Below are 72,089 nucleotides of genomic sequence, written 5' to 3'. Positions count from 1 at the left end.
GCACCCATTAACCATGTTAACGACTGTATGACCAAGTACACTAATACCAATATGGTATTGTATTGAAATAGAAATGCAACAAATACCACCATCATAATTATGTTTATTGATGTGCTATTCTAGTAACCTCGTCTATGCAATTTTTTTATCGTACTTTGTCAAGCATGCTCAAAAAACATCTTGCTCCGTAATATGATGAAAGAGAGGAAAGAACATTATTGAACAAATTTGTCTATGAGTGTGCCCCGAACTGGTCTACTGGAATATGTATGTATTTTTTCCATTTCTTGACAGGCAAAGTGCCATGAATGAAATATCTTCTTTTTTTTGTCCGTCTCTCTGGCGGGGGCGGGTATTTATTCCATTTTAGTTTATTTTAATTCTATGCATTGATATCTATGTAGCCTTAATATTAATGTTAAGCACAAGTGTAAATACCACAGTTATGCATGTATGGCATCTTGTGCCAGTAGTTGAAATATTCATAGAGCCATAAAGTCATCTGCAATAATTTGAGCAACGTTGTCATAGCTCTATGATTAATCCTTGGACCTATACAGTGACAAGGTTCCGGGCTCAAATTCCAGTAAGAGCAGAATCTTTACTTCCTTTTTTGTCCTTTTTGAATGGTTTAGAAACATGGACAATCAAGAAGTCCTTTAAAGATAGACTAGATGGCACGTAATCGACTTTTAATGAGGGTACAACATTTTAGTTGGAGAGATCACTATATAAACAAAAAATGAAATTTATGGAAATCTTCTACCTATCTCCACCACGGTAATTAAACGCAGTACTATGATATTGGCTGATCACTGTTTCCGTAGTGAAAGGGGAGTTTTTTTTTTTTAAGGTAATTTTGTTTCGCCTCACTTATAAAAGGAGAGGACGGATACCTTTAAATGTGTTGATTACACACTGTAAAAACTGTGGTGTTAAAACTGACACCAGTTGGTGTTAATAGAGGACCACACCCGAGGTGTTAAAATTACACCCTAGAGATTAAAAATAACACCAAAGCGTGTAAATGTAACAACCAAAGGTGTTGTAATGACACCTACAGGCGTAAAACTAACACCACCAATTCAACACCGGTGTAAAACAACTGGTGTGGTCCTCTATGTACACTGGTTAACACCACAGTTTTTGCTGTGTGGCGTATTGTTGATTCATTCACGGATGCGTCAGATTTGCTGTAGTGTAGTTAAAAATGGAGACAAGCCTCTGAAACTAAAATACAAATATGAGACTTCCAATCTGACTTTTAATCTTCAAAATGGGTTGTCTCTGCTATTACAATGTAGGAGTGGGCTATAAATGGGTGATTTTTTGTTTTACTGTGAATTTATGATTGCTTTAACGTTTGATGATTGTCATTTTAATGCATGTAGATACATGTACATAATGATGTGATTGGGGGAGGTGTTGTGGGGGTTGGCTTGAAGTGACCAAGTCACATGTATGACCACTGTATTTTAATTGCCGATTCTAAATATCTTAAATTTAGTTTTACCATTAATTTTCTGACCTGGATGGAGTTGGGGAGGAAGACCTGTGGGTTATGGCTATTAAAGAGAAATTCCAGTAGTTGCAGTAAACACTGATTTCATGAGAAAGTCTGTAAAACCAGGCTTAATTTTCAATATATCATCGAGGATCTAGATCTGGTACAGTTACATAAACTGAACTTTGTGAAATCTTGAAATCTACGCTGAATAATGTTCAGACTGAACTTCCCCAACACAGATAAGCGCACGTGGGACAGTGTATAATTATTGCTTTGAGCGTCGGGCCCGACGCTCTTCCCGAATCCCCGGGGGGGCCACTTACATTGACGAGTGGATACCATGCGCGACCAAAAAAACACGTAAAAAGGATGTCTTTTTCACGATAGGGCACGTTACGTACGTAACGTGATAAGGGTGTTAAAAACACAAAAATAATGAAAAAAGGGTATCTATTTCGCTAGGAAAATTACGTGTTTAGGGTCGAATTCGCGGGGATGATAAAACAAAATTAAAATGTTTTATAAAGGATGTCCTTTTTGCCCCAACACTTCGTGTTTAGAGTCCGATTTGCGCGAGGTGTAGAAGGTGGGGTCGTACTAAACAAAATAAGGTAAAGTCGACGACCGAAGGACCTGTAACAATAAAACATTCCTGTACTTGTTTAGGGGTTCATTTCAGGGAACATTTGCCAAGAGTATCATTTTGTTACCAATACTTGTTAAGGGTAGAGTTTCACACGCCAATACTTGTTAAGGGGCGCATTTTCAGAATATGGAAATTACGTGTTTAGGGTGCTTTTCGAGACCCCATGGTCGCGCATGGTATCCACTCGTGAATGGAAGTGGCCCCCCCGGGCCCGAATCCTGTGCTTATTTGCTGATTTCTCAGCAATTACACAATTTCTTCCAGAATCCTTTGGCACATGCGTTTTATTTATACAAACAGACACTTTGGTGGTCATTTCATTGGATTCTGTACGAACTCATTTTGATATCGTTACCAAAACTAGCATTTACCTTTAAGCTAGCCTTTTCCATACCCAGGCAGCCTCTCCAACTCTCATCCAGGTCTTATTTTCTTTATCATGTAAAATTTTGATCATCGGATCTTGTCTCTGATTTGTTTGTATTAAAATGCCAAATAAAATAATGATTTTTTGTTTTCCTTTTATCTTATCTCAACATGAAATTACAATATTTTTTTCAATTCGGGTCCCAGAAAAAAGTTTGCCGGGCCAAAATCCCAAATGGCCGCCCCAACCTCCAAAATCACGTTTTTGGCCACAACTTTTTTATTTGGTGGTCTTTTTCTCTGGTTTTGGTGTCTATCCAAATGTGTTTTTTTTTTTGGGGGGGGGGCAGGCAATTTGTTTTTTCCCAAAAAAATAAGTTGTTTTAAACCATTATTTTTAGATTAAGAGGTGATTTTTACCTGAAATTTACAAATTTTTAGACCCCCTTTTCAGCCAAAAAGTAGGTTTCATCATCTTGTGGTTCTTAAATATATTAGACGATACGAGTTGAACACGAGCAAGCAGTTTCATATAGCTATTAATTTTGCTTTTATTCCTCTAAATTGGGCTTTGCAGATATCTTATTATTGAATTAAAAAATGCTTTTTATCCATAGGGGCTACATTGACAGTACTGTACATATTACACTACATAATTTATGTCCATGCATTGACCACCATGGCATATAACAAGGCCTGTTTATAAACTATAGTGTCATAGAAGTGAGCTCCTGAGGTTTAGAATTATATATGACATCTGTCATGTGAATTTGATTGCTTGTCAGCTGATATACATGATGTAACCCGATGTAACATAAATTATAAACATCACATGCCTGTATTATACATGTAATTATGCACGTCGCAATTTTAGCCATATCTCCTTCATTTTATTGTTTGTTTTTTATTAGTTTTTTTTACCTGGTTGTGGTGTCTAACCATATGGTTGTGGGGTCAGGCTATCTGTTTATGCATACCAGAATAGTTACGACATCATGTGGGGTTGACTATAATCCATTGTTTAATGGTATTTACCTCTCTCCGCCCCCTGAATTAGCATATTTTGACAAAACACTTGCTGTCATCCTGGATGTCGGAGGTTCCAATAGATGGTACTGAGCATTGACTTTTACCTTGATCATAACAGAGATAAAGGGCTCTATAACAGCTCGATCCCTGTATGGACCCTAATTTCTGGCGTTCAGGGGGAGGGGGGGGGGGGTCTTGGTTCCACATCCGAGGGGAAATATAAGTAAATATAGGAGGTAACGTAATGAAAATCATGAATGGAAAGCAATGAAATATGTTATTTACTTTGTATAATGGAAAAAAAAATTCGGGCTCGCTTCGCTCTCTGGCGATTTGTTTATTTGTTCCCCCCCCCCCCACATTGCTATGTAAATTGTGCCCCCTAAATAAACACCACTGCCCGTTCATACCATGATATGACCAGGACATTTTTGGCTATCCCCCCCCCCCCTGGCCCCCGACCCCTATTACGCCCCTGCTATATAGTAACTTTTTTTATTTTTACATCCGATTTTCAAGAAATTTTCAGCGTACGTTGTGCTTGTAGGATTTTTCTCGATCGATTCAAATCAGCAATTTTCTGGGGGAGACTTTACCTTTCAGAATGACGTTTAGAGTATCATGCAGGGGCCGCGGAAGCGGGGGGGGGGGGGGGCTGGCCGGGGCTTCAGCCCCCCTGTTACACCCACAAATGTAATAATCGCCCACAAATGTAATAACGCCCACAAATGTAATAACACTTTACCCACAAATGTAATAACGCCCACAAATGTAATAACACTTTACCCACAAATGTAATAATTTCACCCACAAATGTAATAATGCACTTTACCCACAAATGTAATAATTTTTGATCGCCCACAAATGTAATAATGACTTTACCCACAAATGTAATAAATTTGAAGGGATTTTTGGCGAATCTGTTCTAAACTAAAATCCTATAGTAATGCGTTCATATAGCACAAAAGTGCAAAGTCTTTTTTCCAGACCTGGTTAATAAAACATTATAGTACAATTCCAAAGTCTTTTTCCAGACCCGGTTGTTTCAAAATTATAATATACGTCCAAAGTCTTTTTTCCAGACCCGGCTAATTCAAAAATTATAATGCAAGTCCAAAGTCTTTTTTCCAGACCCGGTTGTTTCAAAAATTATAATATATGTCCAAAGTCTTTTTTTTCAGACCCGGTCGTTTCAAACATTATAATAGAAGTCCAAAGTCTTTATTCCAGACCCGGTTGTTTCAAAAATTATAATATACGTCCAAAGTCTTTTTTCCAGACCCGGTTAATTAAAAAATTATAATATACGTCCAAAGTCTTTTTTCCAGACCCGGTTAATTCAAAAATTATAATATACGTCCAAAGTCTTTTTTCCAGACCCAGTTGTGTCAAAAATTATAATGCGAGTCCAAAGTCTTTTTTTTCAGACCCGGTCGTTTCAAACAATATAATATAAGTCCAAAGTCTTTTTTCCAGACCCGGTTGTTTAAAAAATTATAATATACGTCCAAAGTCTTTTTTCAGACCCGGTTAATTAAAAAATTATAATGCGAGTCCAAAGTCTTTTTTTTCAGATCCGGTCGTTTCAAACAATATAATATCAGTCCAAAGTCTTTTTTCCAGACCCGGTTGTTTCAAAAATTATAATATACGTCCAAAGTCTTTTTTCAGACCCGGTTAATTAAAAAATTATAATGCAAGTCCAAAGTCTTTTTTCCAGACCCGGTTGTTTAAAAAATTATAATATACGTCCAAAGTCTTTTTTCCAGACCCGGTTGTTTCAAAAATTATAAAATACGTCCAAAGTCTTTTTTCCAGACCCGGTAGTTTCAAAAATTATAATATACGTCCAAAGTCTTTTTTCAGACCCGGTTAATTAAAAAATTATAATGCAAGTCCAAAGTCTTTTTTCCAGACCCGGTTGTTTAAAAAATTATAATATACGTCCAAAGTCTTTTTTCCAGACCCGGTTGTTTCAAAAATTATAAAATACGTCCAAAGTCTTTTTTCCAGACCCGGTTGTTTCAAAAATTATAATATATGTCCAAAGTCTTTTTTTTCAGACCCGGTCGTTTCAAACATTATAATAGAAGTCCAAAGTCTTTATTCCAGACCCGGTTGTTTCAAAAATTATAATATACGTCCAAAGTCTTTTTTCCAGACCCGGTTAATTAAAAAATTATAATATACGTCCAAAGTCTTTTTTCCAGACCCGGTTAATTCAAAAATTATAATATACGTCCAAAGTCTTTTTTCCAGACCCAGTTGTGTCAAAAATTATAATGCGAGTCCAAAGTCTTTTTTTTCAGACCCGGTCGTTTCAAACAATATAATATAAGTCCAAAGTCTTTTTTCCAGACCCGGTTGTTTAAAAAATTATAATATACGTCCAAAGTCTTTTTTCAGACCCGGTTAATTAAAAAATTATAATGCGAGTCCAAAGTCTTTTTTTTCAGACCCGGTCGTTTCAAACAATATAATATCAGTCCAAAGTCTTTTTTCCAGACCCGGTTGTTTCAAAAATTATAATATACGTCCAAAGTCTTTTTTCAGACCCGGTTAATTAAAAAATTATAATGCAAGTCCAAAGTCTTTTTTCCAGACCCGGTTGTTTAAAAAATTATAATATACGTCCAAAGTCTTTTTTCCAGACCCGGTTGTTTCAAAAATTATAAAATACGTCCAAAGTCTTTTTTCCAGACCCGGTAGTTTCAAAAATTATAATATACGTCCAAAGTCTTTTTTCAGACCCGGTTAATTAAAAAATTATAATGCAAGTCCAAAGTCTTTTTTCCAGACCCGGTTGTTTAACCACTTGACTGCGTAGCACGTAATATTACGTGCTGGGCGAGTGTACAATCTGTGCGGGGCACGTAATATTACGTGCTTGACCTATCTTCTGTTTGAGGCCTCAGCACCGCGCTGTTAATACCCCTACGATGAAAACAGCGGATGTATATCAAATTTCAGACTATGGTCACCAGATGGCGCTATTCCACAAAAGTTATCGAAACTTTTGCAGTGATTTATAAATGTTTGTATTCACTTTTCCATAGCTAGTGATAGTGTACGGCGCTCAGTTCAAAATGGCGACTCGCAGTGGAGAAGTGAATCAGAAGGATTTTTAAGGAAAGTTTAGACGATAGGAGTAATAAATTTAGTGAAAGATCTGTGTCAGAAGGGGAAGGTGATTTTTTTGTATGGATATTGGAAATAGTGATGAGGAAAGTGATGTAATTATTTATAATTTTCCTCCCAAGTTGCTGTCGGTTGTAGTCCCAAATAGATCTAACTTGTTAGTCCCATTCAGTAGCACCAGGGTGGCCAGTGCGCATTACAGCCTATAGCAGTCAAGTGGTAAAAAAATTATAATATACGTCCAAAGTCTTTTTTCCAGACCCGGTTGTTTCAAAAATTATAAAATACGTCCAAAGTCTTTTTTCCAGACCCGGTAGTTTCAAAATAATTATAAGTCCAAACTAAGATACGATAATGATATTCTAGTGGAATAAAATGAGAATCGAGCTTAGTCTTTTCTCCAGACCCAGTTAATTAAAACTGGTAGATAAGTAACAAAGTCCCCAACTCTCTTGTAAATATTAAATAACATGGAAATATAGCGTAGTCTTTCATCCAGACCCAAATCTTTCAAATAACAAAATGAATAATAATAATAATAAATTAGTAATAATAAAAAAAGCAAACAAGGACCCACGATCCTATTTATGTTGAAATTACATGGAAATATAGCGTAGTCTTTCCTCCAGACCAAGATCTTTCAAATAAGAAATGATGAATGATAATAATAAATTAGTATTAATAAAGAAAAGCAAACAAAGACCCACGATCCTCTTTATGATGAAAAACATGGAAATATAGCGTAGTCTTTCCTCCAGACCCAGTTATAAAAGTCATTTAAAACACAACAACAAAACAAAGACCCTGCAATCTTATCAACATTGAATAACATGGAAATATGATGTAGTCTTTCCTCCAGACCCAATTATTTCAAAATAACCAAAATCATTAAAAAAGAATAACAGAATCTAAGGCCCAACTATCCTTCAAACTAAGAACCTTCAATAAATAAAAGTTTAGAGAGTTTTCTTTATTCCAGACCTTGTCATTTTAAAAATAAGATAAATGAAATCCTCATAACTAAGACTCAATCATATTCTTGTGCCTGTTCAACATGAATAAGATGATTGGGGGAGTATTTCATCAACATTTATGTCCGACAAGTTGTCAGATCTGACAACTGTTCTTGATGTTGATTGGCTAAGAAGCAGTGCTACCAGTGTCGGATAAAACGTCAGACAACTCCTTTCATGAAATGCTCCCCGGGCTCTAAGTTTTGATGTTGTTTTTTTAATAATAAATTTCTTTGCCTGGAAGACAAAATGAATGTTTAATTACATCATTTATTACAGGATGTTAGGCTGGAAGAGGGTTAAATTTTTTTGTTCTGTTTTTTTTTTAATAAACTGGTCTGGTCAAATTAAGTATGCGTTATCACAAGGGTTTTATAGTTTGGAAGATGCTGGGGTCTAAGTTTTAAGATTAATGTTTCGCTTAATTTGTATTTTAAAGAGAACTGGGTGAGGGGTAAAGACAACACTCTAAGCCCAAGCATTTTAAGTGGGTTTTAATTTTGAAGATTGGTCTTAGCTGTGATTTTTTTTCAATATTTGTTTATCTTTTAAATAACCGGGTCTAGACGAATGACTAAGCATAATACTCGTGTTATTCCACAAGAATAAGAATATGACAAAGTCTTTTGTTTTTAAGATTGTTTAAATCATTTTTAAACTACTGGGTCTGGAATAAAGACAACGCTCTAAACATGTGCTTTTCTACATGCATGGTCTTAATTTGGAGGATTTTTGGTTCTAAGATTCGTTTTGGGGGTTGGGTTTTATTGATTTTTTATTCTTGAAATAATTGCGTCTGGAGGAAAGTCGATCTTCGACAATCGGTCTTCATGTAATTCCACAGTAATTAGATTATTGGGTATTCGTTTTAGAATATTTGTAAAAACTATTTTATTTTTTTCAAATAATAACCAAGTCTGGAGAAAGGATGTTTGCTTTACCCATGCATTATTACAATGTTTTGTAGGGGTCTTAGTATCATTGAAAAAAAAAACTGGGTGTGGGGAAAAGACATACTTTTTTACTGGGTGAAACTTTGGAAAATTGGTCTTAGATTTGAAGTTTATAAATTCATTTTTTAATACCCGGGTCTGGAGGAAAGACTTTGGACTTATATTGTAATTGTTTAATTATCCGGGTCTGGAAAAAAGACTTTGCACTTTTGTGCTATATGAACGCATTTCTATAGGGTTTAGTTTTTAGTTTTAAGTAACCGGGTCTGGAGAAAAGACTACGCTTGATTCTCTTAGCGCATATATTCAAAATATATGCCGTATAAGTTGAAAAAACAACAAAGACATTAAGTCCACTAGTTTTAATCAACTGGGTCTGGAGAAAAGACTAAGCTCGATTCTCATTTTTATTCCACTGGAATATCATTATTGTATCTTAGTATGGACTTATATTATAATTTTTGAAATAAACGGGTCTGGAAAAAGACTTTGGACTTATATTAAAATTTTTGAAACAACCGGGTCTGAAAAAAAGACTTTGGACTTGCAGTATAATTTTTTAATTAACCGGGTCTGAAAAAAGACTTTGGACTTATATTATAATTTTTGAAACAACTGGGTCTGGAAAAAAGACTTTGGAAGTATATTATAATTTTTGAAACAACCGGGTCTGGAAAAAAGACTTTGGACTTATATTATAATTTTTTTAACAACCGGGTCTGAAAAAAAGACTTTGGACTTATATGATAATTTTTTAAACAACCGGGTCTGGAAAAAAGACTTTGGATTTATATTACAATTTTTGAAACAACCGGGTTTGGAAATAAGACTTTGGACGTATATTATCATTTTTGAATCAACCGGGTCTGGAAAAAAGACTTTGGACTTATATTCTAATTTTTGAAACAACCGGGTCTGAAAAAAGACTTTGGACGTATATTATAATTTTTGAATTAACCGGGTCTGAAAAAAGACTTTGGACGTATATTATAATTTTGAAACAACCGGGTCTGGAAAAAGACTTTGGACTTGTACTATAATGTTCAATTAACCGGGTTTGGAAAAAAAGACTTTGCACTTTTGTGCTATATGAACGCATTACTATAGGATTTTAGTTTAGAACGGACTCGCCAAAAATCCCTTCAAATTTATTACATTTGTGGGTAAAGTCATTATTACATTTGTGGGCGATCAAAAATTATTACATTTGTGGGTAAAGTGCATTATTACATTTGTGGGTGAAATTATTACATTTGTGGGTAAAGTGTTATTACATTTGTGGGCGTTATTACATTTGTGGGTAAAGTGTTATTACATTTGTGGGCGTTATTACATTTGTGGGCGTTATTACATTTGTGGGTGCAACACCCCCCCCCCCCCACTTTTTTCCAAAACCGTGTACAAAAACGTAAAAATGACCATATGATTGTGATTTTTTGCATGGTAAGCCCCCCCCCCCCCCCCACTTTGAAAACTGTTCCGCGGCCCCTGTCATGTATAGCCTATCCTTTCTCGTTTCGGCATGATCGTGATATAGTCCCCAAATCCAAAAGTGGGGATTATTAGAATCACACCTACATGAAAATCACTTCCTTTCTCCAGAACACAGTCCCCAACTCTCGCACAACTCTGTGGCAAAATGATAACACACACAAATGAAACACACACTGTATATATAAACACTAGGGTCCTCTCCCTATTATATACTCGTGATCCAGTCCCCACTCAATGGGAAATCCAGTTTGATTTTCACGGCGGTGGGGACAGTTCCAACAGTATAGTATACTCGTGATCCAGTCCCCACTCAATGGGAAATCCAGTTTGATTTTCACGGCGGTGGGGATAGCTCCAACAGTATTCATACTCGTGATACCGTCCCCTCACAACATAAAATCGTGCTCGTTCAACAAGGGGATGGGGACAGTTTCCTGATGTATTGTGACAAGGATAAAACATCTTAGGGTATGGCTGCGGAAGCTGAGGGAGGGGGGGGGGGGACTTCAGCCCCTACCTTTTTCCAAAACATTGTGAATCCTTCTGAACTAAAATCCTATAGAAATGCCTTCATATATAGCATAAAAGTGCAGTCTTTTTTCCAGACCCGGTTAATTAAAAATTGTAATATAAATTCAAAGTCTTTTTTTCCAGACCCGGTTAATTAAAAATTATAATATAAGTCCAAAGTCTTTTTTTCCAGACCCGGTTGTTTCAAAAATTATCATATAAGTCCAAACTAAGATACCATAATGATATTCCAGTGGAATAAAAATTAAAAATCGAGTTTAGTCTTTTCTCCAAACCCTGTTATTCCAAAATTATAAATAATAATACAACAACAACAACAACAACGTTATTCTACATCAATAATATTAGGGGGGCCTTGGTTAATTAATGTTGTTTTTTGTTTTTATTGTTTCTCGTGATTTCCTATTTTGAAATAACTGGAGCAAAGACTACACCATATTTCCGTGCTATTCAATGTTGATAAGATTGCAGGGTTTTTGTTTTGTTGTGTTTTTAACAATTTTTATAACTGGGTCTGGAGGAAAGACTACGCTATATTTCCATGTTATTTAACAATAATAAGAGATTGGGGATCTTTATTACTTTTTTACTCTTTGAGAAATGATTTGTAAAAGTGGGTCTGGAAAAAGACTTTGAACTTATATTATAATTTTAACAACCGGGTCTGGAAAAAAAGACTTTGAACTTATATTACAATTTTTAATTAACCGGGTCTGGAAAAAAGACTGCACTTTTATGCTATATATGAAGGCATTTCTATAGGATTTTAGTTCAGAAGGATTCACAATGTTTTGGAAAAAGGTAGGGGCTGAAGTCCCCCCCCCCCCCCCCCCCCTCCCTCAGCTTCCGCAGCCATACCCTAAGATGTTTTATCCTTGTCACAATGCATCAGGAAACTGTCCCCATCCCCTTGTTGAACGAGCACGATTTTATGTTGTGAGGGGACGGTATCACGAGTATGAATACTGTTGGAGCTATCCCCACCGCCGTGAAAATCAAACTGGATTTCCCATTGAGTGGGGACTGGATCACGAGTATACTATACTGTTGGAACTGTCCCCACCGCCGTGAAAATCAAACTGGATTTCCCATTGAGTGGGGACTGGATCACGAGTATATAATAGGGAGAGAACCCTAGTGTTTGGTTTATATACAGTGTGTGTTTCATTTGTGTGTGTTATCATTTTGCCACAGAGTTGTGCGAGAGTTGGGGACTGTGTTCTGGAGAAAGGAAGTGATTTTCATGCGTTCTGGTAGGTGTGATTCTAATAATCCCCACTTTTGGATTTGGGGACTTTCTCCAAGACAAGACATACTGTACTCTACGACTGGATCAATAATACACACTCCCCCCCCCCCCCCCCTCCTAGCATGCAGAGCTAGAGACCGGCTACCAGCGCTGATGAATATTCAGTAGATAATGGTTGACGTCATTAGGCACGTGGTCTACCATCTGCAACCTGGACAGTGGAAGCTGCAAACTTTAGACAGTCGTGTTTGTGAACGAAAATCCTGATTCTTATATTCGACGTTAGTGTTCGTAAAAGGGATGCAAGTTTCTTCTGCAAATAATGTCAAGGTTTACAACCTAAGCACTGGTAAAAGCTTACCAGAGGTAAGATCTTACAAAATATTCTTTTGCGTGGTTGTTCAGTTCAGTCCCACTTATATCATTTTTTGTAGGGTTACATGATAATCGTTTTTTACTTAAATTTAAAAGCCTAACTTACATCAGTACATGTAAGTATTTAACTTAAATACTTAGTTAGGCCTAACAGCTTCTCGTTAGAAATTTGCATTAATTACTGGGCACTAGGCCTAATGCAGTTTCGCATAACTCGGCTTCAGACTTTACGGCGCACGCGAATCCAAGGCCAAGGCCAAGCGATCCGCGAAGTGATGTCTGAGGATTCGAACGACATCGAGACCAAACAGTAGAGGCGCACGGCCAATATGGGAGACTCTCTCTCTCCAATAGGGGAGACAATCTCCCACATTGGAGACTTGCTTTGCAAAAGGACAAAAGAAACAACACCAACAAAAGCATGATTTTTTCCACCCAAAATTTTGTCTCACTGAGGCTGAGCCTGAGGTCAGAAGCCCATTTGTTTTGTGTGTGATTGACAACATTCAACAAAATTCCTTATCAAAACAAAAGAAGACGGTGAAAAGGGGTAATTTTTCATGAAGAATCTGCTTATCACATTTTTATTTGCCGCCAAGGTAATCCTTTTGCAGCAAATGTAAACAAAGGAAATTGGACTCCAAAACTGGAGACTGTCTCTGAAATTGGATACCCAAAATGGGCCAAATTCTTTACAAAAGTCTCTGATATTGGAGATAATCTCCCACATTGGAGACAGTCTCCAATATTGGCCGTGCGCCTCTACTGCCAAAGCTGAAATACAGCTGTTCCTGATCGCAATATTTGGAAAAGAGCACCCAAGGGCACTCACATAAAAAACATGCGAGGTTAGTTGTACTAACCTCGCACAACGCATGTCATTTCATAATGAATTTTGACGTTTTCATTCATCACACGAATGTGAGAGAATGACACACGCCAAAATCTTCACAATATACTAAATTTATTCATCTAAATCTGTTCATTGAATTAATTTTTAAAATATGCTCCAAAATATTCATAAAAAGGGATTTTTAGGGACAGTGATTTTCCGCGATCGCGGAAAACGGACGGAATTCACGGAAAGGGCCTTTTGAAACGGAAAATGGCATTTCAAACGGAAAATCACGGAAAACGTATTTTCCCTCAAAATACACAGAATAGCAACAGAAATTACTCCAAAATCACAACAAAATGAGAATATTAAATGGCCAAAAAAACCCAGAAAACACGATCTCACTTCGCTACTATCATGACAATTCACACATCGTGACTGCACTCGACATCAGCACACTCGATTGTACCCCGCACCGTACCCGTACCCGGCCGGCCGGGTTGGGCTTCACATGCACACATGTATCGTTCAGCTACATGTACACAGTTGTGTGTTGCTGCCCTCTACGTTTGAAGATGTAACAGCACGATATCGTGGACTTAAAATCCAAGATGGCGGATTGGGAAAAGACGTTGACTGATGATAACGATGTCCAAAAACCCCCAAAATTATCGATGAAATATCATTTCACCGTGAAATAATGCTAATAATATGAAAGGTGGGGATGTATGCATGCAAAATGGGTGTGTTAAAATATTTTATTCACCCGCATAGATCCGATTAGAACGGATTTTATTGTGTTGTTGGTACAGTAGCAGATACAAATTTTGACCAGTGCGAGTGTGCATGTAAATGTGTAAACGGAATTGTCACTTTTCCGTGTGTACAAAGTCTATGGGAGAACGGAATTTCCGTTTTCTGACATGCTGAAACGGAAAAGGCAATTTTTTGAAACGGAAAATCACTGTCCCTAGATTTTAAACGCTTACCTTCAAATCTCAGCCAAGATACTCCGTCCGATCCTTAATACTGCGGTGGAAATTACGCAAACAACAATCGAAATGCGAATTTTTCTTATCGAACAGTCTAGATTTAAGTCGCCAGCGCATAATAGGAAATTGTACCAAAAAAATCAACAGGCATCTCACGTATAATCGCTGATAGCGCTACATCATAAAATAACGCTGAACAGCGAAAAAAATGCGGAGCGCCTAGAACGCAACCAGCAGTACAGCTGATCTGACGTAAACGACGCAAACAAGCAAGTTTATTAAATAATATCGCGCGCCCTCTCTGTGCGTATAGAGAAAACCAGCGAATTGGCCGCATGCCTGCTTCGACATCAAGTAAAATCATCGATATAAAGTACCAGAAAGACAGAGAGGAATTGAAATTGGCTTCATATCGTTTGGTAAGTTTCATATCCAAAGCTTACTTCATGTAAAATGTAGATAAATTTCTAATTTTTACAAAAGAATAAAAAAATTATTGCAAGTGCCGTGCCAGCGGTTATCCTGTGCACGGCGGCGGTAATGTACCCATGGGTGCATCTGCATCAACTCAGACGACACGTGGACATCCATGCAAATTGTATGTGAAGAGAAGCAGACTGGATGTTAGAAAAAATACTTTCAGTGCCAGAGTTGTAAATGAATGGAACTCCTTGCCGGCAGAGATAGTTACTGCATCAACTTTGAACAGATTCAAGTCACAGTTAGACAAGTTTTGGTCTGCAGTGCAATATACTCACCCTTGGGAATAGTAACTCTGGCACAGCACACAGGCACACATTATTTTAATAGTTAGATGGAGATAGCAACAGTGATAGACCTGGAAACACGACTGCATAAGTAATTGCATTTTTCCAGTAGATCCGGTAATAAAGTAATAAAGAAAATGTCACAAAGATACTGATGACTTTTGTATGTCCCTCATAATTTAAACACAAATCTTCAATATTTCAAATAATTGGTCGATTTAAGTACCATCATTTTTCACAAGCTCTCCGATGGTACAATATTTTTTGGGGGTAATAAGATTTCAAGTATCTGATCTCTCTAGTAAGTGATTGTTTTTTTTTGGGGGGGGGCGGGGGAAGGTTCTCAGTGTGCACTACCCCCTTCTTGACATAGATCTATATCTTTCTCATTCTCTCTGTCTCTTAAAGGGGAATCCAACCCAAATAAAAACTTGTTTTTATAAGAAAAAGAAAAATCAGACAAGTTGATAGGTGAAAGTTTGAACAATATTGGACAAACAACAAGAAAGTTATGAATTTTTAAAAGTTGTAAATATTGGTAATCACTATACCCATGGAGACTTCAAATTGGCTGCATATGGGATGTCAAAGTGATGTAAGGCAAGGACCAGTCAGACCGCAGGTCCCTATGCTAATGAGCAAAAAGGCCAGATTCATCCAAATCATCTCGTGGCTGAATCCTCCTCCTTGCAAAATCTCGTGATTCATGAGATTTTCTTTCTCTAAGAATTTACCTGTTTTAACCTCAAGTTAAATGAAATATTATTGCACCATCAGATAGAGTAAAAGTTACTCTTTCATATTGGTCATTTATTTTGTATACGACATTTTGTTAAATAAGTAAATTTCTGGCCTGAAATTGTGCCTCAAAACTGAATTTTCTTCCTCTGTTTTCTTTTGCAAATTGTGCAAAACTTTTTATTTTGAGCCTCAATGATATCTATATCACCATAAAGCTGAACTTCTGTACTTTCTCACAATGCCACTCTTGATATGCGGCACCTTTTAATCGGGTCAAGATCACACTTTTCCCACCAAGGTACAAGACGAGATTTCTGAAATTTTGTACTTGCATGAAATCCAGAGTACTGATTGGCTGGATAAGGTTCACAGAACAACAGGCGCGGGGTATTTGAGGAGATTACCACATGGGAAGTGTGACCTTCCCACGAACCCAGGCACTGGAACCGTTGGAATTTGCCATTGTGTGGTCTTTTTGACCAATCAGAGTGCAGTATACTTGTTTTCAAGCTGCTTTATGTACTTGGCAAATGAAAAGTGTGATCTTGACCCGATTAAACCAATTCTTATTTTGAAACCTATATCATTTCAAAGCATACATATTCAGCTTTATCATGATATAAAAATCATTTGGGCTCAAACAAAAATAAAGTGTGAAAATAGCAGCTTTTGTCAGGTGAAAATATTTATTTTGTAGCATATTTTAGATCAAAATTTTAACCTATATTACAAAATCTTTGAATAAATCCAAACACATGACCTGAAAGAATGATTCTTCTTCTTTACAATGGTACCAAATTCATGAAATTCGATGCATAATTAGAGCAGCAATGACCGAATGAAAAGAGGTGTTTTGGTCCGCATCAAGCTCATTAAATATGCAAAACATCTCAAGTCATGAATATCACTTGGATGAAAGAAGCCACTTTCTTGGGACCTGCAGTCTGACTGAGGACTACTCTTCAATGTACTCCAATACATATTATGGCTAAAATGTAATTTTTCCCAAAAGTTTTATTTCAAATTATATTTTTCTTTCATGAGGACATAAAACAATATACTACCTGGATTATATTTAGATTACTGCCCCAGGGGAATGGGTACTTAGGAGAAAACCACAAATCCCTGATAATAAAGTACATGGCCTATGGGAAAGTTGTCCTTGCCCCTTGTCATAATTTACTTACCCAGTTGCCAATTTGAAATCTACATAGTATTAGTGATCTCAATTTTAAAGCAGCTATAACTTTCTTATTGCTTGTCCGATATCTTTCAAACTTTTGCCATTCTGTTTAATTTATTTTTCTCCTTCCCAACACAACATTTTATGGCCAAGGCTGGATTCCCCTTTAACATTTACACAAATACACTGGAAGAATGCATGTTCTATCAGCAGTTGAGCTTCCAGGTCTATCTTGATTCAAATTTCAATGACTCAAATTCAGAAAGGTTTTAAAAACCATCGCTTGAACCCATGTCACAGTGCACCCCCCCCCCCAAATAGTGAACCCATTAATTAAAAACAATGGACTTATGAATTTCATTTCCTTTCAATTCATTTATTCAATCATTTAAAAAATTATAAATATACAAACCAAAATATATACAAAATCATACATGAATGTACAGTATAGTTTAAATGATTAGGGTGCCCCTAAAAGCAAAAGCTTGATGAGTGGGACACCCAATACATACATGTATATATATAAACGTACATAAAAGTGAAAAGGTAACAATAACAAACAGTACATAAGAAATAAGACGGTAAACCTACAGGGGAGAGGGGGTCAGGAAAAGGGTGTGGAAATGAATTATGTGATTAATTAGCATACATAATTACAAGTGAACTTTTGAGTTTTGTTTTAAATGCAGTAACATTTGTGCTAGAAATTACATTGGAAGGGAGGGAATTCCATATTCGAGGACCAGTGGATTTAAATGAATAAAGGGTTGACTGATTGAACGCTACAGGATAATGGAATTTAGAGTGGGAACGAGTATTGTATTGATGGTAGTCTTTATTATATTTATATGAAATAGTGAAGATGACCACAGCAGCTCGCATCAATTTGGCACACTGTGACAAACGTGCATCAGCATTGGACATTTAAAAGCGTAATTTTATACAGGAAATGACTTTGAGTTCAACCTTCGTGAATTTGGGCCAAGAAGTTTCAGTTTAACTAAGTCTCTCTCACGCTCTGTTCTTTTTCCACAGTGGCTGTCTGATAGGAAGAAAAGAGCACTACAAAAGTCTGACCATGGTAAGCACCTGTTTCATATTATTTATAGACATGTTTGTAGTACAATGTTCGCTGCCCTATATGTTGAATATTTAAAGGGAAAAGAAAGTAGTTAGGGCAAACAATTATTTCATGACAAAGTCTTTTAGATCAAGGTTAATGGTTGCAACATAATCATTTATCTACATCTGGTACATTAACGTAAACTTATCTTTGTGAAATCATGAAAGCTTAGCTGAAAACTGATAATTCTGATGATTACTAACACAGAAAAGCAAACGTGGACAGTGTATTACATGTTGTATTCCCTAAAAAAATACCAGAAATTCTCAGCAATTACACGTTTTCTACCAGAGTCATTTGGCACTCTGATGGTAATTTCATTGGATTCTGTTTGAACTCATTTTGAGATCATTACCACGACTGGCATTTACCTTTATCAGGAATGAAGTAAAGTAAGTAGTTTAGATGAACATGGGAATATTTGCAATTTGCTTTTTTTTTATTACCGGTACTCAACATGCATGAAGTTGGATCACTGGTGTAAATGCACTTGGTGTCAACTGCTGTCTACAGATTCTATGGCCAATCAGATTTTTTATGTTTCTATATTTTTATCCATGAAACAGATTAAATGTTTTACAAAATGTAAATTATTGTATTCTGTAAGACCTGGGATGAGTATTTGCCCAGTTTTCTCAATGCATTATTTCTGCAGATTCTATCTACAGCCAAGCAAGATTTTTCTTTGCTTTGCAAGTCCCTTTGTAAAAAATAAATCATTTTCCTTTACGCATGATTTTATTTTGTAAGGGAAAACCATCACCTACCTGTAGCTCACTATGGTACACTCTAGTCTGCAGGCACAGACTGCTGGTTTTCGCAATCCGCATAGTACATATCGCAAAGTCTGAAGAAGTGAGACTAGATTTGCTATGTACCATGGCTGCCTTGGCACAGGCTTTTGGTTTTCACATACTGCATAATGCATAGTCTGAAGTAGTGAAACTAGATTCACTACATGTATGTACTCTGGCTGCCTTTATTTGACAAAGACAAAGGATTTGGCATCTAGTCTTCTCTCTAGACATGAATAATTGGTTTAGTAATAATAATATTAATACATGAGATTTATATAGTGCACTTTCCATCTTGATTACCCGGTAGATGCTCAAGGCGCTTCAGAGCAGAACAATTCAACAGAAATTATTTATATATAATACATGTCTGAACAATAAGTCAATGTCTGTCAAAAAGCACTCTTAAACAGACTGTATGTTTTCAGGTTGCCCTTGAAGGGGGTCACTGAAGTATGGGTTTTCCTACTCTGACATGGAAGAGAATTCCACAGAGTTTGAAAGGATACCTACCAGTGGCATTTTCCATGTTTCAACGCAAATACATCATTGAATTAATACTGAAGCAATACAGGGTGTGAAATTAGTGAAATACATGTCTATCTAATTCTTTTTTGTCACAGATGTTCAAAAGCGGATCCAACTCATCCAAGACTTTGAGATGCCCACAGTCAGTGGGTGTGTTCAAGTTTCTCCCGATGGACAGTATATTTTGGCCACAGGTCAGTAACTTCAGTATTCTAACAATCTTATGTCCAGTGTGCTTGTATTATATTTGTATTTATATTTTCTAAAAATCCTATTCCTGTCGTACATACCGGTACACTGTATACTTGGAAAAAAAACAAATGCAAATGCAAATGATGTGTTGCCTTGATCTCAAAATTTCCTTACAAATATATGTGATAATGTGAAGATTGAAAGATGCATTGATATTGAAAATTGAAACTAAATTGTGATTTCAGATTTGAATAGTGGAATGGCCCCTTTCGATTGACTTTTCACTAGTGTATTTTGATTACATCTCCCCCTTCTCAATGACAGGCACGTACAAGCCAAGATTCCGGTGCTATGATGTGAACCACCTTTCCATGAAGTTTGAAAGATGCATGGATTCAGAAGGTACGGGTATCTCTGTATTAATTCATGTAAAGTACATATAGAGGACCATACTGAAAAGTACCTGACAAAAAATTGTTGTTGCTGGTCCTATTGGAATTGGACCAGTGTCACATACATGTAACAGAGCTGAGCAGTAAATTGTAGGGCTAATTTAGGTGATTGCATTGACCATTACTTGCAAACAATTGTACTTCATCAAGTTTATAAATCAACTGTACAAGGAATCGCAAATTTTTTTTTTTATGCTACCGTGGGCTTTTATTTTATGAGCAACTAAAGAAGTGCCTTAAATTTTCTGCTTGCCCTTGTCTTTGTCTGATATCAGGCATGCCAAAATTTAGACCGTCTTCTTGGTCTCATGAGTTCATATATTAAGGCTACCGCACCCCTGACGACTGGTCCACGATCCGATTTTGGAACAAATCAGACTTTGCTCATTTTCTGAGAATGTGAATGAAAAGCATCTTTATTAATATTTGAGGTTCAAATTAACTGAAAGAATACTAATGTAACAATTTTGGATGATTGCAAGCCTTTATTTTGGAGTAAGGGCCAAATTGGTTTTAAATCTTAGCCAATCTTATGATCGCTATGACGTCTTTATGACTAGAAATTTAATTTGCTTTTATTGTAATAAGGATGATAGCATTGTCACATATTTTAACATGGGAATTCGTACAATGATTTAGAACATTACACAGTAATGTATTCCATGTCTCAATATCAGCAGCAAGTTCTAATGCGTTTTATTTCAAAAGTGGGTCGCAGACCAATCGTAAGGTGTGCGACAGCCTTTAAAGGCAAAAGAAAGGAGTTGCAGCAAACAATTATTTCATGAGAAAGTCTTTTAAATCAAGGTTAATTGTCACTATACTATCATATATCTAGATCTGGTACATGTATGTAAACTTATCGTTGTGTAATCATAAATCTTAGCTCAAAAACCAATATTTTTGACACAGAAAAGCATATGTGGGACAGTGTAGTAATATTGCTTGGAGAAATACCTGACATTTGATGGAATTCCACGCTTATTTTGCCCATTTCTCAGCAATTACGTATTTTCTTCCAGAGCCATTTGAGCACATATCATGTATGCCTGCAAACACTTGGGTGGTAATTTTATCGGATTCTGTTCGAACTAGTTTTGAGATCTTTACCACAACTAGTATTTATCTTAAGGACGTTCCACAGTTAAAATGAAATCCATGTCATTTTCACCAAACTTTGCACATAGATACTTTAGAACCTGAATATTCGAAATATGCAAAAATTAACATAGGTCCATGTGCTTGATTTTTTGCTATGGAGCTTCAAAGTTCACCCGAATGAATGTTCTTACGGATTGCGCATTCAAAAGAATTTGGCATTTTTAGACCTCGCAAGATCACTATAATGAGTTTAAACCTCTATTACTCAGTCAAAATACATGAAAAAGTCATCAAATTTCGCGAGAGAGTTAATAAGTGTATCGTTAGAATGGAGAATCTATTTATAGTGCTATTTGTTTGCAATTTTAAGTCTAACAGCACTGTCGGTTCTTAAAAATGGCGTAAAACATAACAAAAACCCAATCTCAAAAAAGTAAGATATCAATAACAAACTACAAAAGTACAATAAATGCTGCACTTTATTCAAAATCCATGTCATTTTCACAAAAATTTGCAAAGTTGTAGAGGAAGGTATACCTAAGAGGTGCAAACATTAAAAAATAGGGCTTCATGTGCTTGTTTTCAAACTATCAGCATTTCATTAGAGCAAATGTGCTTTTTAAAACACCAAAAATGCGCCAAATGCTTTGTATCTATGAGAAGAAAAAATCAAAACCACTCTACCATTTATTCAAACTCGGGGTCATATTCGTGATTTTTGGCAGCACTGCAGAGTAAAGTATTTTAAAATTGTAGAGATGTTTTTTTTAATGGTCCATGGAATAATTAAAGTTTTTTACCTCCATAAACTAACGCATCGGATCTGCAGTTAGAGTGCAGATGATGAGAAAAATCAGTTCATACCCACAGCTAATTAATCACCTGTTCATCCATTGTGACGTCAGCGCGCAGAGTGTAAAATATGCGCAGATCATAATGCGCACAAACATAACTGTGGAACGTCCTTAAAGTAAGGAAGAAAAATCAAATTGTTTGATATTATCAGTTATTTAGTGATAACATTTCATAGTTTAACATTTCAGATAGGAGCATTAATTTGATTTCAATATCAGATAGCATTTCTTTTTAAAGATTTTTTTTGAAAATTGATTATTGATGAATTGTAATCTGCGGCCAAAGTAACTTTCTGTTTTGTTTTGTTTTTGTCCATACACAATATGTACATGTATATGCCTGGCTGTGGACAGATTATGTTTAACACATAACTTATATTAAATCATATTCTCTTTCCCTCTCACTCCCTCTCTGTCTCTCTGTTTGTATCTGTGCCTATCTCTGTCACTCTCTTTTAATTTCTTGGTAAAAATAGTTGTCAAGTTTCATGTGCTCTCCGAGGACTATTCAAAGGTATGTTTTCATTCAAGTCTTTTGAGAAAAAAAAACGAGATATACATGTACAAAAAAATTTTACTGAAATACGATATAATTTTTTTTTTTTTGTATGTGTAAGATGATTTTTTATTTACCTCTAAAGAAACCTTTTGTTGTTTTAATTAAAAATAGGCATTTATATAGCGCCATCTATCTAGAAATATTCTATTCCGAGGCGCATTATTATTATTATTACCCCAGCTTTAGCCATAGCTGCCTTTCAGCGCTCATGCATTCAAGGAATTAATCCTGCTGGGTACCCATTCACCTCACCTGGGTTGAGTTCATCACAATGTGGATAAATTTACGGAAAAAAATTACTCCATGGCTGGGATTTTATTCTCGCGTGGTTGTAGGGCTGTTTTCTGAAAGATGGTTGACTCATGATTTTCTTAAATTTTGACATTTTTTTTTACGACCCAATGACTCTTTATTCCTGTTCTCCTAGCTTGTATTCCTGCAATGTGATCGCTACGTGGAGTTCCATGCCAAATATGGCCGCTACCATCGGCTCAGGATCCCCAAATTCGGACGGGACCTTGCCTACCACAAAGCATCCTGCGACCTCTTCCTTGTTGGTGTAAGGTAAGCTGGTATTCTCCATCGTACAATTCACATAGACTCAGATGGTGCTTTATACAAATAATGAATGTTTATGAGTGCACTGGACTTCATGAGGTGAAAGATGAAACGATCCATTCAAAGAAGGCGTAGCCGAGTTGAAATAATGGATCATTCATTTCATCTTTCACCGAATGAAGTTTTCTGTTAATTGCAGGAATGAAAAGAACATTCATTATTTGATTTATATGACACCTTCATCATGACAAAAAACCTCCATTTGAGAACACTATACCCCAGTTTTTCTCAATGAATTCTCTTCTCCAAGTACGACAAACCCTACTGCCCCAGGCATGCAATGTAAGTATCAAAACACCTGTTTCTTGACCTCGGTCCGAAGATAACACAACAGCCCGAGCGCGGTCAGGGAAAACATGCCGCCATTTTTTATTCACATACTTTCCTTATTTCGAGGTTGATTTTCTTCGTTCGAAATTGAAAATGGACTAGCATTGGATTTCTGAATACAATATGCCTTTGAAAACGTGATTAAATATCGAATACAATAATTTCATTCCGAAGGTCCTTCTACAGGCAGAGAAGTCTTACGTAATAGCACAGCTGTTGTTTATCATTTCGTCCTTGGCTCAACGCTCATAATCTGGCCTGTGGGGATTACCTGGCCAAGCGGGGTTGATCAGGCGGGTGTTTCATAAAGCTGTTCGTAAGTTAAGAGCGACTGGTGATCCTGTCTAAATGGTACAAACCATTGGCGATGATCACCAGTCGTTGTTTAAGTCGCTCTTAACTTACGAACAGCTTTATGAAACGAACCCCAGGGCTTGGAAATGATTTTTTAGATTTCAAATACAAATTGGGGTCTAATACCGCAGTTTGCAATCTGAACTGCGGTATTTCTGCAAATGGGGGTTTGACGTAATGATTACAAATAGATTATTTTTAATTGAAATTAATGAAATTTGATTAAAAAGTATGCTCATGCAGTGCGAGCTCGGCCTGTTGGTTGTCGTGTACCTACAACACGCGCATTGCAAACAAGTGTTTTTTATGGTGCCTGCACTGTCGGTGTGCACATGCAATGGAAAAAATTGAATGGACCCTGAATTACCTGAGGAATGGATCCAAAATTGCACGGTTGATGACGTCATTGTAAAATGGGCTGAAGGATCGATATCAAACAACCAATAAAATGACAAAGATCTATCTACGGGTCGTGTAATTAATATTTGTTACATGGACTATCCATCATGTATCTCATCACAGTATCAGAAGCTTATTGTAAGATGAAGAAGGTGCTCCAATACTAGCATACATTTAATCAGTTATATTTTTACCTTGGATTAATAATAATGGTCAGTTTTTGTATAGCGCATAACTCAACAAATAGTCTCTATGCGCTTGACAAAACAAAGGAGAGGAGAAGTGTTGATGAGTTCATTTTGTTGAAGCTACAGTAGGTGCAATTTAAATAAGTATGTTTTAAGATCTGTTTTGAATTTGTTGACTGAATCGATCTTTTTCAGGGAATTTGGGAGTTTGTTCCATAAAATTTACCTTGGAAGTAGGCATAAAGTTATACACAACTTATTCGCCCCTCTGTATCCAGACGTTGGTACCTAAAACTTGTTTGTCGTTGAGTGGCATGGGTAGAACATGGACAAAGAAAATTTTCATCTGGATTGTACACCTTTTCCAAACGTGATTTGAACATGTTGACAGTTTGACTGATCACAACTTCATCTGGTATATTATTCCATTGTGTGACAACTCTGCGAGAATACGCCTTGTCTCAGCTTTGAACGAACTTGATTCTTCTGAATTTTCAAATTGTGCCCACGTGTTCTCTCTGATCTAGACAGTGTAAAGAGTTGGTCTGGACAAAAGTCGTCAATACCAGTCACTAATTTGAAGATCTGCATCATGTCTGATCGGTGTCTACTATAGGCAAGTGTAGGCAGTTTCAGGCTTTGGAGGCATGCATGGTAGCTGACTCAAGACAGACTGCCTCAAGATCATCACTTAATGCTTTCCCACTTATCATCACTTAACTTTTAAGAAAACAAAAATTCCCCATCTTGTGGTCTTGATAAATCTGTATTCATTGTGTTTTGGGCTTATTTGTTTGTTTTTTGCAGTCCTGAAATTTATCGAATTAACCTGGAACAAGGTCGTTTCCTGAGTCCGTTTGTTGCTGATTCAGTGTAAGTATGACTATTATGGACATATAAATACATACTCTCATCCAGTATGGTTTCTGTTCTTTGTAATTGCTGAGAAATGAGCAAAATAAGCACAGAATTCCATCAAATTTTTCGAGGGCAAAATTGATACACTGTCCCACATATGCTTTTCTGTGTTAGTGATCATCAGAATTATCGATATTGAGCTACGATTTCATGATTTTACAAAGATAAGTTTACATTAATGTATCAGACTTGATGTGTGATAATATTTTGACAATTAGCCTTGATTTAAAAGACTTTCTCAGGAAATAATTGTTTGCTGCAACTACTGTCTTTTACCTTCAAGTGTAATCAAGGAATGAAATCTTCATGTACACCTGGTAGAAATCAAATCCTTGAAATGCTTGTGTGCTTTAAAAGGCTGCTAGGCTTAATGATATCCAAATACTTTGGGAGTGCATAGAGACTCAATATCATAATGTTATTTGCGCTATAAAAGAACTGTTTATTAGTTGTACATGTACTAGTGTTGTATTATTATCATTATTGCCATCGTCATCATCACCATTTTCATCATCATTATTGGCATTCTCATTGCTATCATATCATTAGTATTATTATTATTACTTTTATATTAATGTTTATTATAATTTATTTTTTTATTATTCTATTATTATTATTATTATACTTATTATTCAAAATATTCTTTGAGGGCCAAGTATTCTTCATTTCTTTGTCTTTATACAGGGCCATCAATACCTGTTCAGTCAACCCTGTTCATCAGCTGCTGGCTGCGGGGACCATCGAGGGACGGGTGGAGTGCTGGGATCCGAGGACGAGACGGAAAGCAGGGGTTCTTGACTGCGCTTTGAGCAGCATTACATCCCAGACACAGTTAGTACATTAGCTTGAATGTTTTTTTGGAATAATTTTGCATAAGTATTACGTATCTCAGAACCGATGGGAGCTCAAACAAATGTCAGCTGTGTTGGAAATTCAGGATCTAGCATCAATATAAACTACTTTACATGATGTATGGGGAAGCTGATGGAAATATGACGTCATTATTAACTTTAAAAAATCATAACTCTTATTCTATGATGGATTTTTATCAGACCCTCATCAAACTCTCATCAATTTTTTGTTCTCTAATTTTTCTGCTTTTATTAAAAACTACTTGTCTTAGGGGTAAACTTCGCTCCTTATATGTAGTCATTGAAACCAAACCTCTTTCAGTTTGAAACTTTGGTTTACATTCCTAAAGTTTTAACATAGTTCCTGTAGATATGATAGTATGAACCTATTGGACTAGTATTTTTACACGATAAGTCTTACGTTAAGCGCCTTTCCAAGAACCAAAATGAGAACTTTTTAAAAAATCTGAACAAAGTGAAATGGTCACTTAACCCATTGTGAAACAACTTCAATCTTGCTTTCTTTTTTCTTTTTTGTTATTCAGGGTAAAAGGAGTACCCGCTGTCACATCATTAGCTTTCAACGGTGCAATGAGAATGGCTGTGGGAACATCAACAGGACAGGTACATGTAACTAATTTATTCAGAAATTTCATTTATGTGCATGAACATTATTCCATGATTTTATTATTCAATCATGTAAATCCTTTGTAAATATTGTGATTTTTTATGATTTATTTCAAATTCAACATGAGAATCATAACAATATTAATACATTTATGTGGTCAAATTAATTACCATTATCTATCTATTGTAACTATGGTATTTGTGATTTTTCTAAACAACCAAAGTCTTATTCTCTTTTCTTAAAAAATATGATTAATTTCTTAAAGTAAAATAAATGTTTTGACTTCTTCAATCCAAAAGATGCGTCTGGGCTTACTCTTAGGCTTAGCGCTCTGTTAGGCTAACAACGTTTTTGTGCGGTCAGTACAATTTGCTAGTAAATTATTTGCCACTCATCTGTGTGCACATATGTGTATGTGTTCCTTCGGTTGGTCAATAAAGTTTGTTTTTTACAATGAATAATGTACTTGAGTCAACAGTTCTTACCTCAAAATATTATATTTAAGAAATATTTAGTATTTTGAAACTTAAGTACAGAACAACGGAACTTTGTCATAGACATAGGATTTCAGTCAGTCAAGATTGAAAATATATCTATTGATTTTTTTCTCCCAATCCCAGATACTGTTGTATGATATCCGTTCCAACAAACCCACATTGGTCAAAGATCACAGGAATGGTCTTGCTATCCGTAGCCTGGAGTTCAGCCCAGCAACAGAGATGGTTGTATCCTCGGACAGCAGAGCTGTTAAGATATGGAACCAGTCAGATGTAAGATAATAAATGAAGGGGGGGCCTCATGTCTGGGCATCTAAAAATTTAAGTTAATAAAGATTAAATATGAATTTATTTTACTCCACAAAATTTCACTTGATAATGTTCTTTATATTCTTATGACTACGTGTGCCAAAATTCTCATAAAAGTTTTAAAGAAATATATGATTTTCTTGTAAAAAAATGTCAGCCGGTCATTTCTAGCTTGAACAAAAAAATGGTGCCCCATGTCTGGGCATCCATTCACTTTACACACAATTCAGAGATTTTGATGAGAAAAGGCCGCATTTTTAGGCTTTCACAAGAAAAATGCCTTAAATTCAATACACTCCACCATTTTGAGTCATTTTAATCGCGCAGATATGCCTATGCGCAGACATGGGGTATTGCGCAGCCTTGAGAGACCTTACTAGAATAATGATAACTACATTTATATAGTGCTTAATACATACTGTTGCTAAGCGCTTGCCGTTACTATTACCCCGATCATCGGATTCTAGCATGCTCGCACACAATGTATGCACCCTCTCCACTCCCTGGGGAGCATTCCAACAAGAGTTCCAAGACTCAATTGCTAGGCATACTGCATAGGCTCTCGCATCCTACCGGGTAAGGATTGACGCCTTGCCAGCGGACGCTAGGCCGCAGTGGGATTTGAACACACGACCCTCAAGGCGAGAGTCCGAACCGCTACACCACAATGCTTCTACATGATATCAGCTAGTTGTCAGGGATGTAGTCGATGCTGGTACCTCCCATATAGCTTGTATCTCTGACTTGGCTCGAGGTGAAGGCAGAGCGTGGCTAAATGTGGCCTTGAGGCCAGCCTTGACTACATTTCTGCTAAGTGTTGAATAGGGGTTATCTCACTGGGTAGCGAATGCCTAGTATGTAGCAAAGTTTGTGTTCACCAACGTTTCGGATGAGGTTTGCAAACTCTTTAGAACGTTTGTTTGCATTTGTGATATCAAAATCTTTTTTAGTTGATTTAAAAAAGATTTGCCTTGTTTTCAAAGCCCTTCATTACCAGATGCCAATCAAAGATAGCTGCATTTCTTATAGACCGTCTCCCCTATCTCTACTCATCCAGTGACCTATATTTGCTGGCCATCCAAAGAGTCATACAAGAGCTGGTGATTGCACATTTATTGTAACTGCATATAAAGAATGTAAAAAGAATCTAAAAGAACAACGGCCCCTCTTTCGTTAAATCAGCAAACTCACAGAAACTCCGAAAAGCATATTACTTTACAATTTTTTTTTTTTACTTTTATGTACATGTATTTTGTTTTGAATTTTAATTGTGCAATTGAATGCTATGATGTGGGGAAATTTGGAGGGTGAACTAAATTATTTTTTATTGTTGTTGATATATTTAGGGTAAACCATATGTGACGGTAGAGGCTGAACATGATTTCAACGATGTGTGCCTGGTTCCGAACTCAGGGCTTATGCTGATGGCTTGTGAAGCTCCAAAGCTACTTTCCTACTTTATACCGGTAAGAATCTATCTAGTCTGTGGGGAGGGGATGGACGAGGGAAGGATCTGGAGTAAGATGGTGTGAACGAAAGGGGAAGAGGAAGTTACTCTCATACTTATACCAGTAAGCCGTTCTCGCTACCACGCGTCACGGTTGGCGGGCGCCGACAACCCCGAAAATTTTCAGGGCAAATCCGCCAACCGTGAACTTCCCCGACAACCGTGGCCGACAACTGTAAAACAGGCCTAGATCCACACAAAAAAACTGAATAATATATTTAAAATAAAAACAATCTGCTTTTCAGATCCTAAAATAAACTTGTCGATTATTTCTTCCACGATTTCTTCCCAGGATTTCTTTGCTTCGCTACTATGCTGTATACGATACGACCTCGACTCGAGGCCCAATTTAACTCTCTCTCTCTTATGTGGGAAGTGCGAAGATGTTTACCTCGCATTTGCGTATCGCATTGCTCTCATTATTTACGTCTTTAAAATGGTAGTAAAATACGCTCAAAAATAAAGTGAGAAGAGAGGGGTACCGTGGGTTACTGGGTTGGGCAATGTAATTTAGATGTTACGAATTTCAGTTGATATTGTCATTTATTTTGTCAAAAGTAAAGTGTGTCAAAAAATAATATAAAAATTCGATCGAAATTTAGTTTCATCTCGTCCCAGGCCCCAGCCTTATTATAGCTACATCAAATTCATTGAATGCATTTCTGATGACACTGCCGTAGAACGAATTGAGAAAATTATTAAAAGATCACGTTAATAATGACAAAGCCACAGCCACAGGAATGGATTGATATAATGTCCAACTCATTTACTTACAGCAAAATGATTATTCACATTCATATTCCAATTTTACTCCATAATTTCCAAAGTCTTGATCTCTACATCGATCTTTTGAAAGTGTTGATTAATTTCGCGACGGTGTGTCTAACAAGTTCTGTGTCACTGCACTAGCGCTCGCCATGGCCACATACATAATACAAATCGCACATGGCATCAAAATCTATCCGAGTCTTCCAAAATTAGATGGGATCCAAAACCGATTTGAATGGGTTTTTTTTCTTCAGATATTCATTGAATCTGTTATAATTTTCATAAGTAATAATCTTTATTAATTTTATTCACGCTTTTTATCATATTACGACTAATTTTTTAATGTGAGTTATACGTACAGTGTATTTTCATTTGTATTGTTCTTTATTACTCTTTGCCTGCCAATTAAATAATGAACGCACCTGTCATCGTCCTGAGAAATGTTTTTAGTCATTACAGTGAATGCTTCATGAATTTGTTGTACAATTGCTTAACAACTCCCGGTAACAACTACGATTTAAAATAAAATATTATTTGAAATTAATTTGTGTAAAGGAGAAAGAGAATAATGGGAGGTGGTCGTGGGCAATGTAAATGAAAATGATGGGATGTTTGTGACTTTGTGGGGGGAGGGGATTGGCGAAAAGAAGTCAATGTTCGGAGCGAATTAAATTAATATTCTTTTATGGATGTGACTACTGTGATTGTGGCTGCATGATCTTTATGGCGAGTGGAAAATCAACCCTTGGACTTGGTCGGGAGGGGTACGTGATTCAATAGATTTCAATAAAAGTACACATTCAACAAAGTGGAATTGAAAATTCATTCACAGATATTCATTTCAGGGCCGCGGAAACAGGGGGGGGGGGGCTGGGTGGGCTTCAGCTCCCCCACTTTTTTTTCCAAAACCGTGTACAAAAACAGGACCACCTGATTGCGTTTTTTGCATGATGGTCAGCCCCCCCCCCCCACTTTCAAGACCTTTCCGCGGCCCCTGCATTTCAAGTACGAATTATTGAAGTTGATATGTGTGAACGTTTTAGAGGATATGTATTTCTCGTTTGCCCACGCCCACATGAGTCGCTAGTATAATTTGAATATCGCTGGATGAATTTTTCAATTTCACTTATGTCGTTATATATGTTTTATATCGGAATTGTGTTTTATATATAGAGTTATCTTTACAACGTCGTTAGCCTAATTACTGCGAGTGGATTATATTTATGAAATGAGTTGGAATGTGAACGAGACGCCCCAAAGCCGATGGCACGTGATCTAATTAGTATTCACTTTTTGGGTTGAGCCAATCATTGTGCTTGAAAACGGGTTTCCCCGAATTCCCGCCCTCGGAATGACTGTGTACCATGTGCGTGACCTGTTAACCTGTTGTATGAATGCGAATCAGCTGGTTTCGTGACCTCAAATATTCTTCATGTTGTTTACGCTGGATGGGGGCTATAAAAAGATCTTTCTGACTCTTTTTTTTTTCAATTTTAATAATCTGTTCGTGAATTTCTGTAACTTGAAAACTGATGCAATTTATTTGAATCACGTACCTCGATCTTCCCACTCATGGTGCAAGAAAATATTTTTAAAATTTAAAATCGCCAAAATATACATGTAAAGAAAGATTATTCAGCCGTCATCATCAGTAGTAGTATAGACATGTATATAAATATGCATTCGCTTCGAATATTGACTTCTTCACCAATCCCACACACACGTACGATCTCAATATCCCCTTGTCATTGTCCACGCCACGACCCCTCCCCTTTCGCGCTCCCCCTTCGACCATCCTAGCTACAACCCTCCCCCCCTCTTCCTCTCTTTCACGCACGCTGTATTTGTAGGCCTACATAGTGCATTATTTAAAAATACAAATCTGCTTTCCTGTCAATTAAGCTTTACTTTCAAAACATTTTAAATCGCAATTAATTATAATAAGAACAAAATCGTAATATTAAAGTATGATGAATGACTAAAAATATTTCTCCCGCTCGTGATGGACACATTCATTATTTTATAGGCGAGTATAGAACAATACAAATGAACATATAGCAATAATTGACAGTGAGTATAAATCTACTTTCCTGTCAATTAAGCTTTACTTAAAAAAAAATTTAAATCGCAATTAATTATAATAAGAACAAAATCGTAATATTAAAGTATGATGAATGACTAAAAATATTTCTCCCGCTCGTGATGGACACATTCATTATTTTATAGGCGAGTATAGAACAATACAAATGAACATAGCAATAATTGACAGTGATAAACGAATCTTGATTGGATATTATTAGTATAAACATCATCAGCAGAAGTCTTAATTATGAGAGTTATAGTTTCAGTGAGTATCTGAAAACAAAACAAACATGCAAATTATATCGTCTCATGAATACCGATGCCCATTATTTGGAAGCCTCGGAAGTTTTCTTCCGAGGCTTCCAAACAAAGTCGGAACAATCTTTGGGTTGAGTAAGGGCGTGGCGCGGCGCGCATGCGGTCCGTAGATGTAGTCGGTCTTTGACACGCATTCACAAAATGAATCGCACTTTCTAAGGACGTAGCGATCTAGACATTGGAAAGTATGGAGTACATTATCGATGTCATTGATGTGAATGAATCTATAAACTGTAAGTATAAAATGAGATTGAATTTAAATCTTTTCTTTTGACCTTTTTCATCAGTACTTGCCTTTCTGCTTCAATCGATCGCAATTCGCGCAACCGTTACGGCTGTGTGGCCGGAAAAGCATTAAATAGACATAAAATGTGGTGCATTTAGCAGCAATCTAAGCTCGTCGATATTGATATTTTTGATAGCTACCGCGCTCCGCGCGGGAGGGGGGACACCCCCATTCCGCAACCCTCCCCCCGTGCGTGCTTCGCACGCACCAAGGCCGCTGCGCGGCTTGCGTATCATCGCTTCGCGCCGCCAAGCGTCAGAATGAACCTGGCGAGAACGTTGGTTGCCAGTAAGGATCTATCTTGTTTGTGTAACAGAAGGGGGGTAGGGGGAGGGGAAGAATTTGGAGCAAGATGGTATGAACAAAAGGGGGGGTTACTCTAATTCTTTACACCAGTAAGGATCGATCTTGTTTGTGTAATAGGTATGGTAGTGGGGGGGACATGGGAGGATTTAGATTAAGATGGTATAAACGAAAAGGGAGGAAGAAATTACTCTCACACTTTATTACCAGTAAGGATCGACCTTGTTTGTGTAACAGTTCTGAAGGTAGGGGGAGGGGGGACACATGAGGATTTATATGAAGATGGTATGGACGAAAGGGGGGGGTAGAGTGCAACTCTCATAATTCATACCAGTAAGGATCGATCTTGTTTGTGTAGCGAGGGTTGGGGGCGGGAGAAGGATTTCAGGGAAATGGAATGGCTGAATGGGGAGGAAAAAGATATAGGGAGAGGGAGAGGTGGTAGGGGAATGGGGAGATATGATGGTAATGGTATCAGGGTTGAGAGGGAGTGATGGTTGGATTGGTTGTTCTGATGATGATGATGATGATGATGGTGGTGGTAGTGATGATGATGGTGGTAGTGATGATGATGGTGGTGGTGGTAGTAGTGGTGGTGATGATGATGATGATGACAACTGATATTGATGATGATGGTGGTGGTGGTAGTGATGATGAAGATGCTAGTGGTGGTGGTGGTGGTGATGATGAATGAATGAAGATGATGAAAACTGATATTGACGATGATGATGATGATATGATGGTAGTAGTGATGATGGTGGTGGTGGTGGTGGTAGTGGTGGTGATGATGATGATGATGACAACTGATATTGATGATGATGGTGGTGGTGGTAGTGATGATGAAGATGCTAGTGGTGGTGGTGGTGGTGATGATGAATGAATGAAGATGATGAAAACTGATATTGACGATGATGATGATGATGATATGATGGTAGTAGTGATGATGGTGGTGGTGGTGGTAGTAGTGGTGGTGATGATGATGATGATGACAACTGATATTGATGATGATGGTGGTGGTGGTAGTGATGATGAAGATGCTAGTGGTGGTGGTGGTGGTGATGATGAATGAATGAAGATGATGAAAACTGATATTGACGATGATGATGATGATATGATGGTAGTAGTGATGATGGTGGTGGTGGTGGTGGTAGTGGTGGTGATGATGATGATGATGACAACTGATATTGATGATGATGGTGGTGGTGGTAGTGATGATGAAGATGCTAGTGGTGGTGGTGGTGGTGATGATGAATGAATGAAGATGATGAAAACTGATATTGACGATGATGATGATGATGATATGATGGTAGTAGTGATGATGGTGGTGGTGGTGGTGGTAGTGGTGGTGATGATGATGATGATGACAACTGATATTGATGATGATGGTGGTGGTGGTAGTGATGATGAAGATGCTAGTGGTGGTGGTGGTGGTGATGATGAATGAATGAAGATGATGAAAACTGATATTGACGATGATGATGATGATATGATGGTAGTAGTGATGATGGTGGTGGTGGTGGTGGTAGTGGTGGTGATGATGATGATGATGACAACTGATATTGATGATGATGGTGGTGGTGGTAGTGATGATGAAGATGCTAGTGGTGGTGGTGGTGGTGATGATGAATGAATGAAGATGATGAAAACTGATATTGACGATGATGATGATGATATGATGGTAGTAGTGATGATGATGGTGGTGGTAGTGATGATGGTGATGATGATGAATGAAGATGATGACAACTGATATTGACGATGAAATTATCCAACCTTTCATGATAATTTGCTTTTAATTCTCAGGGTCTTGGACAGGCTCCCAAATGGTGTTCCTTCTTGGACAGTTTGACAGAGGAACTGGAGGAGAACCCAGCATCGACCGTCTACGATGATTATAAGTTCGTCACAAAGACAGAGCTTGAGAGCCTAGGTTTGTATAAAGCTTTCCTTCCGGATTCGGGGAGTCCTTCACAAAATATCTTGGGGAATGATTGTGCTTGTCCTATGGAAAAGTAACTACACATAAGACTTCTAGTGAAGTATTCAAAGGTGGGGCAAATTGTGATGCAATACCAGGAAAATTATTCCGTGCTGTGCATCTTGCCAGAGGTTTTCACAGATGTACTTGCTCTGGGATAAGTTTAAGTTTATGGATCTAGTTCATAAAACTTTAACATAAGAGTAATCTAGTATTACTAAACATCCTGTCCGAGTTTCTGGTCACATGATTAAGGTCAAAGGTCATTTAGGGTCAATGGACTTTGGTCATGTTGGGGGTATTTGTTGAATTGGCATCATAACTTAGAAAGTTTATGGATCTAGTTCATGAAACATAGACATAAGGGTAATCAAGTATAAATGATTATTTTGCACACACGCTAGATCACATGATCATGGTCAAAGGCAATTTTGGGTCAATGGACATTTTTTTATCATATGAATGTATTCTTTTCTGCTGCTTTAGGTGAGACTGCCAGCGGCGTTCCACTTGTTTATTGTTTTTTCCAATGAACTTTGTTGGGGACCCTTTTGCAATCATAAATAGCATAAAATAAATCCAATAAACCAACAAAAGTTAGAAAAAATCCTACATTTATGATTTTTGGTTGAAAAACACAATTTGCATTGACTTTGTACACGGAATCGTGTATCTGAGCAATTTTGGTCTGACAATGTAGCTTAATTTCGGAACTGCGTACCCGGGCGTCGCAAATTCTGGTCCCAAATGATGCGCAAGACTTGAAAGTAAAAAGTCAGCGAGCAGCGCGGTCATAAAGTTTAATAAGGGTTAATGGTTCAAGGTAAAAATTATTACATTTACATTTGTGTTTCTAGGTTTGAGCCATCTAATCGGCACGTCCCTGCTTCGAGCTTACATGCATGGCTACTTCATAGACATCAGGCTTTATCACAAGGCTAAATCTATTGCTGATCCTTTCGCTTACCAGGAGTACAGGAAAAACAAGATCAAAGAGAAGATTGAGGAGCAGCGAACTAGCCGTGTCAAAGTCAAGGTAATGATGATGATAATGGTGATGTTGATGTCTATGATGATGATGATGACGCTGATGATGCTGATGGTGGTAAATGAGAATGTGATGGTAGTATTGATCATAATTATTGTGATAATGTTATGACGGTGGTGGTGGTGATTGTTGTGGGGATGATAGTGATGATGATGGTGATCTGATGATGATGATGATGATCATGATTTAATGATTATTGTAATGAGTTTGGCGATGTTGGTTATGATGATATTCTTGGTGGTCGTGGATATCATGATGATGGTGAACATGATGATTGAGATAGTGCTGTTAATTATTGCGGTGCTGATGGTTATTGTGATGAGAATAGTGATAGTCATTAAGAGGAGGAGTGGTTGCTCATGGTGGTCATGATGTTGATATCAGTAGTCTAGTAATGAAATTAGCATGGGTATTTTTTCCCCTGCATTATGCATAAAATGTGTATCACAATATGTTATTTTTTATTAATCTTGAAATATTAAATCATTATTTTGAATCCGACTTTGATTGTAAGTTTGTGTTACACGACTGAGGTGATCTATTATGGATTCAGCATGTAATAATCATTGAGCCATGAGACAAAAAACCTACCAATTGATCATACAGTTAAAATGTTCAGTTGATTGCACACAACGACCAATGCAATTGACCATAAAATCAGCTATAATAATATCAATCACTTGACTTGGTGTTCGAGGGTCCAGGGACTGACAGGAACAAAGACAAGGCCTGCAAGAAAGAGACAATGTAGAGTGTTGCTTGTTTTATATTTTTTTTATTTCAGAAACTGCCGTCAGTCAATGCTGCCCTCGCGGAAAAACTCCAAGAAGAGCAACTGTCAGAGAAGGCCAAGAAAGCAAAGAAAGAGGTGCAGTATTCTAATTGGTGTTCATGATTTTCATTTTCCCCAGTTTTGTGACATCTCAAATTCGACATAACTCCCGGGACGTCACTGTAAGTCATGGAAAGCTGCGATTTAGTCATGGAATTCTGTTTTCGAATTTCTGTGGGAACCCTGACGATTTTATTCTTCAAATTACTGGGTACCTTTACAAAGAATAATTTTCCCCGTATTGCATCGCAATTTGAAAGACTGCTATGCATATCTTTTGTATAGCATATTTTTACATAGGACTGTGCATTACTTAGTTGAGACCTTTTCTCATATGACCAAAAATGCTATTCAAATTTGTAAAGCAAAATTATTCCCTGGTTTATTTATTTCTTCTTGGTAGAAAGCAGCACAATGTAGATCAATTTCCTATTGTTGGAGGAGTGAAGACAAAGTTTTCTTCAATTTCTTTTCATGTTATTTAGGAAGAATATAACTTAACAGTTCACCGTAAAGGATTGCTCTCCAGTTCAGCGCTTACACGTATATTCAATATCAATAAGGAGCTGAAATGTTTTGGCCAAACATTTGTGATTGTAGTCCCAAACATGCATTTCTCTGTGCTGTGGATGAGCATAGCAAAACAAGAGCTAGCTGATTATGTTGGCAATTTAAACAAAATTTTACACTAACTCTAATTTTAGGCCCATAATTGTCACAATCGGAACTTAGGGAAGTTTTATAGAAATATATCCAAGAAAGTACAGGTAACTCTGCCTAAGTCAACCTAAATTATCAAGTTTTCAAGTACAGTCATTTCACATGTTTTTTCACCAATCTCACTACTACAGGCTGGCAATTGTTATGTTGAGAATTTTTTTAAAATACTCCTTTTTGTCACAAAGTACTTTTTTTCCCTCTAAGAATACTTTTTTTTTTGGTAGAAGGTTGGCAAGTCTGGAGTTACCTGAATACCCATTTCCTATCCAACTTATATAAGTATGCAAAGTAGCATGAAATAAGTGTTACTAACACATGATTTTGTGTGTTTGCAGGGGGCGGCCAACATCTTGTCCGATGATCGTTTCTCGGCGCTCTTCAAGAATCCAGACTACCAGGTTGACGAGCAGAGTGAGGAATTTAGGCTGGTCCAACCTTTGGTCAACAAGCAATCCAAGAAGAGAGAGAAGCCGGCGATTGTGGAACAGTTTGAGGAACTAGATCCACAGGTTTGTGTGCCGAATCCCTTTCCATTTTTTCTCTTCATATGTTTTCTGATTGGTTTACATAATGCTATTGGTATAGACCCACAGATTTTGGCATTGAATCCTTATACTTTTTTAATGTTCTTGCTCAAATTTATTGGCCTGCAACTTTATATTCCCTTTGTGTTGGTGCTGCCATTTAATTATTTTTTTGGTCACTTACAGTTACTCTGCTACAACAGGAATATAATGTTAGGGGCTAATAAATGTGAGCAAGAGAATTGACAAATTTGCTCAGTAATCTTATTTCCAAAGCGCTACTTGGTTGATTAAAGGTTTGAAATATAGCAATATATGAAACTTTTGATTCGTAGATATAGATATTGAAATATAGGCCTCGCCGAAAGTCCCACCTTATGGCGGAGACATTGTGGTTCTATCCATGGCCAAGTCATACAAAAGACTCTTTGAAAAATCACAGAGCTTGTGCCTTTTGACTAGCCAGGTGCTCAACATATTAGCACTGAGAGGGGGAATATTGCACATTACACTCTGCAGGGCCCGCTGGTAGGCCAGTTTTATTATTGAGGTGGGGTATCTGGGAAAAACATAATGTTATTATTATTGTTGTTCATGTTGTTGTTGTAGTTCTTCTTATTATTATTATTGTTATTTTAATTATTATTATTATTGTCATTGTAGTTTCAATTATATCATTACTAGTATTATTATAATGAAAGAGGCTGTTTTTGTTTATTTGTTCCTGACTATAGGATGAAGAAATGGAAGGACACGCGAGCAGCGATGGAGACAGCAGCTCCGATGAGGACGATAGGTCATGGCAGGAGGAGCTTCGGAGGGAACACTTCGCTCTCCGCCAGGAGAAGAAGATGAAAAGAGAAGCAGCACGGGACAGTCAGACGTCGGGACCAAAATTCTACGAGCTGAAATCAGGGGAGGAGTTCAGCATGGCATCGAAGAAAACGGACGGAGCAATGAAGAGATTAAAGACGTGAGTACAGTTTTTCTTTTCAGAGATGGGTCCACTTTTGTGACATGAAAACACTTTTTTAGAAATGTGTCTCAATTAAACTAGGCACTCATTTAAAGTAGGAAATAAACTGCTCAGTACCTACTATGTATCATTATTAATGTTACACTATTTTCTGTCAATTTATTTTTGTTATGCATGGTGAAAAATAAAACAAACAAATCGTCAGTGGTCATCCGAACTGTCGTATCGGTCAAATTGGTCAACAACAACAAAATCAATTTTGAAATTTTTGCAGAAAATGAAAGTACAAGTCCTACTCTATTCATAACTAAATTTTTAGGCAGCAATTTATTTTTTGTTCTGAGATATGAGAGGATTTCCACGGCGATGGCATACAAATTTTAATAAAATGCGCAAATCCCATTGGAAACGTGTACTGTAACAGAGCGATACAGCGTTTTGACTGACTGCGATTTCAATGCGCGCAGTCAACCAAACCGTCGTATCAGCACTGGGCACTGCTTTGACTTTGCACGTGAAAAGCGATACAACATTTTGACTGATCGTGCGCATTGAAAACGCGGTCAGCCAAAACATCGTATCGCTTTTTCCCCGTGGAGTTTTTGTATAGGGAAAATCTAAGTTGCTCAAACCGAAATAACAAGCATGTAGCTCTCTTGCCACATTTTCTCGGATCCTTATTTTTGTGTGAAAATAAAGATACCAATGTCAAGCAATTTTCTCGGTCTTTTCTTGGTCTTTTCAAGCAATGAATACCGTACGTTGTCAGGCTGGGGAACTAAGTGTGAAAATCATAGTAAACTTTGAAGTCGATTTTCTCTGAAATGGGTTTGCACCGTCGAATGTGTGATACGACGGTTCGTATGACCGCCGACGAAATGTCTTCCAATGATCACTTCAGTAACAAAATTGGTGTAACACTAAGGTTTACTATTAAATCAACCAAGATAATTTCAGACATGACAGTCTACTGCATGTGATATATGAATGTGGTGTCCATGCAACATTGTTAAGAGGCTATAGTTATTAAGTAAATCTTTTTCTTTCCCCGGCATCCATGTAATTATACAATTTCCCATTGCTTATATACATATTTTTTTGTTTGCTGATTATGCCGAATGAAAAATAATATTTGATTTTATTGTGCAGAGCCAGCCTGGCAGAGAGGGTAGAAAAAGAAGCAGACTTTTTGAGGAAATCATCATCATCTTTGGGAAATCAACAAATCAGCTTCAAGTCTGTCAAGGTATGCCAACATTTTGCATCTTGTGTTTTTATTTTGAACCTTGCCTGACCTATTTTAGGCAACGGAATAGACCCCCTTCTCATTACGTTCCTAACACTAGTTTTGTGGAAACCGGTTCAAAGAACCAGTCACTGTTAAACCGAAAATCATTGTCCCTACATAGTAGACTATGGGATGGGCAAGGAAAATGTCTCTAGTTTTTCATTTTCGTGGGGCAGCAAATGCAACCACGGTTCTTGGACATGGTAATATGTAAAATATTATGTGTGAATACATGCAACATGTTGCCATCGCTGAATTCTGCTCCTGAACTCAAAATTTAAATAATAATATGCAAAATCGTACCACTGATTGGACTGGAAATTCCGCCATTCACCGTGTGTTAAGGACTTCCGCGAACGTGCGCAAGCGTGTACAATGCATGTAACCTCGTTCGCATTTATTTTTTGTCTCGCCCACCAGAGGTGAAGGCGAGACTAAGGGATCCAAATGTCGTCCGTCCGTCCGTCACAAACCTTATGACACATAACTCCACAACCGTAAGTCACTTTTCAACCAAACTTTGGATGGTAGATGGACTGGGGGGACCTGCATGTTATGCTGTAGTTGGAGGTCACATGGTAAGGTCAAAGGTCATTTTCAGGTCAACGTTAAAGTTTACATGCAAGACTCCCTTATGACACCTAACTCCACAACCGTAAGTCACTTTTCAACCAAACTTGGATGGTTGATGTACTTAGGCAACCTGCATGTTATGCTGCAGTCGGAGGTCACATGGTAAGGTCAAAGGTCAACGTTAAAGTTTACATGCAAGACTTTCTTATGACACCTTACTTTGCAACCGCATGTCACTTTTCAACTAAACTTGGATGGTAGATGTACTTAGGTGACCTGCCTGTTATGCTGCAGTCGGAGGTCACATGGTAAGATCTAAGGTCATTTTCAGGTCAACATTAAAGTTTACGTGCAAGACTCTTATGACAAGTGTTATTCCATCCCAGTCATTTCACAATGAAGTTTCGATACAATTCCGTTGCGTGCCCTCGCAAATCACGATATTTCTGGTTATTTTCAGAAGTGGGCGAGACACAAAATCGCTTTTGCCTTGTTTTTATTCGCTGTATAATATAGAATCTACGATGGCGGATAAGATGTTGTCGTCTTCGTCGTGTTTTGACAGCGAAAATGACGTTTTACCACCAGCAAATATATGCTACATGCACGCCTTACCCAAAGAGAGAGGGCCAGTAATTTCTTTCAAGTAAAGAGCTGGAACAAATTTAAGCCTTTGCTGCATTCGCTGGTGTAGACTACCTGGGACTTCGGAATAAATATAGCTATTCGTGCAGCCAGAGACGTTTACGATTGACTTGCAGCCCGGCCCGGCCCGACCAGCAAGATCCGAATGGATCAAACTAACGTTACATCTTGCCCAGAGCCAGGTCACACATCGTTCATATATCACCAGCAATCAAGCAATCGAAGGTGAAAAATATACAGAGGATGATTTTGAAGAAGATGATCTTTGTGACAGCGATCTTTGTCCATGCCAAAAATTTTTCACTTTGTGCTCTTGCATTTCATTCTCTGCAAAAGTGGAACAGTGCAAACTTTGATGATTTTTGTATACATGTAGTTCTAGATCTAGATTTCTTAATTGAGTCGATAAATAATGTGACTCGTGTCATGACTTACTTCACCACCACATTTACAAGGCGTATGAATAGAAGATGAAGTAAGTCATGAGTCACATTATTCATCGACTCAATTTAAAAAATCTAGATCTAGACCTTGTATACAAAAAAAATCATCAAAGTTTGCACTGCTTCACTTTTGCAGAGAGTGAAATGCAAGAGCACAAAGTGAAAAAAAATTTTGCATGGACAAAGGTCTCTGTCACAAAGATCACCATTTTCAAAATCACCCTCTGTATCTTTTTCACCTTCGATCGCTTGATTGCTGAATGCTGGTGATACGAACGATGTTTGGCCTGGCTCTGGGCAAGATGTAACGTTAGTTTGATCCATTCAGATCTTGCTGCAATGCTGGTTGGTCCGGGCTCCCGGGGCCGGGCTGCAAGTCAATCGCAAACTTCTCTGCTGCACGAATAGCTATTTTTATTCCAAAGTCCCGGGTAGACTACACCAACGAATGCAGCAAAGGCTTAAATATGTTCTTGCTCTTTACTTGAAAGAAATTTACTGGCCCTCTCTCCTTGGGTAAGACGTGCATGTAGCATATATTTGCTGGTGGTAAAACGTCATTTTCGCTGTCAAAACACGACGAAGACGACGACATCTTATCCGCCATCATAGATTCTATATATAACGTATAGCATATACAGCGAATAAAAAAAATAAACGCGAACGAGGTTACATGCATTGTACACGCTTGCGCGCGTTCGAGGAGGTCCTTAACACACGGTGAATGGCGGAATTTCCAGTTGAATCAATGGTACAATTTCGCATATTATTATTTAAATTTTTAGTTCAGGAGCAGAATTCAGCGATGGCAACATTCTGCATGTATTCACACATAATATTTTACATATTATCATGTTCAAGAACCGTGGTTGCATTTGCTGCCCCACGGAAAGTCACAATTTTAGCGACCATCCCACAGTCTATAGTACAGCATGTGTTCATCCAGAACTGGTAATCCAGTGGGTGCATAATCTATACCCTGTCGTGTTCATTATATTGCTGATTACATTGTATTAATTTGATGTACTTTCCACTTCCGAAATGAGTAATGATAAAATATACTAAACCAGATGGGTCATATGCAACCTCGGTGTAACACTGTCCAATTACGTGCTACACTAACATATTACAATGTTTTGTGGTTTTTGTCTGCAACCTCAAACATGCTGAAACCTTCATTCTTTCTCTGTTCCAGAATGAAAAGAACAGGAAGCGCCGGGAAGCCGCCGCCGAGCACCATAAAGAGAGGAGAAAACTCCGTCGGTCAGCTGGCAATCTCTCAAAGAAAAAGCACCATCGGACGGCCACGTCATGACGTCACTAGGACTTTTTTATCCCTCAGAAGCTGCTCGAACGTTTCACTTGGTGACCTGCCCAAAATAGGCAAGAGGAAATGTCACCATGATCCTGCTGCGTACGGCTGTAGATCTGTATGACATCATGAAATTGAGGGGGAAATGAGATCAGCAAATTGGCAACTTCTCTTGCAGGTTGACTTCATTTTCATGTCGGCAAACAGGGGTGTGATCCATAACCCATTTGCTACTGGAACTGGGTGATCCCTGTACAAAGCCTATTGGAATTACAGGATTCGGTAGTCGACAGGTTAACCCATTGCCTACTGGAACCATGTGATCCCTGTACAAAGCCTATTGGAATTAGAGGATTTGGTAGTCAGTGGGTCCAAAGAAGAAAGAAGCTTGCTGGTTACTACTCTCTGTTGGCTTTCAAGTGCTCGTTTTTTCCTCCCAGATTCGCAACTGAAGGGACTCGGTTGAAAAGCCTGGTAGCATTCATGCATATTTTACTGTGGAGAATGCAAAATTCTGGTTTTAGCCCTGTTGATGGCCCAACACTCATGGCAATCGTCCTCCCCCCCCCCCCCTCCCAATGATTTGGCGCATCCTCCATCCTTAACCCAATATTCCTATTTTCATCCTCAACTTGCTTCTTCCAGGTCTTCTTCAGTGCCCCCCCCCCACCCTCTCCTCGAACCATCCCCCTTGAACCCAAGCGACCTTCTAAAAGTGAAATACTTGGGAAAATAAAACATCTTGACAAGTGAATATGTCAGAATTGCAATAGTCAGGATCAGTTTGAGGCGGAGGAGATATCGTTTTTATTGAATTTCCCATGATTGTCTAATTGACGCAAAATTTGCACTAATGTTTAATCAGGCACAAGCAGTCTTGCTTCATGTATGGAAAGGGGGAGGGGTCAATATAACAGTTTGATGTTATTCTCTATTTAATTATGCAAAACATATGCATGTAATTTCAATTCAATTGTTATTCCCCTCTAATTTGATGTATTTAATCAATTCATAATATTCCACAAGTTTAGGAAAGAACTCCATGAGAGTAGTATACAAGTTATCAAACATCGTTTTTGTTGTTGCTATATTTAAGTTTTAATGTTTTGTATTGTTTCTTATTCTGATATGTTTTATTCTTTAATGACTGAAATGGTTCTAGAATTCAGTTTTGGTTAACTTTTGAAAGCAAAAAGTGATTCAAGTGCCTTAGGATATGAAATTAGCTCCATTGTAGCAATATATGAAAACAGGTGGGAGTTTCATAAAGCTGTTCGTAAAGTTACGCACGACTTTACGCACGACTGCAACATGTTCTTAGGTCATAACTCAATTACATGTATATAGATATCACAGCACAAGGGATCACCAGTCGTGCGTAAAGTCATTCGTATCTTACAAACAGCTTTATGAAACACCCACCTGGTTATGTTCCATTCATTTGTATACTAAAATCCTTCACAAAGTTATGTATGTGTTTTTTTTGTAAACTAAAATTGAATCGCAAAATGTTCCTTTGCTTTGTGAGACTTTTCCAATTTTTTTAAAACTTGAATCTCAAAATGCACGGACTTATTTTGGGACAAAAAATTGTATAGCATCAGGGATAGTTCCAGAAAATTTTATTTCTCTCCCCCCACCCCCCCCCCCTCCAACCCTCTAGTTTTTAGTTTGTTTTTTTTAATCCCATTTGAAGTGCAGTCCATATGAAGCAACTATCGTGTCTTGTAAAAAAAAAATGGACATGATTTTAACTGTACAAATACCTGTTGAATATCATGAGAAATTTGTTTACATTATATGCATATAAATGTACATGTAAAAGGAAAAACAGAGTAAATTATTTTTCTTTAGGTTGAGTGCTGCCATCTGCTGACAAAATGAAGCAACTCTGTGAAATGAGTTTCTTAGAAAAAGTGTCGTTGTTTTCTTGTGGAAACATGTAGTTACTTGCTTTTGAAAACATCTGTATTTCAGAAATTGAGGACTGCAACCCCAATTCCCTCAACATCATGTAGAGCTGGCCTGATATGTAGAGCATACAGAAAACAAATTAAAGGTAAAAGAAAGTAGTTGCAGCAAACAATTATTTCATGAGAAAGTCTTTTAAATCAAGTTTAATAATTGTCGCCATTTTCATATATCTATCTGGTACAACTTTGTAAAATCATGAAATCTTTAATAGCTCAAATCAATAATTCTGATGATCACTAACAAAGGAAAGCGTATGTGGGACAGTGTATTAATATTGACTTCGAAAAATACCTGACATTTGATGGAATTCTGTGCTTATTTTGCTTATTTTTCAGCAATTACGCATTTTTTACAGAGCCATTTGGCACATATTTTTTCATTTATACATACAAACACTTGGGTGGAAATTTTATTGGATTCTGTTAGAACTCATTTTGAGAGTTACCACAATTGGTATTTATCTTTAAATCAAGAAAAGGTAACTTTGGAGAAAAAAAAATCAGAGTTGCAGCCTTTTTTTTGTCAGTGGACGGCAGGATGTATATGGAGGTTTATAAATGACATGTGTATCAACCTTTGAAAGAGATGCAGGTATTTATAGATTGTTAACATATTTGGGAGTTTTTATTAACAAGATGGCTTGTAGAAAAGGGTGCCACAACATTTGCCCCTGCGACATTTGCTCCAGTCTTGGTATAATAGAGGGCATTGGGTTAGAGTTATGGTTGTAAAAGAGTTATTGGTTCAGAATAATAATAATATTGCAATATTCACCCAGGGAAGCCACTTCAGTTCTGAAAACTGTTCTCCCAGCCGGCCCTGCTATTATTATTACCCTGGCTTTAGCTGGGTCGCCTAGAATAATGTAAAAATAAGGATTGGGGTTTATTTAATTTTGGAGATGAGGTTTTATGTTCGGCTCAACGTGCAGACTTTACATCGGAGCAATCGTCACTGGAACCCATGAAAGAAACGGTGCCGTTGCTATCCATTAGTGACTTTCATGGAGTCCTTGATTTTGATCGTTTGCTGTGCATGGGTATATATGGTGTTTTATGAAGTGGTTGCCAGAAGAGGACCATGCATGCACACTAAAGTACAGATCGATTTGATTCTGTTTTTCTTTCCTGTCAAAAACTATGCGGTGGTATTGTTGCGAGAGAGGGAGAGGTGGTGAGAGATAGGGGAGGGGAGAGAGACGAGGGACAGAGAGAGGTTGGGAGAAAAAAGACTGGGGGAGATATAAGGGGTAATGGGGGAGAAAGAAATATTGGTAGAATTGAGAGGAAGTATGAGAATGAAAGACAGAAAGATACAGGAAACTGAATGCAGAATGGAAGAAAGAATTGGTGGTTGAGAAAAAGATGGGGGGAGGGGTCGAGGTAAAGAATTGCTGGAGACAAATAGCAAATCCGTTTCAGTTCTCTACTTTTCAATTATGTGAAAAATTCATTGAAGTTACCTTTGCTAAACGGAATTGATGCTTTGACCCCCCCCCCCCCAGTCTCTTCTAGTTCTCATTTCCCGTCTCATCCCCACCCCTTTGTCTCTCTCTTACCCCATCTCTCTTTCAGTCACTCTCCATTCTCCCTTCTCTTCCTCACCCATTTCCACCTCTTCATTCTCCCCTCCTATTTTGTGTCCTTCCCCCATCTCTCCTTCACTCACTACTCTTTTCATCACCCTTTCTCGTCTTTCCTTTCTCATCCCCACCCCTTTCCGTCTCTTCCCCAGTCTCTCCTTCACTCCCTCCCCTCTCCACCCATCTCTCTCTCAGCACTCCCTCCCTCACACAACCATCCCAACCTCTCTTCTCTATTCCCTTTTTATCTCTTGTGCATATCTTTCTCATAAATATCTCATACACAACTCACTAAAAAGAGTTAATGAAAAACCAGAAATTTGCTCATTTTTTTGTAAACCTGAAGTATACAAAAAAGAATTTCTGCCTAGCTATTTTTTTTCAACTGAAATTTTTATCCATCAATTCTTACTCTTTATGACCTTGTGGTATCAATTAGATATCAAAACAATGCCTTGCTTAAAATTTTCTGAACTGTTAGTCCCCCATCTTTACCAAAGTGATGATATGTACTACTTTTTTAAATGGATTTTTTGAAAAAGAAATGATTTAATAAATTACTCTAAAATTATGGTTTGAGATGAGAAAGTTTCACCCGTTTCTGGCTGAATGGGACAAGTATCAAATTCACCTTTAAAACATCCTTTGGACCACAATGAAGTAACTTTCAAAATATCCTTTTAAACAAAACAAAGAAGTCAATGAACAGCTATAGAAGAAATGCACTTGATCTTATTACTTTTATTGACCAGTTGTTACAGCTGCACACTATGGAATGGGGAGATGGTAATCTAGGAAGGACATCCAACAACACAGATGTCCTTGGGTGTCCTTTCTAGCCCATGGTGAATCGCTGCACTGCAAGAGGGGTGCTTAGTTGACGAAAGTTGTTTAGTACTGGCCGTCTGATGTCGCCATCGAGATTTATTTGCTGAAGTAATCCTTGATCACATCCAAGGCTGGAGATTCCTTTCCGTAATCCTGAAGGAACGTACAGAGAAGAGAAATGAAGAATTATTAGAGCTACACAAAAGTGAATGGAGGGGGGGGGGGGGACTGTTGGAAAGACAACATATTACAGAAATTAGTATTATGCAAATGTCATAAAACTCTATTTCACGTTTCTTTTACTATTTCTTTCATAAAACTTCATAACTTTTGTGAATGAAATGGTACAATGGATCTTTGAATTATTCTGACATTTTAGCTGTCAACTGAACTTGGTCTTCAAAGTCTTACAACATTATGTTGTCTGACTGATAGTAGGGTAGTACTGAGAGGTTTCAGTGTGGTTATTTTTAAGCATGGGTAAGCTCAGGTGAACAAAACATGAAATGTAGTGTGCGCGAGAGAGTTAGAGGTAAAGTTCACCCGGACACTAAGTTGGTTTTAATAAAAAAAGTTATAGAAAATATTGATGAAGGTTTGATGAAAATCCATCAAAGAATATTAAAGGACACGTCCACCCCAACAAAAAGCCGATTTGAATAAAAAGAGAAAAAATCCAACAAGCATAACACTGACAATTTCATCACAATCGGATGTAAAATGAGAAAGTTAGAATATTTTAAACTTTTGCTTAATTTCATAAAACAGTTATATGCGCATCCTGGTCGGTATCCAAATGAGGAGACGGACTACGTCATCCACTCACTATTTATTTTGTATTTTATTATATGAAATATAATTTTCTCCTTTGCCAAATGAAAGGAACAATTCCTCCCTGAACATGTGAAATTAGCAATGTTTAATACTACATGGTTCAGTCAAGATGGTCCTTGTTGTCAAATGTGTATTGTATAATTCAAACAATAAAAAACAAAAGAAATAGTGAGGGACAACTACAAGACATATGCTTGATTTAGGAACCAAAAATAGACTTGCAATTGATCGCAAGTTTCTTGCAATGCCCCCTAAGAGACGTAAGCATAATCCCAACCTTCCAGTCAGCCAGACGACGATCTGAGCAGACAGAATTGCCCTCAGTGCAAAAAAATATTGGGTTCGATGTTTAAGGGCTTTCTCCTCACCCCTGTAAGACAGTCAGGAGAGGGAACCTAAGCATCATCATTGGGCAATTATCTTTCTGTTCAATCATGTCTGCATGGCATGGTCCAAGTGTCCTAATCATCACGGGAGTGTTTCATGAGAAGACTTGTGACTTTCACTGACAGTGTTACAAGCTACTGCCAATTCTTGCATCTGATTGGTCGAGAGCAATTCAGTCAGTGAAAATTACTTGCAAAGCTTTTCATAAAATGCTCCCCAGCTCCCGGATCTTACAAACAGTTGTGATTGATGACTTTCCATTACAGAGATATGACAAATCATTCACAACTGTTTGTAAGTGATGGGGGACGGTTGCACATGAATACTGGAAATTGCACAATATCAAGAGCCAATCGTTTACCTTGACTGCAACACAGCTACAAGCCACTACTTTGCGGGCCTTGCCTTCCTTGTCGATCTTACATAGGCCAGACCATTCGCCAAGCTTCTTGTTGTCATCGACCTGAAAAAGAGAAAAAGCAACACGGATCGCTCACAGGTCATTCAAGATCCAAAATGATAAATAATCTGGGACTTGCGAAAATAATGTTTTGACTCTCATCTGCACCCCTACAATTGAGTTTATCTACTTTCCTCTTTAAAAATTTACAATGATTTACAAATTACAACATGTAACATGATTTTGCACATTGACCACATGAACTTGAAAGGGAAGGAGGCTGACTTTGGCAGAAGAGCCTTCAAGAAGGCCTATGTAACCCATAAAGTAATGAGAAGTCACTTCAGAATTTTGATTTTCATGAATATAGGACAAACATTCATGTAAAAAGGCAGTATGTGCAACTGAAAAACATTTCACTTTCCCAGCCAAATAAAAACTAAAAACAAAATTGGAAAGTTTTTCTATGACCTTAAAGCCATCTTTCATTGACAAATCATGGGGAAATCAAGGCCAATCTCAAAACGGAGAAGGGATTAAAGTCCTACACTCGGGTGTACGCCTGGGGGTGTTATGTAATAGACGTCGGCATGTCTGGGAGGTCTAATACGGGAGAGCAATAGTTAGTAGACTAACCAACCAGAAATAAACTGTGTTTTCACTTTGAAACATGTAACTTCAAAGAGGATATTTATTTTTGTTTAGCAATCAAGAGACCTGCTAAGAGTCTAGGAATTGGGATCGTTGGAAACTAGAACTGTGACAACCCAAAGTAAATAACGATCATGAGTTCAGTCAAATTCGTGCTGTCCGAACTTTTATCGCATTAGTCCGACGGGCTCTCATGACGGACGGATCATATTATGCAAGTCAATTGGCCTTCTGCAAATTTCGGATTGATTCAATTTCCCCATGATTTGGCAACTTTAGGTCGCTTAAAGATTGAGGTTACTAAGTCATACCTTAAGGAGATTGATGTTGTGTTCCACGCAAAGAGCCTCCACCAATTTCTTGTACGTTGGCTCGTCACAGTTGTTGGCCAGGATACACAGATGGGCCTCGCGCTTGTCTAGAGCCTTGGCAGCCTCGTGGATACCGCGGGCCAGACCACCGTGGATCAGCGAAGTCTTAAGCACCTCCTGCAGAGCAGAGTTCACATCCATAGGTCCACCGACGGAAACGGCGGCTGCAGCAGCAGGTTGGTCATCTCTGCAGACAAAAAAGGAAAGAAAATACTCTTATGTCTGCATAGGCTGAGCTTTTACATCTTTTATAGTAAAACAATCAAGTTAACTTTGGTCGAGATTGCACAAAGCAAGTACTATTCAGTTCTTTCTTCTTTTTTTTTTTGGGGGGGAGAACACGTTTCCAAAGCATCAATACAAAATGATACTTGACTGCGTGCAACAGACACATTTACTGCTGTGCGATTGCGATCAACCATAAGAATCTATTAGGTCAGAATATATGAACAAAGACAGAATTGCCCTCAGTGCAAGAAATATTGGGTTCGATGTTTAAGGGTTTTCTCCTCACCCCTGTAAGACAGTCAGGAGAGGGAACCTAAAGCATCATCATTGGGCAAATATCTTTCTGTTCATTCTATCAGAGTGACTCCAATCAAACAATAAGTTAATTTGAATAGTCAAAAGTTAAGCTTTGAAAATTACTTTTTTTTTTTTAGTTACCTTCATGGAGTCGCTCATAGTACACACCGTATGCAAAGAGGTACATGTGACCGATTACGTCAACCACTATTTCTTCATTCTTCCATATTTTCATTCAAATATATAATTAGGCCTAGATCTGATTCCTGTCATTGTGAACAAGTACATGTAGCATTACCACCATTGTAACCCATTGTGATCCTATCAAGAGGTTCCACATTCTCAAATCTATAAAATTGATTAATACACTACCAGTTGGATATCTTCGACTCACCATTACCAGTAATAACCAGAGAATAGATTCAGACCAAATCTATCATTCTCTGGTTTTTACAGATAGATCAGGCATGATATCCCCTCCGAAAAAAATCTGAAAAATAGCCAAGGGTTGCTAAGTCACCGCCGAAGTCCGAGGCACTCCGGTCGGGGTTACAAGCTCTTGGGGTAGTAAAGAAATTGAAAGTGATTTTTCAAGGAGAGTGCATGACAGTTTATCCATTTGACTTAAAAAGCAGTAAAAAAACGACCTGAAAATGTTCTTGGGCAACAGATTTCACATACAAAAAAAAAAAAAAACATATCTGAAAAAATTACTGGTAATCTCTTTTGATACTTTGAAATCTTTAACTTAGTTTTCATTTCTTGGTACCTCAAATATGCATGTAAATGTGAGGATTTAGAAAGAGTGTGATGATTTTTTTTTTTTGTCTAAAGTTGGGGGTGCGGTTAATCAACAGGTGCGGTTTATAGTCCGTTACTTACGGTATTTAAAAAATTGGAATTCATGCCTGATAGATCTAATACTAGTGAGTCAAAGATATCTGACTGGTAGTAAACAGTGATTCACTGGTTGTGCATGCAGACTAGACAGTCTAGACCACATGGTATAATTTGTCCAACTCACGCATGTACAGGCTCTGGGTATCAGCAGCTCTATGCACAAATGCTTTCCATGACAACGTCTGCATATTAAACCATCGCAGAAGAATTTGGCGATGGTTATTGTTGTCAGGGAAAACATTTTTGCAAATTTTAAATCAGAAGGCCGAGCCTGATCGCCAGCAAATCGAAATAGCACCATGCCTGACCAATCGCCCAGCTGAGCATGCTGAGGCCTGACTGAGCGAAATTCCCGGGGGGGGGGGGGGGGGGGGGGTACTCGACCAAAAAAAGTGGTAGATATATGCTGCGGGCGAGACAAAAAATGGGGACTCTGGAGCAGGCTTATTGTAATAAGGAGGGTCCTCGCGGGCTTCGGAGCTACAAATGTTTGTGTAAACGGGGGTCCTAGGAACGGGTCGCCTGCGTGTGAGTGCGTATGCATCCCTATGGAACAGGCACACGTGATGCAGCATGGGCGCCGGGTGCGCTCACGCAGAGGTGATGGTCGAACAGCGCTCTGCGGCCGATTTCACCAAAATTGCAGCTCATTGAAGATCAATGAGGCCGGCACGGCGTAACGAAAAATATGCGAAGCTTTGGAGCGGATTTCTAATTCTTTTTTCTCGATATAAAGTAAATGCTATGCTTTGGAGCGGCTTTCTTTGTTCTTTTTCTCAATAAGATAAAAATGCTATGCCTTGAAACGGAAATTTGAGTGTAAAAATGGGGGTCCCCTCCCGGCCTCCGCGGCACATACCCACCGCGCATTATGTATTGAGTACCCCCCCCCCCCCCCCCCCCCCCCGGGCAAAATTGGCTCCTAAGTAGCATTTTGATAGGTTCAGCATGAGCACTAGATGGCTCTATGACACAGATGTGCGCGAAATTTTTACATGTTGTAAGTATACTGTTACTTTACTTTTTACATTACTTCCGTGATGCAGGATGGATGAATCCTGTCCCAGGGGGGCCAGTCAAATATATTACTGTACACATGCTTGACCAAAAAAAATATGTTTAAAGGGGCGGGGTTTTTTCAGTCTTGGGACGCGGGCTGCGCATGCACTCGCTTAGCTAGGGACGGGTATCAAAAACACAGATTTTCAAGAAAAAGGGTGGTTTTGAACTTTAGACAGGTCAATCACGGGGTCAACGTATTTAGGATTAGGGTATTTTTTTCAAAACTTATCTCTTTTTTTTTCAAGAGCTAGCCCGAAGAGCCACGTCCTGTCTTCTCGCCATTCAGCGGCAGGGTGACCATTTCAGAATATTGAACAAAATGTAGTTAATGCATTTAGAAGTGATGAATTTTCATCAAATAACCTACACTGGCTACAGATGACGAAGCAGAGACAACAATATAATCAATGACTGCAAACTTTTGCAAGTTCTGCGGTGATTTTCTTGCTAACCCAATAGTACATTGCAGACAAACTGGCCTCCAGCCTGTGTGGCAGGCTAGCTAGGCATGTAGGATCGGAGCTAACAATCTCACATGATAAAACATTTTTTTCCACAAAAATAATCTCAAAATTGGCGGGAAATTCTTTAATTCCTTAAACTTTTCTTTGGCTTTGCTTCCTTCTACCTCCCTCTCCTTTTCTTTATTTCCTTCTTCCATTATTTTCTCTTTTTTTCATTCTCTCCTCCCTCTCTTAAAAAGTCTTAGTCTTTCCTTCTTTCTTGCATTCTTTTTTTTTTTCATTTTAATTATTTTCCCTTGGCTTAGCCTTAGGCCTGTTATTCTTTCTTTCCCTTCCTTCCTGTTTTTCTTATTTCTTGGTTTGGTTTGATTCTTTCTTCTAAGGAATGAAGGAAACATTTTTCTTTCCTAATTCATTCTTTCTTTCCTCCTTTTTTTCCCTTTCCCTCCTGGCTTTATTTTGTCTTTCACACATTTAATCATCTTCCCTTCCTTTAATTTTTTTAGAAGTATATTCAATTCGATCTCATCATAGTAGGGTGTCTGGAGAAAAATATTATTTTTCTTATTTCAAGAAAATATCACATTTTCTTTGTGAATTTGAAGAGAAATTACCTTCAGACTGACAGAAATGTAACATTTTTGAAAAAAATCTGATTATTGGCTACAAAAAAGAAGAATGAAATTAGGTCAATTTTCAGCATTTCTCTGCCATAGACTGTGTAGTTAAGAAATGGACACACACACAGTAGAGGCGCACGGCCAATATTGGAGACGGTCTCCAATGTGGGAGATTATCTCCAATATCAGAGACTTTTGTAAAGAATTTGGGTATCCAATTTCAGAGACAGTCTCCAGTTTTGGAGTCCAGTTTCCTTTGTTTACATTTGCTGCAAAAGGATTACCTTGGGGGCAAATAAAAATGTGATAAGCAGATTCCTCATGAAAAATTACCACTTTTCACCGTCTACTTTTGTTTTGATAAGGATTTTTGTTGTCAATCACACACAAAACAAATGGGCTTCTGACCTCAGTGAGACAAAATTTTGGGTGGAAAAAATCATGCTTTTGTTGGTGTTGTTTCTTTTGTCCTTTTGCAAAGCAAGTCTCCAATGTGGGAGATTGTCTCCCCTATTGGAGAGAGTCTCCCATATTGGCCGTGCGCCTCTACTGACACAAATCCAAATTTTTAGCTTCCGAGAGCTGTTATCAATTTATTAATGCCAAAAACTTGTCCATAAAGAGTCCAATAGGATTTTTTATGCTCTTTCTGATGGTATGATTTTTATAAAGATTTGGAAACCAGATCACAATGAAAAATTGTGACAAAGTGAAAAAATTGTGCAAAACAGAAATTTCATTTTCCCATAGCAAACGCATGGGGAAATCTCAACACAAAAATTAAGGGTTTGCAATTTATCTCTAGTCTAAATGAATCCTTATTTAAAATGATCATATAAACTTGTCCTTACTGTCAAAAGAAGCCCCTGAATTTTCTCTTTCCATACATGCCAAACACAAGTTAATAATCAATTCAGATCACATTTTTCTAGTAGTAGTAGCCTGAACTTCCCGAAAAAAATGTGCCATATTTTCCCCTAAATCAGCCCGTCTTATGCTGACACTTTTCAATTTCAGTGTGGCTTCAGACACCCTAATCATTATAGAATGACGGAAATTAGTTTTTCTCTTCTATTTCTAATCTATCTTTAATCCTTTTATAGGCCTACTGACTTTTTTTAATTTTCCTTCACTTTCGTCTTTCCCCTTCATTTTTTCTTTCTTTCTTCTCCTTCCAATTCATCTTTTATTTCGTTTTTTCTTTCTCTCCTTCATTCTTTCGTTCACCCTCCCTTCCAATTCTTAATTAAATTTTTAGCAAGTCTAAGTTAAAACTGAGTAGCCTTCTTTGTTAATCTTTTTTAATGTCGTTTGTCCAGTATTTCATTTTGTGAAATCTGGTGACCCTGTTCAGCGGTGCCATACTCAATATTAGGCATAGCGGCACGCTTAACTGGCAAAGCCAGAGCAGTACCATACCAGGCGCGCGCACGTGGGGCATGTTGAAATCGTAAACGTACGTACCCACAGCCCACGGCACCAGTCTCCGTCGACGAAGAGAAAAAATAGGATCTCGATCTACTCACCCTTCCGCATCAGACATTGTGTACGGACGTCCTCGCTGAAATAAAAACAAGAAAATATGATACTTTAATATTCATTCTACAGTATGAAATATATTTGAATTCAAGATTATTTACGAAATACGTGATATAGTGGGATTTTACTTCACATTCACTTACATGTCAACCGCAAGAACGAAATTCAATTCAAAGAGGAAGAGACAAGCGCAATGCCTTGTGGGTATGGGATTTGTGTCGTCTGCTACGGTTGGTTGGTTGGTGTTGGAGTTAAGTTGGCGCTCTTCAATCTGGTAAAAATTAAAATTCATATGAAACGTATTAAAATTCATATGAAACGTATCTCTTTCCTGTCCTCAATGAATTGATTATGTAAATTAACCTTCAAATGCAATGTACTGGATGGACGAATGGATTACGCCTTACTGCATCTTGGTGCTGATCTCCGAAAAAAGCGGAGGAAGAATAAGAAGAAGAAGAAGAAGAAGGTAGATTATCTGCGCCAGGTCGTTTCCGAGTTAGTTGCTTAATTCCCGCATCAATGTAATACGGATCGACAGCTTCAACAATAAATCACTGCACAAATCAACTAGCTATTTAAATACTTAAAGGACAAGTCCACCCCAACAAAAAGTTGATTTGAATAAAAAGAGAAAAATCCAACAAGCATGGCACTGAAAATTTCATCAAAATCGGATGTAAAATAAGAAAGTTATATGACATTTTAAAGTTTCGCTTTATTTCACAAACAATACTGTTATATGCACATCCTGGCTGGTATGGAAATGAGGGAACTGATGACATCACTCACTCACTATTTCTTTTGTATTTTATTATATTATTTTATTCTCCTCATTGTCAAGTGATACAACGATTGATTCCTTCCTGAACATGTGGAATTAGCATTGTTTAATACTATATGGTTCAGTCAAATTGGTCCTTATTGTCAAATCCATAAAAAATGAAATATTGTATAATTCAAACAATAAAAAACAAAAGAAATAGTGAGTGATGGACATCATCGACTGACTCACCTAGTTGTGCATATCACTGTTTTGTGAAAAATAATCGAAATGTCATAACTTTCTTATTTTACATCCGATTTTGATGAAATTTTAAGCACTATGCTAGTTTGATTTTTCTCTATTTATTAAAGTCAACATTTTCCTGGGGTGGACTTGACCTTTAAAACAGAACAGCACTACTGGTATATAATTATGATTAAAGGGCCCGTTGAAAGGGAATTTCACCCGGGGGTGGGGGTGGGGTACTCACGAAATACGGGGATGTGCCGCTGGAATGGGTCGCTTTTATTTTTTTGTTGAAGAAATCCCTTAACATATGGGGTATGGTCATGCTAAAAAATCCCTAAACATGGCCTCAATTTTTAGATACTGGCTTTAAACATGGGTTCATATTTTCCACCAATTTTGGGTGATAACCTTTGTTTTGTTTTGTTTTCTTTTTTTCAGTTTTTTTGTTGGGGGTTGGGTTTTTTTTTTTTTTGCTTGTCAAATTTTAATAAATACTTAAAGGAGAATGAAACCCTTGAAACCAGCTGAATCCATATCAAAGAGAAAAATCAAAGAAACATACTGTTGAAAGTTTGAGGAAGATTGAATGAATAATAAGAAAGTTATGAGCATTCGAATATTGAGATCACTAGTGCCATGTAGATCCTCACAACGGCAATGCGACCAAGATCTGTGATATCACACACGTACAACTCCCTCATTACTTTAGTACTTATTTCACTTATATTCTCACTTTTATAGAGTCTATCACAAGGTGAGGTGTTCTCTTTAGGAGATGACAAGTACAGAGGTTTCACAACATTATATCATTGATGAATCGTTTGTCATATGATTAGAATGAGCAAAAAGAGATGTTTTGGGGTATATTTTCAGTGTCCAAATGGGAGAGTTGTACGTGTGTGACATCACAGATCTTGGTCGCATTGCCAATGGGAGGATCTCCATAGCATTAGTGATCTCGACATTCAAATGCTCATAACTCTTTTATTGCTAGTCCTATTTTACTCAAAGTTTTGTTGATCTTATTCTTTGATTTTTCTGCTTTCACAAAAGCTAACTTGCTCCAAGAGTTTCATTCTCCTTTAATAATGGGTACATTTTTTGCCAAAATGACCCGTAAATATGGATATGGGTTTTGAACTCCATCCGCACACCCCACCCAAACCAAATCTTAGTACCCCCCGGGATTTCACCCTGACAAAAGTTTATTGTAAAAATAGCAGACAAAATAATAACAAGTATTTCCGTAGGTTTGAGGAAAATCCATCAAAGAATAAAAAAGTTATTACAATTCAAATCATTTGATTTGTGACGTCATGTAAGAGCAACTTTGCTACATATCGTATGATAAAAAAAAAAAAAACAATGAAATGTCATTTTCTCAGAAAATTGAAAATGGTTTTTGCTGTACGTTCAGTGTATATCAATACACAATTAATTCACAACCTCTCCTATAAAAAAATAAGACGTCACGAACTATTGAAAATTTGAAATTTGTGCATTGTTACATTACAACATGTATATATGGCTTTATCTCATGCATGGATCCGGCTAATCTGGGCAATCTGATATGGCATAGGGGTTCCACGTTGTTCCTACTGGTATGCAGAAGGGGAAGGGCTTGCCCCCCCCCCCCTCCCCCCCCCCAAAAAAAAAAAATCAATGAATAGAAGAATAGATGAATGAATAGATGGATAAATTAATTAATCAATTTATTAATTAATTAATTAAGTAAATAAATAAAATAAAACAAATAAATAAACAAATAAAATAAATATAAATAAACATTTGAATAAAATAAAAAAATAAACAATGATAAGTTCGAGACCAAGAAAAAAGGAAAAGGAGAAATGATGTTCTGAATGCTATGCCAACGTCTATCACGAAATTGAATAGGCCTGTTCATTTTGAAAGGGTCAATTTTTTCATGCCTCGCTTCAGTCACTCACTCTGGACATCTAAGATTTTTTTGGTCACAATCTAAAAGCGCCTTGCTGTGCTTTGTCCATTTCACCACTGTTATTGATAGGCATTTACTCGAGATCATATAGTGAGTTTGAGCATGGACCTATTCGTAATAAGTCCATGGTTTGAGCAATATATCTGTAGGGATATTTTAAAAATTTAGTAGGCCTAAACAATTATAGTTGCACACTGTATACTCTGATGAAAACATGGACATGGATGAAAATAAACAAATATATAAATCGATGATGAAATGAATTAATAGATGAGTAAAAAAAGGGGGGAATTCATAAATATTGTATCCATAAGGAAATGCGGGCTAAATGAATAGATTAAAGTACTAACTTTAAATGTTTTAGGTAGCAAAATATGACACTCCGCTATTTTATCTCTGTTATTATAATAGTTGATTGCTTCATTTTTTTTTAATAAAGTGATGATTTTATTCATCCCTGAATGTATTAAAAATCTTCATTTGTAAAATAAAATAATATAATTTCAAAAAGATTTTATCATTGTGGTTTGTGTTCTACTAACCTCGTCGAAACATGATGGTACGATTCACTTTAACGACAACCGCTTCGGAATACCAGAAGTTATACTAAGAAAATGAGCTTCCTGTTTATTGAAATACTATCATATGCTTATTCATGATAATTATGTGAATGACATAAACGAAAATGATTGAATTACAGGCGCCCGGGTGCCGGTGTTTCATCAAGCTGACTTAAGAACGACTGGCGATCCTTTGTGGTGGTAAATACCGGGGTAAATACATATTCACCAATAAAACAATGTTCGTTTGTGATTATTTAATGCGCAAGAAAGGTTCACCAGTCGTTCTTAACATACGAACAGATTTATGAAACACCCACTCTGCGATCAGTACAACTACTACCCCAATCTTGTCCCCCCCCCAATTGGAAGTAGGCATTTTTTTCTCGTCCCTACTTGGAAGGGAGGATTGAAAAGGGTTTCTAAAATTAAAAACAAAAAAACTGAGGTGGGTCGCATTGGCAGACCCATGCAGGCATGGATAAATGACCAATTGGGTGGAGGGGGGGGGGGCAAAAAGGACTCACCTTCTTCGAAACATTGCTGACCACCAAACAAAGATGTAAAAGGTCATCCACATTATTATTATTATTTTTAACTTTCCCCTCATTTATTTTAATACAAACAAGCAATCAACATTCAATTAAAAAAAGAAGCCATCACACTATCTACCCCTAGTCTGCAGGCACAGACCCTGATTGAAGCTTTGATCAACAAGTGTGTCTCCACGCAAAGACTAGCACATACAAAACTTGCTGTTTCAATTCGAGGGCCTTCACTACACAAGGCATGAGTAGGCTGCAATTCAGACCCTTTACTCGAGTGAAGGGTTCGCACAGCAGACTAATCACCCCCTTGCCCCCAGGCACCAGCTGGATCCGCGACTGGGTGGTGCAGTGAAATGCCCAAACAAATCATTTGATTACCCCCCCCCCCCCACCCACCCACGTACACACATACCTATACCCATCAAAAATATAAAATAAAATAAATCACAAATAAATGAATGAAATAAACTAAACAAATTAATAGAAATTATAAAAATTAATTCAAATAAAATAAAGACAGAATAATGATAACGAAAAAGGGAGAAAATAAATTGAGAAAATTTTGTCTGCTGTTATTCCTAGGAGCTATAGAAAATGTAGGTTATTTTGAGAAAGTTAGTTTTCCATTATGAGGTATGGGGCCTATACAAAATATTCACTCCAAAAACAAGCTATATGCTGCTTTAGGCCTACTCGCGAAGGAGTGGAAAATTATACTGATTTTTATCCCTCTGTTATTTATATTCTTGCCTTTACTATACTATAGGGGATGAGGAATACTTTAAGAGACAAAGTGACTGCTTTTACTACATGTTTATCCCTTATTATCTGTTGATAAGCTGTACTTTTTCTAATGTAAACTAATGATGTGCATGCTGCTTTTTATTATTTTTTTTTCAAATTACTTGTATTGTTTATAATGTGATTTGTTACATATAAGATCATGAAAACCCAATAAAAACTATAAAAATTAAAGAGTATACGAACCGCAGCGGTTGGTTTTTAATAGCCCCAACTCAAGCCCTCAACTACGCATTTCTGGTCAGGTAATTCCTTTTCTGGTCAGGTTCATTACCCAAAATGCCACATTCTGTGTTGTGTAGTCTTGTAATACCGGCCCACTTGAATTATAATAAATAATATGCAACATCTATATAGCGCTGCATACTTTTACCACGGCTTTAGCACAGTATTATAACACAGTAATTCACTTCTCATTATTAATAACTTTGTTTCCAAGTAGCAAAATATGGACATTTCCTCTCAAAATTTGTTTTTCTTCAAAACACAGACGATCAGGGCAAAATTTTGTTCCAGGAAAAATTTGACAACCCCCCCCCCCCAAAAAAAAGGAAAAGGTTTTCAGTAAAAACAAAACATGTGTTTACATTTGCCATTTATCATACATGTATAATATTTCCAGGGGGTGCTGCCTATGGAAAATAATACACGTCAGGCCTTATACACGTAGCCCCCTCGCGCCGGCCGGCCCCATGTAAAATAAGAAAGCTATGATATTTTAAAGTTTCGCTTATATTTCACAAACCAATGATATGCACATTTCAGTGACATGCCAATGAGACAATCGATGATTTCCTTTACTCACTATTTCCTTCTTTTTTTATATACAATATTTATTATTATTGTAATTTTATTTTACATACTTGACAATAAGGACCAACTTGACTGAACAATATAGAAACAATGCTAATTCCACATGTTCAGGGAGAAATTAATCGTTGTTTGAAATGACAATGAGGAGAAAATTATAATATTTCATAAAATATAATACAAAAGAAATAGTGAGTGAATGACGTCATAAGTCTCCCTATTTGCATACCAACCAGGATGTGCATATAACCATTTTGTGAAATTAAGCAAAATTTTTATTTAATGTCATAACTTTCTTATTTTACATCCGATTTTGATGAAATTTTTTGTATCATGCTTGTTGGATTTTCTCTTTTTATTCAAATCATTAGGGTGGAGCTTATCCTTTGCGATCAAGTGTATCCATCCAGCATAATATCAGGGGCCATGGATTTACCAGGGTGGGGTGCAGGGGCCGGGGATTCAGCCCAAACTTTTTCATTAACCATGACAAAAAAAACGAAAAAAAGTGTTTGATTGTGTTTTTGCATGGTCATCCCCTACCCCCCCCCCCGACTGACGCCTTTAGCCCCCTTTCCAATGGCGTAGCTAGGATTTTTTTCCTGGGGGGGGCAACATTTTTTCATGTGTCACAAGGGCGAACCCAATCCGACTTTCGCCAATAGGGGGTGGGGCCCGAAATTATCTTCACCTACATTTCCCCCGATCAGTCACTTCTTAGCTTTATTCTATAAAAATTGCGAGCGCGAAGCGCGAGCAATTTTTTTTTTACTTTCATGTATTTTTGTCCTGAAAATTCAATATTCTGGGAAATGTAATTTGTGATCCTGAACAAGATGCGTATGTAACTAGATAATGACTGCGAACACCAAGCGCGAGCAGAAATTTTTAATAACTGTTCTAGCATGATCGAAAAGGGACCTGTTAAGGACTGATTACAAAGACACAAAGACGGTATATACTTCAATAATGGAAGTGCGAAGCGAGAGCTGAAAAAATTGACATTCCGACCAAAAAAATGATCATTCTAAGCACATTTTGTAATCATAAATGGGATAGATTATGTAACTAAACAATTGATGCGAGCGCGAAGCGCGAGACGAAGAAAATTGAGTTTTCAGACCTAAAAGCGGGACACTCTATTCATATTTTGTAAATCATGAATATGATATGGTCAATTGGGTATTATTAATAATGCGATCGTGAAGCATGAGCAGACAATTATTGATATTCTGATCTGAAACTGGATAATTTAAGCACGTTTTAAATAAAGAACATGCAGGCTATCGCGCATGTTTTAGATTTAGACCTAGAATCTAAGCATTCTGAATACATTTTGTTTAATCATGAAGATCAATAATGCAAGTACGAGCTGAAAACATTTGATATTCCGATCTGAAAAGGGTCAATTTAAACACTATTTCAAGCACTGTGTAGGAAAATTGTGAAGTGGATGTGGATTACAATTATTGAATGATGCGAGCGCGAAGCGCGAGCTGATATTTTTTGTTATTATTTTAACAAAAGACCGGTACATTCTAAGGACATTTTGTCATCATATGAAAATGATTACTATCTTCCTTTTATTCCTAAGCTTGTCGATATTCCATTCTGAAAAGACACAATTTAGTTATTAGGAATTCATGAAAATTTTATTTTCTTATTTGTTAATCTAATAAGCGTAATGACAGCGTGGAAATTTTTGTTTTTTAGGCTTGAAACTGGAAATTTTAAGCATTTTTTAATTATTAATACGCATTACAATAGTTAATACACTTTTAACAATTAATGCGAGCGCAAATCGCGAGCTGAATTTTTAAAATAAAGAGTAATGAAAAGGTGAGCTCGTTTGGTTATATGATTGATATAAAAGAGTACTCATAAAATCAATATGCGAGCGCGCAGCGCTTACTTATAGGCATACGTTTGACAATCACATCTGAAAATGGGTATATTTTGAGAACTTTATGGAATATACGAACACAATACGAACTTGGCAAATCAAACAATGCGACCACGCGGCGTGAGCTTAAAATGTTAATATGTAGACCATAAAACGGACAGTTTACAGAGCACTTAAATTTGTAAATGAAAAAAAAATAATGAAAGCTCGATGTCCGAGCTGAAATATGTTTTGTATATTGACTTCAAAACGTGATATTTTAAGCTCCATATCAGCCTATTGAGCAAGATATGAATCTCATCGAACAGGCAATTCTGGCGCGAAGCGCTATCAAAAATTTTATATAGTAACATGAAATATTTTTTTTTTTTTGCAAGTCTTCCCATCACATTATTATTTTATTCACTTGTCTAACTCCTCTTATTTTCCTCTTCTTTAATTTTTTTCCTTCTGTCTTTCTCCTTCTTTTCCTTTTTTCTTTTCTTCTTTCTCCTTTTTTTGCTCCACCAATCATTTATCGGGGGGGCACCTGGGGGGCACACCAAATCTCAGGGGGTACGTGCCCCCGGCCCCCCCCCCCCCTCGTAGCTACGCCACTGCCCCTTCCCCTGTTCAGCGACCACTGCATGATCACGAGGCATGGTCGATTCCGCCCAACCCTTTTGGAGTTGCCGGGGTATACGCCCAACAGGAGATACATATTTCCTCCGATCCAAAAAGATATATGACTGACTATATGGAGCTCAGTTGATTGTTTTTGCAGGTAGCCCCGGGAGTTAGCCATGTACGGACTTCCAGAAAGATTTTAAACCTACTCCGCCCGGATGCCACAGTCACACTCTCAACATTATTGACTCTTAATCGACCAATGACATGCCACGTGAATTTAGCTTTGATCGGTCTGGAGGCGCGGTTTATTCGGTGTGACCCTGCAGGTCTGGAGTTGGGAGAGGTCACGGTGATGAAATTGGGCTCCGCGGTAACACAAACGTCGTACGCAATCCTAAAGTTACATAGTCCAATCATGATCAAGGTTGCGTGTGCTTTTTATATTCTCGCGAACCAATTAGAATTGCTTTCCAAACTTTGCAACCGAAAGCAAATCCTTGTGACACTGGGCACAGATCCAGTTCAACGAGGACATACGACAACACGCTAATGTTTTCACCGAAACTATATAGACTGAATTTGTAACAGTTCTTAATGACGTTTTCTGACAAAGGAAACATAGATTATTCAGGAGATTGATCGATCATGTTGATTTTACACTTCGATTGCAGTGCACATTACCGACGTCATTAGTGAGAAGTTTCATTTTCTTCATCATCAAACAGCCCACTCGAAAAGTGAAGAATACTTTTGGTCGTTAGAGTTACTTATCTCTCCATGATTTATCCATAAACAAAGGACATCAGGTGAGGATTTCCCTTTTTGGTGAATAATTTATTATTTTTCTTTTTAACACTAATTATACAGAACGCTTGAATCAGACATTTCATTTTTTGAAAAATGATGATTTTTATCGTTTAGATGTAGGCATATCCTGGATTTCTTTATCATTTTGTTTATTTACGCAGAGAACGCTTTCAGACATTTGTTTATTCATTTTTTAAATGATGATTTCTTTTCTCCTTTAGCTGTGAGCATATCCTTCTTTTTCTTTACTATTTTGACAATGTAGACAGCGCTGCAGAACGCTCTTAGACATTATATTTTTGAAAAATGATGATGGTTCTTATTAGAAATATAAAGTTATGTCTTTGTATTTCGGTGCATTTTTGTTTTGTTAAATCAGTTTGCCCTATAATTATACCAACTCAGAAATGAATAATTCGAAGTACTTAAAAACTTGTGCTTGCCAGTTACCACACCTTCGGCGTAATCAATTAGCTCGCGCAGCGCGCTCTCATTATATTCAATTATATATCTATGTAAGTTTTATAAGAATTAAGCTACGAAGTGACTGTCATATATATATATATATTTGTGTATGGGTGTATTTGGAGGGGTGCCCTTGCATGTGTGTATGTGTGTATATATATATAAAAAAAGAAAATTCAATTGTGTCCCCACCTTTGAGGAGAGATTTCAGCACCCCCACTAAAAAAAGAATCGTTCTCAGGGCCCTGGATAAAACATGAACATATTTAGTACATCACTCAGAGTGTAGCAACAATTTGGGATTTTCCTTTCTCTGAAAATAAACCCGTCGATTTGGTCCTCATTGCGACATCAATTTTACCCAACAGACAATAATTCAATTCAATTCAATTTATTTTAATAATGGACACAAGCTAGATTACAAACTACCAATTTTTTATGGTTTATCGTATGGAGTTACTCGCATGTGACGTCATAAAAATTGTAACTTAGGTTTTATTTTAACCTCCATAATGTACCTTTCATTGTTCTGCTTTTATCAATCTGGAAGACTTTCGCTTTGAAAACAAACTTGCATGGGTCGCGGAATTGAATTGAATTGAATTTATTTTCATACTTCACAAGATAGCAAAATAATAACATCCTACAAAAAATACATTTCATTACATACAAAAGGTAATGGCAGTAAATAAAATGGAATATGAAGGCACCTGTATAAAAAGCAGAGCTTGTAATGTCTGCAGGTTCCTTAAAGTATTTATGAAATCAGTAATAAAAAAATCAGACTACAAAGGAAAAGCCAAACATTAGTGTATAATCGCGGGGTAAAGAATGAGAGGGAAAGTGGACTAATGTGAAATAGAGAGGGGGGGGGGGGTGAGCGAAGAATGAAAAAAGAATGGTTTGAAAGGAGGGGGGGGGCTTACCAAACAAAAATAACACCACACAATTAAACGATATTTTCTACAATTTGTGTATGTCACGTTTATTTACTCATCCCCTGACTTGCATGGAATTATTTGAGCCTTTGAATCATGCATAGGCCTATTATATAGGTTATTACTTAGGCCTATATAATTATTGTACAATACCTATAACGAAGGTTTGCATATAGCTATGATATAGGTCTATTATCGAAATACATTCTCTTTAGTATCGGACACTTTCGATCGGTGGTGTAAGGAGTAAAACAAAAATAGGGGGGTCATGATGGTCTTGCATGGCGTATCGGGCATTTTAAAAAAATCTTTAAAATTGTATCATTATGCCGTTTTTAAATAAAGATTTGGGGGTCCATAGCCCAAGCCCCCCCCCCCATCTATACGCCAACGGGATATTTTATAATCATGACATGGGTATCAACATAAATATGTTTACAACCAGTTGGGAACGTGGAAATTGCCAAGTGAAAGGGAAACTGCATAATGCACAATATACATTGCGTCCCAGAAAAAACGAAACCGAGATTTAGCAATGATTTATCATAATTTAATCACAAATACAATAGACAAATGATCTACCAATGTAAAGCTTAGAATCTCCTCTTTCATCTGATATTACTTAGATTATTCCTCATTCACGCATGAGTGAGCAAACACAATTTGAAGAATGGATACCAAAAACTAATTTGGCGGGGGGGTATCTGAATTTTAAAAAGAAAATCACATGCCTAAAAAGTTCAATATCTGCTCTTTAATTTGATATCTTAATCATAAAAATGGTCATGAAGTAAAAAAGTTACGTTCCCTCGAAACAATGCTTGTATTTCCATAATTTCATTAAATAAACGTGTTTTCACCGGTTTCCCACAGAAGCTATCGCATGGTTAACAAAAGACTTCATGCATGGCTGATCGTCAACAAAACGGAGTGTCGAGTGAGTTTGAACGCTAGCCTGTAAAACCTCTTCATTTTATGAAATTATTGAAATTCAAGCCTTATTTCAAATAACCAGAACTTTCCTATTTCTTGACCATTTTCTGTAATTGAGGTATCAAATTAAAGAGCAGATATTGAACTTTTTAGAAATGTGGTTTTCTTTTTGAAACCCAGATACAGCCCGCCAAATGACTTTTTGGTATCCCCTCTTCAAATTGTTTTTGCTCACTCATGCGTGAATGAGAAATAATCTAAGTAATTTCAGATGAAAGAGGAGATTCTAAGCTTTACAATGGTAGGTCATTTGTCTATTGTATTTGTGATTAAGTTATGATAAATCATCGCTAAAAAAATATCGGTTTCGTTTTTTCTGGGACGCACTGTATATATATATATATATATATATGTAAGCAACACTTACTGACAGTGAACTTAATCATAACATGTTAACCTTCACATTATTTGTAAAAACTGTATTTTGATCAATGTATAAAGCATATTTGGGACAGGGATATGAGAAAGTTTTGTATCGAAACGTGTTTGATAGAGAGAAAAAAAACACAGAAACTGAGGAAATGTGTAGCAGATCAAAGCAAAATATGAGTTTACCCGAGCAGAGGGCTTGTCGAGATTCATTTGGTGAAAACTCAAGTAACATGACGATATGGTGTAACATTTAATTTGAGTGTAAATTTTTGTGTAACCCTAGATTTGAATGTGTATAAATTCTCTCATAGATGCCCCAGAAAGTGGTAATTACAATAAGGAAATGCTTTAGTTGAAAAATCATGTGCTGTATACCTGTCGAGTAGAATAAACTTTTTTTTTTTAATCTAATAGGAATAGTAAACATGGTAAAAGGTCAAATTGAACATGCTGAACTGGATCAGATTTTAACCGGTGTTAGGATGTCCTTATTCTGAATTCCCGGGTCGCAAACGTGACATTATATTGTACTTGATTCAAAACGAAGCGTTACTTCCTTCAAGTTCAAGATACATACGCGGAAGGATATTTCCAAGGTAACACAATCCGGTCATGAACCGGATCCCGGATCAGTTACCAGTAATATCATGGTCATAAACGGCGGCGGCGCCGCCGCGGGGAAGGGGGGAGGAATGGGCTCTGATAGATTTGCAAGGGATTGAAAAATACTCAAGGGGACGTAGGAATGAAAGATTAGGGCCTATATATTGACGGGATGGATGCGTTTTGGTTTATTGTAGGGCAGTGGGGGGGGGGGGGGGGTGGCAGGGAAACCTGTGCGTCTTATACATCCTTTTGATAGGCTGTTTTATTCAATTATATTTAATGTGATTTGAGCCTAATATAATTTACATATTTAAAAATCGTGCGAAGAAAATTTCAAAAGAATAAAAAAAAGAAAAACATAATTTTATCTATGCTATAAGAGGTCAATTATTGATTTGAATATGTATCGAATATGTTTTAGGGATAAACATGATAATTGTTAACCATAATTTTTCTGTATTTCGTATTTATATTTATTCATATATTTATATATTGGATTTGTAACTTTGTGTCTCACTGTAAATGTACATATAAGTGTTTGTAAAATTGAGAATGATCCAATATGTGTTGATTTTGATCAATAAATTTTTAAACTTGAAACGTACATGCGGGTTAACATGTCTGTAAGTGAAAAAAATACCCAAACGCAGGGGGGGGGGGGGAATAAGAACATAGAAGTACGAGAGTAGGCCGAGGTGCCGTGGCCTAGTGGTCTAAGGCGCCTGACTGTACATGGAAAGTCCGGGGTTCTATCCCCGGCCGCGACACCTATGCCCGTGAGCAAGGCATTTAATCGGCAATGCTCTTTTAACCCGCATTCAGACAAGTACGCATTCTTTGTAACTAGGTTTGCACTTGTTTGTTTGTTTGTGTTGCTTTGAAGTAAGGGCTTATTGACGGAGTGGATGTGTTGTATGGCTACGAGGAAGGGGATGGGGCAATGAGTGCCTATAATAATAATGATAATAATAGTAATAATAATAATAACGATGATTATAATAATAATAATAGTGATAATAATAATGATGATGATGATAATAATAGTAATAATAATAATAATAATTATAATAATAATAATAATAGTATTTCATTTATAAAGCGCTTCATACGTTCGTTTCTAAACATTTACATTGTTATTATTATTACCCCGGTCATACACAGTAAACAAAATAGCGCGTTTTTTAAGCCTGCCACTCTAACAACTATATACTTGTTTACACTTTTTGTAATAGTTTAAACTTTTTAAACAACTTGTTAAAAAAAATAAACAGTTGTTTAAAAAGTTTAAACAGTAGCTGTTACAGTGACGGCTTAAAAAACGTGCTTCATATTTTAAACAGCGTTTTTAGAGTGTAGTATCCATCACTGCTCCACACATAACGTGCGCCATCTCCACTCCCTGTGGAGACATCCTGGCCAGCAGGCAACTTTTTATCGATGCACACGTGCCAATCTAATAACATTGATGTTCACACCCTACCGGGTAGGCCTACCCACTTTAACACCTGGGTAGAGAGTGAAATACATGGGTAAGTGCCTTGCCAAAGGTCATTATAGCGCCGCCGGGTGGGATTCGAACCCTCGACCCTTGGTTTAAAAGTCTAGTGACTGAAGCACTACACTACGATACCTCATGTCTTTGAGTGAAAAAGTACTCAAACATGTGGGTCGGGTTAGGAAAATAGGAGGAAAAAGAAAAAAAGTAAGCCTACTTGTTGAAAATAAAATGAGTACTCTCCCCCTTCATTTAAAAATAACCCCCCCCCCGGCCATGAGCGAGTGCGTGCCCTACAATATCAACAGATCAATGCTTTCATTCACTGACCTTTCAAACAGTTATTTGTTCGTATCTGTTTCACGTTTCTACATGCTTTAGACATTAGAACAAAACAATGGTGAGATTACCTTTTAACAATAAGATTATAGAAGCAAACGGGTGATTTTAAATAATAATATAGATAATTATTGCCAGTAACTTTTGTGTGTACACGTTATCCATTACAGTATTACTAGAATCAAAATACCTTCAAATGTTATTTATTTATTCATTTGTCGTCAGACTTAGATTTCTATCAATTTACTTCTCGATCTATTGACTTTCGTTTGAATAACCGAAAATATAACATGAGAGTGTCAATGTCCGAGTGATAGCTAGTAGCCGATGCTAGTAGACTCGAACTGCGGTCATATTTTTTTTATCTAAATAATCTGTCATTTCCTTTTATCTTGTAATCCCATGCCTTATTAATATTTTTTCTAGCGATGAAAAGGAAGTAGTATAAATGTACTCGTAAAATTGACCTTTAAAGCAAAACAAAACACGGAAACGGTAGCGTTAAGCAGTCAAGTAGAAATCTTCTATTCCTGCCCCGTGACTGCATTGACCGTTTATACAGAATATTTTTTTTTTTTTTTTTTCATTTCATTTATTTCCATTTCCAACATTTACATTTTCTTGACAATATTCAGTGGCGGATCCAGGGGGGTGGCGCAGGGGGCGCGCCCCCCCCCCTAATATTTGAGCGGCGCCGCTCAAAAAAAATAAAATAAAAGTAAAATAAAGAAAAGGCGCTGCTTGAAAAAATAAAAATAAAGGAAAGAAAAGAAAAGGCGCCGCTTAAAAAAATTATACACTGATATAATATTAGCAACAGTAAGGAAAGACTACCCACCAGCAAAGCACAAAGCATATCATCTTCCTTATCTTTTCTTTTAACTACCCTTTTCCCAACAACTTCGCCGGTTAAAAATAATCAGCAGTGCGCTGCCTGCATATAACTGGCGCCAATCAAGAATAATCAGCGCCACCTTAATCTAAATCGGCGCCGGACAAGAATAATCAGCGCCATTTGGTTATAAATCGGCGCCAGTCGAGAAAAATCGGCACTGCCAGAGTCTTAACCGGCGCCGATCAAGGATAATCAGCGCCACCTAAATCTAATCGGGGCCGGACAAGAATAATCAGCGCCATCTGGTTATAAATTCGTCCCTTATTTCACGAAGTGACGGATGAGCGCGCAACTTTTAAAAAGTTAGTTTTGAGTAAATCGCGTTTAAAGGTTTAGACCTCAATCTCAACGCCTTCCACGTATGCAGGGTGGATAAATGTCATATCCTCGTATTGGGCATATTCTGGACAATATTCAAGTCCAATCATTTGCATTTTCCTTTAATATTTAAGAAGATAATGAGCTGTAAGCAGAACCATATTTTCGTGAAAAAAATATATTACGGTTCGCGCTTAGATTTATTTTCACGAATTGACGGATAGTGCTCCGCGCGCATAACCGTCACTTCGTGAAAATCCGAAATTCAAGGACGCGCTTCAATTTTGTTTTTACGAAGTGACGGGAAGAAGCTTCGCCTTAGTCCCGCGTATAGCCTTGTCGATGCAATTCGATAAATAGGGTCTAGATATACATAATTTCTTTATTTGCTATTGTAAGAAAAATCAATTCCAAATGTCAGATCAATTAGGCCTACATTTACTTCTTTTAATAAAAAAAAATCACTTTAAATACTTTGATTTCATTTTTCAAGTAATAACAGGAAGACCAATTAATAGACACACGTGTTATACTTAGGCCTATTTCATTTCAATATCATCTTCATTTTTGAGAGATGAACTCGATCTGATATACGGAAAATTCCTAACAGGATATGAATAAAATGACTACAAGAGATACTACACATTTCGCCTTTGTAATTCTATGTTTGAGAAAGGAATATTAAGCACTGACTCCGTTGGAGTAGAAAATGCGACATTACAAATATTTGTCAGTTTACTAACCTCCCTACCCCCCTAAAAATATGAAATTCCAATTAAGTTTCTAAATGTTGTTTATAATGTTAAAGGTATTCTCTGTTTAGGTCGAGTTAGCTATTCAAAATTATTCTTTGAGACTTAATTACTTCGAAAATGGTATAAAACTAAATGTGGAACTAACTTGTCAAAACGGCAACAAGAATTGGTAATTTATGACTGATTTCCACCCCCCCCCCAACAAAAAAAAAAGAGAGAAGAATAAGAATTTGTCAAAATAAAGTGAGCAAATTTCGAGTACAACCACTCTTGCCCCCTTTCTCTTTCTCTCTCTACTCAAGTTTTCCTTTATCAAAATAGTCATGTATTCTCTCCTGAACATCATATTAAAATACCTTTTTCATGCAAAATAAGAGCTATGACTTGTCATAAATCATTGAAAATACTAACTATATAAAAAAATTCAACAAAGTTAGCAATGTAAATAAATTTAGAAGAACTCTTTTAATTTTATAACATATGAAACCATAGCAGCAAGTGAGAAATAGACAAGTAAAATATAACTTTTTTTCATATCAATCATTATGATAATGGTTATGCTTAATAAATTCATTAAAATATCAATTTCATACAATGTTAAAAATGGAAATATATCTTTAATTCAATAATATATCGGACCATAATCGGA

General features: G+C 37.2%; 2 protein-coding genes across 3 annotated transcripts; one reads left to right on the top strand and one right to left on the bottom strand.

Moving 5' to 3' along the window:
* The first annotated feature begins 11,788 nt into the window (after nucleotides 1-11,788).
* LOC129280940 (nucleolar protein 10-like) lies at nucleotides 11,789-51,937 on the top strand. 2 transcript variants are annotated; one of them, XR_010296188.1, is made up of 19 exons: nucleotides 12,070-12,292; nucleotides 17,855-17,900; nucleotides 19,360-19,458; nucleotides 19,781-19,858; nucleotides 22,340-22,377; nucleotides 22,850-22,986; nucleotides 25,119-25,184; nucleotides 25,914-26,060; nucleotides 26,626-26,704; nucleotides 27,329-27,478; nucleotides 28,861-28,980; nucleotides 34,579-34,705; nucleotides 35,611-35,789; nucleotides 36,586-36,669; nucleotides 37,689-37,862; nucleotides 38,612-38,850; nucleotides 40,003-40,099; nucleotides 42,998-44,282; nucleotides 51,911-51,937. XR_010296188.1 is itself a non-coding variant. In XM_064111801.1 (18 exons), exons 1-18 carry the CDS (start codon nucleotides 12,227-12,229, stop codon nucleotides 43,115-43,117), a joined length of 2,046 nt encoding a protein of 681 aa, XP_063967871.1. In that variant the 5' UTR covers nucleotides 11,789-12,226; the 3' UTR covers nucleotides 43,118-45,186. The 2 variants fall into 2 exon arrangements, 1 of the variants encoding a protein (XP_063967871.1); XM_064111801.1 differs by lacking the exon at nucleotides 51,911-51,937 and having other exon boundaries at nucleotides 11,789-12,292; nucleotides 42,998-45,186.
* LOC129279917 (small ribosomal subunit protein eS12-like) lies at nucleotides 47,392-55,470 on the bottom strand. The gene is made up of 5 exons (XM_054915979.2): nucleotides 55,395-55,470; nucleotides 55,239-55,273; nucleotides 50,082-50,328; nucleotides 49,081-49,182; nucleotides 47,392-47,651 (listed from the first exon to the last, which is right to left on the bottom strand). Exons 2-5 carry the CDS (start codon nucleotides 55,253-55,255, stop codon nucleotides 47,595-47,597), a joined length of 423 nt encoding a protein of 140 aa, XP_054771954.2. The 5' UTR covers nucleotides 55,256-55,273; nucleotides 55,395-55,470; the 3' UTR covers nucleotides 47,392-47,594.
* Between the last annotated feature and the right edge of the window lie 16,619 nt (nucleotides 55,471-72,089).

This window comes from Lytechinus pictus, chromosome 17, assembly GCF_037042905.1.
Source record: "Lytechinus pictus isolate F3 Inbred chromosome 17, Lp3.0, whole genome shotgun sequence".
Taxonomy (NCBI): Eukaryota; Metazoa; Echinodermata; class Echinoidea; order Temnopleuroida; family Toxopneustidae; genus Lytechinus; species Lytechinus pictus.
The sequence above is the reverse complement of the archived record's forward strand: the minus strand, read 5'-3'. Positions and strand labels throughout refer to the sequence as shown.

Bases quoted from the DNA above. Each gene is read 5' to 3' on its own strand.
- LOC129280940 (XM_064111801.1), top strand. From the start codon at position 12,227: ATGCAAGTTTCTTCTGCAAATAATGTCAAGGTTTACAACCTAAGCACT. The intron at 17,901-19,359 runs GTAAGCACCTGT...TTTTTGTCACAG, and splicing joins ACTACAAAAGTCTGACCATG to ATGTTCAAAAGCGGATCCAA. The intron at 38,851-40,002 runs GTGAGTACAGTT...TTTATTGTGCAG, and splicing joins GCAATGAAGAGATTAAAGAC to AGCCAGCCTGGCAGAGAGGG.
- LOC129279917 (XM_054915979.2), bottom strand. The intron at 49,183-50,081 runs GTATGACTTAGT...TCTCTTTTTCAG, and splicing joins ACAACATCAATCTCCTTAAG to GTCGATGACAACAAGAAGCT. The intron at 47,652-49,080 runs GTAAACGATTGG...ACGTTCCTTCAG, and splicing joins GTAGCTGTGTTGCAGTCAAG to GATTACGGAAAGGAATCTCC.